Source organism: Benincasa hispida, chromosome 7 (genome assembly GCF_027475165.1).
Source record: "Benincasa hispida cultivar pf3 chromosome 7, pf3_genome.v1.1, whole genome shotgun sequence".
NCBI classification, from domain to species: Eukaryota; Viridiplantae; Streptophyta; class Magnoliopsida; order Cucurbitales; family Cucurbitaceae; genus Benincasa; species Benincasa hispida.
Window position 1 is genome coordinate 58482721 of NC_143484.1, and position 72089 is coordinate 58554809.

At 34.3% G+C, this 72089-nt stretch overlaps 1 protein-coding gene and 2 pseudogenes across 2 annotated transcripts; all 3 read left to right on the forward strand.

The window, feature by feature from the left end:
• Positions 1-23788: 23788 nt before the first annotated feature.
• Positions 23789-24655, forward strand: LOC120082151 (putative carbohydrate esterase At4g34215 pseudogene; annotated as a pseudogene).
• A 6394-nt stretch (positions 24656-31049) lies between these two features.
• Positions 31050-32110, forward strand: LOC120082162 (putative carbohydrate esterase At4g34215 pseudogene; annotated as a pseudogene). The gene has a single exon (XR_016530946.1). The product of XR_016530946.1 is annotated as a putative carbohydrate esterase At4g34215 pseudogene (transcript).
• Positions 32111-50716: 18606 nt separating this feature from the next.
• On the forward strand, positions 50717-52831 carry LOC150035291 (uncharacterized). The gene is made up of 3 exons (XM_090315298.1): positions 50717-51426; positions 51751-52140; positions 52237-52831. The coding sequence occupies exons 1-3, from the start codon at positions 50717-50719 to the stop codon at positions 52829-52831; spliced, it is 1695 nt and encodes a 564-aa protein (XP_090171424.1).
• The last annotated feature ends 19258 nt before the right edge of the window (positions 52832-72089 follow it).

A 72089-nucleotide genomic window follows, 5' to 3' on the forward strand; every position in this document is an offset into this window, starting at 1 on the left:
TTTAATCTACATATTTTATTATTAATTTAGATTCTGTTTAACCACTTTTCGAATTAATCTCACTTTAATTAAATATCCAGATTTTTCTACTAAATTTATATTTAAAATTTCCATATATTATCAAATTTTATTTTTTCTAATTAAATTTCAAATTTATTTTGATATTTGAATTGTTTTTTTTATTACTTTATACATATTCCAAATTATTCAAATGTTTTAATTGTTTTTCATAATTTTATACATATTCTTAATAATTAGCTAAGAATTTAGATTTTGTTGTGGTTTTTTACTCTTTTCCTCTTTCCATCGTTCTATCGATTTTTCTCTTTTTCTGATGATTCAATATTATAATCAACTTTCTTTGTTTTTCGATCAAAGAAGATGAAATCTTGTTCATTGGAGAAAATCAGAGTTAGACACTACAATAAATTAGGACGCGGTTGTGGGAAATACCGGAGAATTTGAGTTATGATTTTTGTGTGGTGATTGACTATTTTCTAATATACCTATGAATCTTACAAATACACTATATATTTGAATAATAATGCAGTAGAAATAGAACTATCTCTTCAATCTTTTGAGCACATTATTATCAATTTTAGTTTATCTAACTCTTTTTCAATTGGTTTAACTTTTTGTTACCAAATTTAGTTTTATCTAAATTTTTTTTTTTCATTAGTTTAAACATGTTGTGTTATTATCTTCAAAATGAAATATAAAGTTAAACATATTTCTAGTTTGCCTTCAATGGGCTCTGAAAATTAACGAATATATATTGTAATTGTAATATGAAGTTATGAGATTAACTAATCTACATTTACACATACAACGTAATTGTAATATGAAGTTATGCGATTTTAACTTTCATTTTTCGTGTTTCTTGATTTTCTCCCTGATTTTTCTCCAACTATATTTTATCAGATTTTGTTTTATCTTTTATTATTATTTTTTTATGCATTTTGTTATTATATTAATTTTCTTGTGTATATTATTAGTTTTATATAGTTTATACTTTTTAAAATGTAATCTAATGATATAATAATATATCATTGATATATAGAACATATTTATATACCTATTTATTATTTTGATAAGATTTGTTTTATATTATTTTTTTTTAAAAAAAAACTAAGCACTTTCCTCCCTACATATTTAAAAATATATTTTTAAAAGATCCCTAATTCCACTTTACCTCTCTTTATCTCATCTTTTCTTTCTCTCTTTCCTATTCTCCATTTGCAGCAAGCTTGTAGTCATAACATCCCCACAATATCTCCTTTAAAATTTATGCTAGCACACCCTCTTCACTACCGTCGCATCTTAGGTTACCTCCTTTGACACCTTCTATTCTTTCTTATTTCACCATCACCCGCTACATTTCGGTTTGCATGATTGTCAAATCTTCTCTTACTCATCATCAACTGGTTCTCTAAGCAGCCGCATGCCACCACGGTGACTATTTCACCATAGACACACCATCGTGATCATTCATTGAAGAAGCAACCGCCAATTGTTTCTCAATAAGAACCATATTGGCGAGTTTTTAGATTTTCTAACCGTTTCTAAAATTTTGATCATGCTATTTGTTTTTTAGTTTTTGGTTGAGATTGTATTTTTTATTTTATTATTATATTATTATTATTTGGGACAGTTCCAAATATAGACATTAAACTCAAAGTATTATCAGATATAGCATAATGTAAAAAAAAAATTGCAAATATGGTCAAATTTAAATAGTCTATTAGTGATAGACCATATTATTTGTAAGAGTTTATCAGTGATAGACCATATCACTGGTAAGAGTTTATCACTATCACTAGTAAGAGTTTATCAACGATAGAAGTCTAGATAGACTTGTCTATATTTCCAATTTTTTTAAATGATGTTATACACTTGGTTATTATTCCTAAAAATGCTACCAATTGCAATTACCCTTATTATTATTATTATTTGCTTCTAGAAATTTAGATAGAGGGTATTTGTAGTTTTTGAGTTGTTTTGAAACATTGTTTATTCGTACTCAATTTGTTAGTTTTTGGGGTCGTTTGGTCATTTATCAATTTGTATTTTCTATTATTTAAATTCGTTTTGTTATTTTTACAATTTTGAAATATTTTTGCCATTTTTCTAAATGAAACTTTAATATTTGCTATTTCTCTTATCAACCCTTGTATCTTTGGAACCAACCCTTCCATGCCCTCAACCTCATAAGCCAAAGAGCCCAATGACCACATGGGGAGTGAGTTGGGCCTTTGGACAACCCCATCCCTCGACTCTTCTTCTGAGATCGATCTCAGTCGAGGAGCCCAATTATCATATGAGGCGTGTTCAGCACATCCCTAATTCATTGTAAACAGATACAAATTATCTTTAGGGCTATCAAGAGAAATAACATTTTTCAAGCTTTCATTTTGAAAAATAGCAAGATGTATTTAGGTTAAGAAAAATAGCAAAACGAATTTGAATTTAATTAATTACTAATTATTAGATTACAAAAATACCTATCTACAATTAATTTAGGGATAGTTGCAAATATCGCAATCACGCTCAAAATATTAGTAAATATAACATAATAGTAAAAAAAAAAATACAAATATAACAAAATTTAGATAGTCTATCACTGATAAATCATATCGATGGAATGAGTCTATCAGTGATAGACTATATCACTTTTCTATATTTACAATTTTGTTGTTATACACTTTATTATTATCCTTAAAAATGCTACTCATTGCAATTACACATTAATTTACTCCAAAAATACATATTTTTTTAAAATCATAACAACCTAAATGTTATTGGTATTTAAAATATATTTTATTTAAAGAAAATAAGGTTTGATTCAACCTTCTAAAAACTAAGATACAATCCAACCTCCTAAAAAAATTAAAATGTGATCTAAACATTTAAAATAAATGGTTGCCTTATTCTTCAAGATTAATACACAAAAATCTCATTCGAACTCCAAAACTGAAGAAACCCTCTATTGCAAGTTAAGGTTAATTGGCAGAAAAAAAAATTAATTACAATGTAAACCTTAGGAATCTTGTTTTTTTCTTTGACACATGGTTATGAGAGAGAAACAAGAGGGGAAAAGAAACTTGGACAATCAGTAGTAGTTCGCCAATGGTATGAAGGTGGAGCTAGAGACATATATTGAAAGATATGGGATTTTAAAATCGAAACGAGATTAAAAAAATAAAGAAAAAATTAAACAAGATGAAGATATGAGATTTTTTTTTTTTAAAAAAAAAGGTGAGGTTCGATTTTTAGATGAAAATGTGTGATTATTTTTTTAACGAGATTTTAAAAGAATTTTAGATTCAAAATATTGGGGATTGCTTCAAATCTTTAAATATCAATATTTAATTACCTTAAAATTAAATATAATGTTGAGGGCATTTTAGGATAAAAAAAATTATCATCGGATGCAAATGAGTCTTCTGTCAAGATTATAAAATTCTTTTTATCAAATTCACAAATGGAACATAAAAAGATGTTATGCAGTCCATTTTTTTTCTTTTTTTATTAAATATTTACTAAAATTGTATTACAATGTAATTCATATGATTGTTTGAAAATTGTGTGTTGTTCATTAGTTAATTATATTGTCATTTTAATATGTTGTCGAAGAAAAATTGATCAACAACAAAAGAAAAATAATGACTACTTATAGAACAGTTGATAATTCTGTAAATTAAGAGACTAAAATTATTGAGAATAAAATAATTATTCCTTAATTATTTCTCTTCTTCTTCAACTTCCGATTCCGAATTTATGATCTTTATTTTGCCTTGTCAAGCCTCCATTGCGCTATGTCCCACCAATTACTAGAATTTGAATATTCACCATTTGATTGAGATCTTACAATTTTTAATAGGATAAAAGAAGTTACTAACTAAACGAGAGAGACAATTATTAAGAAAAAAAAAAATCTGTTATCTTTTCCGTTTATAGTCTATTAGTTTGTTGGGCTCCGATTTATTAAGTCCATTTTCTTCTCTCTTCCATCACTCTATTTCTACTTGCTCTGTATATAAAGAACAAAGTTCATTGTATTTATTTGAACGATCTATCAATGAAGAGAATGATCTTCTTATTTTATTCAATGTGGTAATATGGTATCAGAGCGAATTTTTTTTTCACATTGAATCACTCTTCGATTGATCACCTCTTGACACACTTTCAGATCGTCCTTGTTTGAGAACTCATCCTTGCCATGTCTACAGGAGAAGATTTAACACCTGTGAATTTGAGGATTCCACCTCTCATGAATACTGATCTGGAAGTGCAGTTGAATTCGTATCTCCTACATCATTCGATTGTTCCGACTGCTAATCTTGTATCTCAACCACTTGCTGGATCAAGCAACTCATCATGGAGTAAAGAAATGCGTCTGCCACTTTCTGGTAAGAACAAATTAGGGTTTATCATTGGAACAATTCAAAAATCATTGATGGAAGGAAGCCTGATGTCTGCCTGGCAGTGTAACAATGATGTCATTATTGAAGGATCTCATACTGAGAGTTCCATGAGCGGGCTTAGATCGCTCCAATTTCACAGTGGCCGAAACATAAACGATATACATTCCATACTAACAGTTATGCATATTAAACTCATAATTGGCATGCTCAGAATACAATAAAACAAAGGGAAAAAAGGTTCATATCAAATGAAGACTGTCTTCGTATATATGAACCCAAAGCAGCGGAAAACTTCCCACCGATCTACCAGCACCCGGCGAGTCTATCGACTGTAACTGCATGATCTGAACGTACACGAACAATGTCACGGGGACAACACCACCACAAAGGAAACCCGGGTATCCTCGGCGTAAAAAACCCAAAGAGTGGGCTCTGGTGAGTTTGGTAGAGGACGGTGGAGAAGACACCGTGTAGACGATAAACGCGTGCAAGAAGAACTCTGCTATCGTATAGCGGAGATGCTTATTGTATAGTAGAGCTACACGATCCTTTAGGGAAAACTAAACGATCATTTAGAAAAGAGGTATACGATCATTTAGAGAATGCGTGAACTAGACGATCATTTAGAAGAATGAGCTTCTATCGTATAGATTCTCGCGATCGGTCTTTCACGGATTCTTTTTGGGCGCAGGCAATAAAAATGCACGACTGAATTATTTCATCCAATGAAAACGATTTTCAAAGTTTTAACCTGCTGGTTACCATAACCTTCACAGCCCCATCTTCCCACGTCCGAACTTGGATTAATCGGTTAATTATTAAATAATTAATCAATTAATTTAATTTTATTATTAATTAATAATAAATATAATTAATCAATTTAAATTAATTGGTATGTCTGTAACTCGTTGAGGAGAGTTGTAAGGTTATATTTCACTTTGTTAAGAATCACATTGTTAACAAAGTGCAGGAAGCTCTCCGACAAAGAATGCAGGATTATGCTAACCAGGCTGCCCTCATCGATGGTAGACCCATTCAACTCCGCCACATTGAAGTGGACCATCATGTTTAGCACATGTTCACGAACAAAGGTGCCTTCTTCATTTTGGAGTTGAATATGTATTTCAGAGCCTCATGCATAAGTTATGCAGACAGTTGTCCAAACATCCCTCGCAGGGACTCCATGATCTCACAAGCTGAGACCATAGGCTCATGCTTCTTGAACAAGACGTCAGAAATACTTGCCAAGATATAGGCTCGGGCCTTCTCATTCGCCCTTGTCCATCACTCGTATGCTTCCCGAACATTTCAAGCGACATTTGGAGCTGGAATAGAAGGACAAGCCTCCGTGAGAGCGAACATGAGATCCTTGATGATAAGGATCGTCGTGATCATGTGTTTCCATGTTGAAAAATTGTCGCCAGTTAATTTTTCGACGCTTAACAACAATAAGGTGGTTGTAGCCATTTGAAAAAGTTGTAGAAAATACGAATAAATCTTGATTAGTTTTTGCTAAACCAATTTTAAACCAATTAGTTTTGCAAAACAATTTCAAGTACCCTAAGTAATAGACTTCTATTTTGCAATGATGTCCCAATGAGTCAGGACAAACGTCACCGATGGGGTGATCAGTGATAACGGGCAGAAATACACGTTATTACAGTGCTAAGTTATTAAACAATTAAGGTTTGCATTGATAAAATATGTTAGATTGCATCCAAAAAGCATTAAGTTCATGAAATTGCGGTCGCATGCGTTCATCACATAAAAATAATTAACTCTAGTATTTTTATGCAGAATATGCGTTAACGCAAGGCGAAAAGCACGATCACAAGAAATCAACGATCGAGCGCAGCGTTACCACAAGGCTTTGCGGTGATTTGTGCTCACAAAAATCTGCCCAAGAAGGATTGCCGCATAGAGCTGGCGCAACTTGATGGGTGCATCTAGGTGAAAAACATAATTAATCACAATAGGACAGAAAGCTGATGACGATCGAGTCCGAATTAAGTTGCTAAGCCACTAACGGTTTACTATAGCAAGCACACCTAGCTTTTCAGTGGCAAATATTCGGCGCATCAATCAGAGAATTAAAGTCATCCCATCTGTGCAATCATAAGAGAGAAGCCGCCTTTCACCCTGAAGCTCTATAAATACCGTAGGCAACCTTCAGCAAAGAAGTTCGGATAGTTAGAGAATTTTTCCCTTAGAGAGAATAGTCTTGTTCATAGTTTTCCTTTTTATTTAGAAGGTGGAATGAGAGAAGGGAAGAGACGTCGGAAGATTGCTTAGGGTAATTCGAGAGAGAACCTGGAGGCGTGGAAAAGTAGAGAGCGGACCGACTCTCGCGAGAGCGAGACTATCTTTTGAACAGAGTAGAAAAGACAGTGTAAAAGCCTTGGGAAGCAAGAGATTGCTACCAGGCTCTTTATTCTCTTCTTGCATTGTTATTTTGTATTTCAACTCTATATTTATACAATGGAAGTTCTTATTCTACATCTGTTCACTATCTTGAAAGCTCGCATGAGTAGCTAAACTTATTGAATAGGTTGAGAAGAACTAAGCTAACATGACCTAAGACCTTCATTGCATGTGATTATCTTGTTTTATGCTATGCCCAACACCCATTTAGAGCTACTCGAGAGAGAGTCTAAAGAAAGAACCTAAGACTTGAGAGAGCTAGGTTAGAATCTAGACTCGAGAGAGCAAGATTAGATCTGCATGAGCAATAGATGGGGACTTAGAGATAAGCTCGATTTGCCAACATGCATCACATGCACCCTAGAGATAGGTTGTGATATTATGTGGTCGCCTTATTTGTGTGTGTGTCATTTTGTCATCGCATAAATAAGAATAGAGGCTTATGTGTAGGTCCTATAGACTCATCGCATATATCGCATGCATTCTAGTATTAGAAGCCGTAGCATTTGCGTCGAGAGATGATTTGCTATTGTATGTGTGTTGCATGATCGCATAACATGAACGCATCCTAGGAAGTGTTAGCTGAACCCCTCCTCAACCCGTTCACCGCATACTCATTGCATCTTCCGTATTATCAAATTTTTTCGTAACTCCCTGCATTTGTTTATTTTATTACTGCAAACAACAACCCAAAAACAACTATTTGATTTCTTGGTTACCGCAAAGTTTTCTTGAAAATTACCACCGCATACCATTTTTCCTAGTCCCTGAGTTCGAACCTGGACTTACCAGGAAACTCAGTGGAATTTATACTTGGATTCCGCTGAGAAAGCTTGTTGCTCAATGTACTTCCATCACTGCATTTCATCCATAATTTCACCTCATAAAATAACGCATCAATCAGTTACCCCTTCACTGGGATGAGACATTCTCAACCATTAGGAAGAACCAACTCTTGAAGCTGAACCTAACAGCCACCATTTTTTTTCGGTCCAGAATCGTTAACATTTAACTATTCCGTGTAAGTGTAACCCCTCGTTTTCGGTGCCAGAGTCTCGCTCTAATGGCTTACCGTAGGGAAAAGACAGATTAGGACAAGAGATTAAGTTGCCTTATCCTCTTACAAAAGATCAAATAAAGAAACGTGCAAAACTGTTATCCTTTAGAGGGACACTCCTAGTGTACCTCGAGGCGATGCGCAGTAACTTTATTCAACCTAACGAGGAGACCGAAGGATATATTGTTGCACTTTCCGCTCCCACTTACTATGAACATTCTCTCCATCCACCTTAGTATTGACCTATCCAAACACCATCCGTTGGGGGGACACGCCAAAGATGCTACGAGGCCGAGGATAGATCTCACGGTGTGAGCTGTAGGAGAAAAATGAAAGGTTTAAGTGAAGCATCTTATGCCCCAAGTACCTCCCACTGAATGTTCTACCTAGAAATTCATTAAACTAGACAATCCTGCTATTGATTTTAGTCTAAGTGATCTTTTTAAAACCTGCTTATAAACAACGTTTTTTTTATGAAATATAAACAAGTTCAAGTAGTCACATTTAAACACTTTAATGGACTGTCCTTAACTTGCATGCATGCATCAAATCTATCTAATTCACCTTTCCAGGTAAGTTCCCAGGTAGGGGTGTTACATTTCCGTCAACTTAAATACCCCAGCCTAGAAAAAATCCGCCTTAGACAAAAGGTCCCTTATAGATAGATTTGCTACACTTTAACCTTTTATTAGCCAATTTAATCCTATTAAACTGATTAAAAAATTAAAGCCTTAGGGTTGCTGATCATATTAGAATCGTGATCTTAGGTATATGTGATCCAAGTTTTAAACATTTTAAAACCATGAATTAAACCTAAGTGAGCATGCATGTCTTTCTTATTTCTTTTAGTTCTAATTTTTCTTTAACTCTTAAAAAGCAACAACTAAAAAACATTGCGCATAACGAGGTGTTTATAAAAATTATAAAGTAACCTATGTGTCATGCTTCATGCAATGTCCGGTCATTACTATATAACTTTTATATAACGCGTAATAACCAAGCAAACATGCTATCATTCACCCTTATACTATAACAATTATAATATAAAGATGATGCATGTCAATGCTTTTTATGCATGCATAAATATAACTCTTATATTATATGATGCATGAGCATGCTCTTACATAATTAAAACCATGCTTCTCTAAATTATAAAAATTACAATAAAGAGATGATGCATGATCAATGCATAACCTAAGGTGGGATTACTATATGTGCATACTATATGACGTATAAAACATACATCACATGTATTAAATAAATAGATTAATGGATCGGGATGAGCCTTTAAACAAAAAAAAAAATGGAATGAAAAACCCTATCTATTACATTTTTCATCGAGCAAACTGGTTCACAGGCGAACCGGGTCTTGAACCGCCAAGAGGTCTCCATCATGTAGCAATCTTCAACAGTAGACGATCGTTCAGCACGCACTAGACGATAGGAACATTAGCAAACGATCGCGTAGACGACGAGGAGGCTGCGAAGCCTGATCGTCCATTCGATCGTGTAGCTCGACAATAGGTAAACGATTTACCTTGAATTACTAGCGATCGTTTAGTCAGTTACTAAGCGAAGAAGCTTGCTGACCTAAACGATCGTCTAGCGCGCTTTAAACGATACGCGAGAATTTGATCGTCTAACTGATGCGTGCAATTTGGTAAACGATTTACCTTGCGATGCTAAGTGATCGTTTAGTCAGTTACTAAGCGATGAAACTTGCTGACCTAAACGATCGTCTAGTTCGTGCGCCCATTAAACGATACTCAGCGATCGTGTGCCCGATCGTCGTCCCGATACAACCAACTCTTGATCGCATACCCCCATCGTTCAACTGATGTGTTCAACCACGATCGCATAATCCTTCATCTTCACGATGTGAAGAACACCGATCGCATAGAAACTTTCCTGCACTATGCGATCAACCCTAGTTCATCTACTTCCCTAAAGAGTCGCAACCTTTACCAAGAACTTCGACGAACGACTCAAGACTTCAAACACTTTGAATACAGACTCAATTACAATTATTTATACCCAAAAACGCAGGGGGCTTTACAGTTTAACCGCAAATGTAAAAAGAATTAAACAGACCGAAGCAATTCATCCCGAAAAACATCCATTAATCTGGCACATCCACAACAATATTAACACTTAAAACAGCGTAGAAATGCACCCACCATGAATGTAAACGTTATTTCGTTGCAACAAATGAAATCGGAGTATCAAAAATCTGGCTCTGATACCAATTGAAGGATCTCATACCAAAAGTTCCATGAACGGGCTTAGATCGCTCCGATTTCACAGTGACCAAAACATAAATGATATACATTCCATACTAACAGTTATGCATATTAAACTCATAATTGGCATGCTCAGAATACAGTAAAACATAGGGAAAAGAGGTTCATACCAAATGAAGACTGTCTTTGTATGTGTGAACCAAAAGCAACAGAAAACTTCCCACCGATCTACCAGCACCCGGCGAGTCTGTCGACTGTAACTGCATGATCTGGACGTACACGAACAATATCGCGGGGACAACACCACCACAAGGAAAACCCGATATCCTCGGCATCAAAAACCCAAAGAGTGGGCTCTAGTGAGTTTGGTAGAGGACGAAGGAGAAGATGTCATGTAGACGATAAGCGCGCGCGAGAAGAACTCTGCTATCGTGTAGCAGAGATGCTTATCGTATAGTAGAGCTACACGATCGTTTAGGAAAAACAAAACGATCATTTAGAAAAGAGGTATACGATCGTTTAGAGAATGCTTGAATTAGACGATCGTTTAGACGAATGAGCTTCTATCGTATAGGCTCTCGCGATTGGTCTTTCACGGATTCTTTTTTAGTGCAGGCGATAAGAATGCACAACTGAATTATTTCATCAAATGAAAACGATTTTCAAAGTTTTAACCCGCCAGTTACCATAACCTTCACAGCCCCATCTTTCCACGTTTGAACTTGGATTAATCGGTTAATTATTAAATATTAATCAATTAATTTAATTAATAAATATAGTCATATATAATTGAACATCCTCTTGTCAATTTGAACATTTCAAATTAACTCAAACACTGGTTCTTGACTTTATCCAAGCTACCCAAGTGACCTAATGGACCTGTGGCTCGAAGCTCTAATGGTACATGAATAGCTGACTAAACTCTTTAGCCACGAGATTCACCATCCGTTAACTATCAGTGATTCCACTAAAGATCAACAGCTGAACTCTTCTTACCACAGATATATTTCTGTGTCCATTGGATATAACCAATCATAAGTACGATGACCCTTCACAGATGCTCGTAAGTATAGCTGGGCCAATTTATCGTTTTGCCCCTATAGTTACATCTCACTCCTTAAGTACCACTGATTCCTCTAATGAACAATACAACATAGTACAACTATGTGTGAACACCTCTCGAGGCAAGAGAAGATGTGTGGCGCCACATCGTTCAAGCCCCGAAATTAGCCCTTAAAGGAGCCATCTATCTATTTACCCCTGCCTCGAGGAAGGAGTGAATTCCATCTTGTGTAGTTGAATTCTTAACTCCTAAATTAGACGAATCCCCAAAATGGTAGGTTTGAATCGACGACTTGGCCACTCGCACCCATATAAATCAAAGGACCGCCTTCAATGGCAGGAGTTCCCAACTCACTCAGAATTGAGGTCATGTTACCTATGGTCATCCTAGTGAATTGAAGTCTCTGTCATGAGTGGTGTTATATAATGAGACATTAACACTTCGTGGTCAGGTCTTATACAAACTCTTTGTATAGGACGCCCCCGCTCGCATGTCCCCAACATGAATGATCAGGATCAAACCATCTGTGGCAAGTCACAACACTTGTGACCATTCCACAAAGCGGGCCGCGTCCATAGCAATACCAGGATAAGGTTTCCCTCCTATATCTATATACTACAGACCATTTTGGTTATCACTCAAGACATGATCCACTTATATGTCACCACATACATGCTTGAGTCACATACAGATAACCAGGGATCTTATGTTTATTGTTTTGTGGTAAAGCAAATAAAACAAATAACCGAGCAAAACAACAAGATGTGAAGTAAATATCATATATTAACAATCACAGGTGTTCATATATACTGTTTACAAACTATAGGACACGAGACTTTAGGGCATCAACTTCAACAATTATGTCTTGGATCGTTAATTTGGTATCCAAAGAAATTGTTGCAAGCCTCGTATACACTGAAAATGTGAAAGAAATCTAGGATGAATTGAAGGAAAGATATCTTAAGTCCAATGGCCCTCATGTCTATCAATTAGGAAAGATCTTGTGACAATGATACAAGGTAATTCATCTATTGAAACATATTATGCTAAAATCGCTACAATATGGCAAAATCTTGTTGAATATCGCCCTGTTGATGAATGCCATTGTGGCGGTTTGAAGAAAATAATTGAATTCCTTAATGTTGAATTTGTCATGATCTTTCTTATGGGATTGAATGAATCATACAATCAAATTCGAGCTCAAATCCTCTTAAATGATCCTTTGCAAACTATCAACAAAGTTTTCTCGCTGATAATTCAAGAAGAAAGATAGAGATAAATTGGTCAGAATTCTTCATCAACTGAATCTATCACCCTAATGGCAAATACTGATGAAAACAAAAAGAGTGAACCTGATAAGTCTAAAAGGAAAGATGGACAACGTCCAATATGTTCCAACTGTGGAATAAAAAGACACATTGTGGATAAATGTTACAAACTTCACAGATATCCACTAAGCCACAGATTATACAATTCTTCTATTCATTAGAAAAATGCTATCTCCAGCTCATCTTCTCCCAATGTAACAGCATCAGAGAAAACCAATACTGCAGAGTGATCCAATCAGCCGGCATTTTTTGCAAGCCTCACTAATGATCAATATTCACAACTGATGACTATGCTACAGTTTCATCTCTCATTTTCACAAAATGAAGGTATCATCAAAACTGAAACCATGCCATTCTCCATTTACACCTACAAATAGTGCTAGTATTCTTTGGGTTTTAGATTCAGGAGCTTCAAGTCATATATCCCATAATCGATCTCTATTTGTAAATATGAGAGTTGCCCAAAACATATCAGTTGTCTTTCCTAACCAAACTAGATTCATGGTTGATTTCATTGGTGATATCATTTTATAGAAGGATTTTTTGCTTCATGATGTCCTCTTTGTCCTAGAATTTGCATATAATACGTTGTCTGTCAGTGCTTTACTTAAAGATCAGCATTATTCCATTCATTTTTCTAAAGATCATTGTTCAATTCAGGACAAGTTAAACTTGAAAATGATTGGGAAGGCTAATCCATTGATGGTCTTTACTTATTAGCAACACTCACTAACATAAATAAAGGGAAAATGCAACATGTTATGTCTTGTAAAGTCTCTACCTCTATATGGCATCAACGTTTGGGACACCTTCAACTGGCAGAATGAAGAAGTTGTCAAATATCTTGTATTCTCTGATTCTATATCAAATTATGATCAGTGTCATGTTTGTCCATTGACAAAACAACGTAGACTTTCATTTCCTGTATTGAATAAAGTTGCTGATGAAACTTTTGATCTTATTCATTGTGACATCTGGGGAACTTTTCACAATCCCACATATACTGGTTTTTCTTACATTGTGACCTTAGTTGATGATAAATCTCGTTATAAATGGGTTTACCTTTTGAAACATAAGAATGATGTTTTACATATTATCCCTCGTTTCTTTAAACTTGTTGAAACACAATTCTCTAAAACCATTAAAGTCTTTCGATCCGACAATGCACCTGAATTCAACTTTAAGGAATTTTTTGCCACAACTGGAACAATTCATCATTTTTCTTGTCCTTACACACCTCAACAAAATTCTGTTGTTGAAAGGAATCATCAGCATCTCTTAAATGTAGCACGAGCCTTGATGTTTCAAGCCGAAGTTCCCATTATTTTCTGGGGAGAATGTGTTCTCACTACAGCCCCCTTGATAAACAAAATCCCCATGCCATTATTATCTTACAAAACTCATTTTTCTGTCTTAAATGGAAAGGATGCTGACTACTCTCTGTTAAGGGTCTTTGGTTGCTTGACATATGCTTCTACCTTATCAGTTAAAAGATCTAAATTTGATCCAAGAGCTGATCCATGTGTCTTTATGGGATATCCACCTGGTGTAAAAAGATACAAATTATATGACATTGTTAAGAAGAGTTTTTTTTATCTCTCGAGATGTCCTCTTCTTTGAAGATTTGTTTTCTTTTCACAGCATCATGATTACTGGCAGAAATTCCAGTTATTATAAGCCTTTTATTTAGAATCATGAGGGCTAATAAGTAGAAAATGCAGTGATAATACTTAGCATTTATGAAAAATTAAGTTTTGCATCGATTAGCACCTAAATCCTCACTAACCCCAATATTATGTGTTACTCCATGCCAAAGTGTCTATTTTTGTAGTTATCGCAGGAATCAAACGCATGCGTTTGAAAGAAGCAATCGCAGACAAACGCATGCGCTGAAGCCAGGCGATCGCAAAGACAAATGCATGTGCTGAAAGTTGGATCGCATGCGTCCATTGCATGAAAGTTGCGGTGATCAAATGCATCTATTGCACGAAAGTTGCGGTGATTAAGTGGATGCAATGATCAATTGGAAATTGCGGTGACGGAGTGACAACCATAATAGAAGGACGATCACAAAATGGGTAGAATGCATTGATGCTTCAGCTGAATCAAGCTCGGACGCATACCTTGGGAGTATCAACAAGATAAGACGATGTAACATTGCCCATAACACGACAAAAGTAGCAGTGAGTCATAATGCAATCATGATAGCTGTCAGCGTTTAAACTCTATAAATAGCCTTTTGGACCTTCATTTCAAAATATCCGAACTTTTTCCTGAAGGCAGAGGTTTGCGATCACAGATGAGAGCTTGAGCAAGATTTTTAGTGAGAATTTTTCATCTCCCCGAACCCGACCGAGTGACAACCGGAGCTTTCAACGAAGATAGAGCTCAAGAGAGACATTTCTACCATTCATCCATGGCACCATCGGCAGCCTTGATGCAGAGTCCTTCATTCTCTTCTAACCTCTGTATTGTATTACATTTTAGCTTAAGATATTAAGACATTTTATAATCAATGCATATCTTGATTCCTTCATTGTCGCCTCCTTCATCATCTTTATCTCTATCATTGTTTATCTTCAGCGTTTATTTATCAAAGGAGATCGTATACTTAATCGTGTAGCCTAGAGATAGGACACATGTAGCAACCCACCAGTGTGCGTTGTGCAAGTATAGTGAGTTAATCCTCTTTGCTTAGTGAAAGGCTGTAGCAACGCTTGTCTATGGGATGTTGCAATGCTTGTCTATAAGTTAAATAGCCGCGTCTAACTGCCTGAGAAGGTAAGAGATGGAACGCACTAAAGCAAAGTATGCATTGTTCCTAGAGATAGGCACAATCTTATGCTCGATGCAATCATGCACTATAGAGATATAGTCATGCGGTTGACCACTGAAAGGTGTGCAATGCATTAGTGCAATGAGCTGGGATTACTCGGGCGATTTAAGATAAATATTACTATGCGTTAATGGTTGTTGTGTATCTATCTATTCTCATCGCCTCAAACGCATTGCTTCACAAGCATTATTGAGTGACAAGTCCCTGTGTTCGACCTCGGATTACCTGAGAAACTTGCGTTCGCGTTATACTTGGTGCGAGTGTAAGTAAACTTGTGATAAAAACGCGTGGTCATTGCATACTAGATTAACACATTTTCATTCCGACGCATGACCTCAGACGCATGGGCGCAAACGCATAAGCCATGTCTAACGCATGCTTGCATATACAACCCCATCTGTCCCTAATAATTTTCCTACCAACACATCACTACCAATCCTTCTCACATATCTACTGATTTCTTATATCAATTTGTACTTCCTTCTCCGGTTCTTATGGATATACCTTTGACAGCTACAAGTACCACTAACTTGAATATAACTTCACTGAATCCTAATGACAGTATGTCTACTACTATACATGATTATATGCATAATGTAATAGCGTCGCTTCTCCTACTGAACCAACTCCAAGACAATCTAAAAGGCAACATAAGCCACATTCCTATTTGAAAGACTTCCATTATAACATTATAACCAACACACCTACTCACTCCACATCTTTTTTTTTTTTTTGGCAAATATCTTTCTTATGATATTTACTCATCAGCTCACAGAGCATATATGTTGAATGTGGCCACAATCTATGAACCAACTTTATATCAGCAAGCAGTAAAATTCAAGGAATGGAGAGATGTTATGGATAGTGAAATTGATGCTATGGAAAGAAACAACACTTGGATAGTTGTGTCTTTGCCAAAAGGACATCTCACGGTGGGTGACAAATGGGTATATAGTGTAAAATACTCTTCTAATGGGACCATTGATCGTTACAAGGCCAGACTGGTAGCCAAAGGATATAACCAGCAAGAGGGTATTGATTTCTTTGATAAATTTTCACCAGTAGCTAAAATTGTTACAGTGAAAATAGTTCTTACTTTAGCTATCTCGTATAATTGACCCTTGACACAAATGGACATCAACAATGCATTCTTGAAAGGAGATCTATTTGAAGAAGTCTTCATGACTCTACCTTTGGGATACAAGACTTCTGAAGTACCAAAAGAGGGGGAGCATCTTGTTTGCCGGTTAAACAAATCCATTTATGGCCTTAAACAGGTTTCACGACAATGTTTTATCAAATTTTCAAGTGCTTTATCATCACATGGATTTCGGCAATCAAAGTCAGATTATCCACTTTTTACTAGAGGATGTGTTGATACATTTATTGCACTATTAGTCTATGTTGATGATATTATCATCACAGGTCCCTCATCTGATGAAATTGCTACTATAAAAAACATACTTAAAATGCACTTCTTATTGAAGGATTTGGGGCAAGGGAAATACTTCTTAGGTTTAGAACTATCTTGTTCTAACCAAGGTCTGCTAATATCTCAAAGAAAATATTGTCTTCAAATCCTTGAAGACATAGGGTTTCTTGATGCTAAACCTGCCTTGTTACCTGTGGATCCGAATCTTGAGCTTTCAAAAGATGAAGGAGCAACATTGTCTGCTGATGACACTACTTGTTATCAACGATTAATTGGACGTCTTTTGTATTTACAAATATCTCGTCCATACATCTCATTTACTGTGCATAGGTTAAGTCAGTCCCTACAAAATCCTACTACATCTCACATGAATGTTGTTCATCACCTATTGAAATATCTAAAATGATCACCAGGACAAGGGATTCTGATTAAACCAGTCATTACTCATCTTCAAGCTTTTGTTGATGCAGATTGGAGAGGCATATTTAGATACAAAAAGGTCTATCTCTAGGTTTTGTATCTTCTTGGGAGATTCCTTTATCTCTTGGAAATCCAAAAAGCAGCCAACTGTATTGAGATCCTCTGTTGAGGTTGAATACAGAGCTTTAGCCTCTGTGACTAGTGAACTGCTATGGATTTCCCAACTACTAACAGACTTGAACATTCAACATTCACTTCCAACCACTATTTTTTGTGATAATCAAGCTGTCATTTCAATTGCTTCAAATCCAGCCTTCCATGAGAGAACAAAGCATATTGAAATAGATTGTCACTTCGTTCGAGATAAGATGGTTGATGGCTTTCTCAAGGTGCTTTCAATTCGTTACAATCTTTAGCTAGCTGATATGTTCACAATGGCATTATCACACTCTGTTCTATCTAATGTCTTAGTCAAGTTGGATGTCCTAGATATTCATCTTCTAACTTGAGGGGGAGTATTAAGAAATTAAAACAAAATTTTGTTATCTTTTCCGTTTTGTAATATGTTAGCTTGTTGGGCTCTGGTTTGTTAAGCCCATTTTATTTTCCCTTCCATCACTTGCTCTGTATATAAAGAACAGAGTTTATTGTATCTATTTGATCGATCTATCAATGAAGAGAATGATCTTCTTATTTTATTGAATGTGGTAATAACAATAAAAAAGAGATGAACAATAATGAGAGAGAAAGGAAAGGGAGACAACAGTATCTACAAATAGTGGAGTAGAAGGAACGGGAAGGAGGCAATTGAGGCTAGCGAATAAAGCAATCGATGACAAATTTTAGTTCAACGATATTGTTGTGCGATCGATGGTGGATGAGGTGGATGACTAACTGGGCAGCATGACTGACGGCGAGCAGTTGAACTCATAGACGAGTGGCTGGACGATGCTATTGGGATCTAAGTGTGAACGGCGTTGGTGTGCGGTTGGGTTTCTTGTCAGAACAGTGGCACATTGGAGGAGGCAGGTGGCTGGAGGGCTAACGAAGAAGGAGAAGAAGATGAGAATGGGATAGGATTTAGTACATGCTTCTCAAGATTTTAGGTGAAAATCTACAAAAAGAAAAAAAATTCCAAATGTTAATGAAAAATTTTAATTACATTAAACTTAAATATTTGAGGAGCAATTTAGGATAAACAAAAAGTAGGAACACGTGCATCTTAGACGTCTTGCTATAACTCAAAATCAAAATTCATTTTGCCAAAATCACAAATGAAACTCCAAATGATGCTATTGAACCCAATTTTCCTTATCTTTATTAGATTGTGAGATAATGAGATTGCAAAGTGGAATAGGAGAAAACTTAGGTCAAACTTACTATAAATACATAATTATAACTCTATATGAGCTAACTTGAATCCTATTCTCGAATTTTCTGACTTCCACATTCTTTCACTCTTTAGGATAAAGCATCGCAGTGCGTGTGGCAAGTACAACACCAGTGTGCATATATTTTCTCTTTTGTAGGCCACATTCTTTCTCCTTTCAAATAAATTCACTATATTAACGTCACCTAAAAGTCAAGTGCATTTCCCTTTCTTAATTTTGGTATCAACCTAAAACTAAATTATTCTGGATCCACTAGTAGTTAATTTTGCATATAAATAACACTTTGGCTAATCTATTTGGGTCACGTGACTCGATTGGCTTATTTCAGACAATATATTTATTAATTTTGTACTATCGTTTAAACTCTTGAAATTCGTTTTTGTACTTTATGATTACTGTCACAAATGTTGAACTCATAAACTACACACATTTTGAGAGTCTTGTTCTACCCTTCATACTTTTATAAATTCAATTTTGTTAAAGCCATAAACCAAGCTCCATATCCTTTTAAAATTGTGGGTTTTATTGTGGATAATGTAGTGGGTGTAGTTTATTGTTTTGTTGTGAGACCATTACACAACAAAGGGTCCCAAAAGAAGAGAGAGAGAGAGAGGAAATGGGAAATGTTTTGTAAAGGATGAGAAAAGTTACTTAGGGGTACACTAAAATGAAGGATATGGTTTTAATGCATAGAAAAATATGAGACAAAGGGAACCCCATATCTTTTGTATTGTATGAGTTTGATCAGTGGGGTTGTGAAATGACAAAATTAAGTTTAAAGACCAAACTTCAATTGAATAGACAAAACAATATAAATTATATACAGCCACTAAATTTGGCTTACTATCTTCATATAAGTTGCATTCCCATTTGCTAATGTATATTGTGCCTGCGGACAAATAGCGTCCCAACATGTGAAAATTGTCTATTGAATTTGTCAATATTATGACTTTATTTTTCAATCAGCTGAAATCACAATCCCTTCCTAACAGCCAATTGGCCAGTTGGTAAGGGAACATTGAACCATCCACCTCACCCCTAACACCCTTCCCCCACTCCGCACGTGCGATTCCAATATATTGCTTTTGTCCATTTCCCACTCTTCCCTTTATTTTCTTGTATGCATGAATATTACATTGTTGATGCCAAAATTTAGAGTCTGATTCTACGTGAAAGTAATTTTAAAGTTATTTAGAAATGGAAGAATGTGATCTGTAAAAGAAAAAGATTTTGCACACCTAATTCGAAGAGTGGAAAGGTGTGAAAAGATTTAGGATTTTGTAACTGAGAATCGACTTACTATTTTTAGGATTATAATGATGTATTTATTAGAAAATTTTGACCTATTACGTTTTGATCATGGTTTCGAAATATGATTTTGTTGATTTTCGAGTCAAATGGGTCGTGCTCATTCATTAGAATTGGGGCCTTGACATTCGCTCAAGTTGAGCAAGTAAGCTTGAGCCTTTGGCCCCCAAACTCTATTCTTCTAGACTCAATTGGTTTTGGGTTGTCGAGGATCTTATACTGAAAAAATTAAGGGATCTCATATATTTTTATAAGATAGATGAGCTACTCTTCTTATTACTAATTGATTTTGAGATAGAACTTCATGTTATCTAATATGGTATCAAAACCTATAATGTGACCTCAAAAAATTATTTTAAATGACAAAACTACTAAGAATATTTACAAATAATAGCAAAATATCACAGTCTATCTACGACAGACTATGATAGATTACTATTATGTTTATCTATGTTATGAATCATGATAGATAGAAATCGTGGTTTATCGTAGATAGACAGTGAAATTTTACTATATTTATAAATATTTTGGTTCATTTTATTATATTTGAAAACAATCCTTTAATAAATATAAAATTTTTATTATTTTTTAATAAGGCACTAAATTTTTAATTTTTGGTATAATATACTCATGAATTTAAAGTAAAAAAAAAAAGGGGGCAAAATGAAAATGTTAAAAAACTTATCAGACATTTTTTTAAGGTTGAATGATTTATTCAATAATATAGATACTAGATACGTTCTAAAATTCATGGATCGATTTTTTTAAAAAAAAGGTTCATTTACTAACTCTCAAATAAAGCCTAAAATCACACGATACAAGCCAATGTCCCAATTGAATATCCCAAGAAAATAAAGAAGGAAAAAAGAAAAGTAATTGAACGTAATTGAGCTTTGGGTCAGGGTTATTCGTCTTGGGCCTTGTATTCAAAACCACAACCTGAAATTGATTCAATTGAGCCGAGCCCCAATGGTTTCAGCAAGTCTGTGCCTAATGGGCTCCTCTCCTGTGATGGTTCCATAGCGGGAAGAGAATCTTCACTCGGAAATTGGAGGAAATAGCAAAATCGGAGGTGCTTTTGATTTTTGTCAAAAAAACAAACATAATAAGACTTTTAGCAAAAGCATGTCGTGCACATGACATGTATTTTTTAATCCCTAAATTGTCCTTGGTATGATCGATGAACAGTTTTTTTTAGTACTGTATAATTGTTATATCGTGTACAAATTCTCAATAAAAATACAGTGTAAATGGAATCGTCTGCTATGAGACTGTGTATCAATTATTAATAGAAATATAGTGTAAATGAAATCGTCGGTTATGAGACTTCAACCTGACAAATTCAAGAGATAAAGGTGCTAGATTTTTCTCTTATTTTAAAATTTTGAATTGGCCGTTTCATATCAGTTTTGATTTTATTTAACCATTTTTCGAAAAATATTCAGAATTTATCAATTTTTAATTTTTTATCACCATTTTGATTTTAATATATCTTTAGTACATTATTTTATTCATTTTTTTATTATTTTAAATTCAAATTAAAATTTTTTATCATGATTAGTATCAACTTTGCTCTTTCACACAGCTAGAAGTATTAAAAACCATATTGGGTGATTTTTTATTTTTGCTTCTTGAATATTTAGATAGTGTGTATTTGTGATTCTAGAATGTTTAAATAAAATATATTTATGGTATTTGAGTTATTTTTTAAGCAGTGTATCTTTGCATTCTCGTTTGTACTTAATTTTGTTATTTTATGGTAGTTTTATCATTTACTAATTAGTATTTTCTATTATATAAATTTGTATCATTATTTTTATAATTTTGAAATATTTTTACCATTTTTCTAAATGAAACTTCAAAATTTGTTATTTCTCTTGTCAGCCCTAAAAACATCGATGTTGTTGCTGCCCATTCTTTTATGATGCAATTGTAAATATAGCAATTTGGTTCAAAATATTAGCAAATATAGTATAATGTAAATTTTTTTTTATAGATATAACAAAATTTAGATTCAGTTTATGAAGTTTATCACAAATAAGAGTCTACCAATAATATAGTCTAAGACAGATAGATTTTACTATATTTACAATTTTTTAAAAATGTTATTATATATTTAATTATTAGACCTAAAAGTGTTACACATTCATCTAAATTATTAGTGAACGATGTTGAATCAATGAAACTTCCCAACTAAATTATCACTTATGGTAATGCTTTCCAACTAAATTTAGAAGTTATACCATATATTGCAATATATATCAAGTAATTTCTTAGCTTCAAACTATTTATAGAAATAATAAAAAAAATATTGATGGACACGGATAGACTTCTATCAATGTCTATCTGTGATAGATTTTTATTAGTTTCTATAACTAATAAACTTCAATCCGTCTCTATAAAAATGAACTATAATTTTACTATTTTATGTAAATAGTTCCCATTGTTTTTCTATTTTTGAAATTCTCCCTTGTTTTAACCATTTTAAGTCATTCCAAAATAGAGGTGTTCATGTGTTGGGTTGGGTTAGGTTGAAAAACTTTTTAGACTCAACCTAGTTGTTCGTTGTAAATTTCTTCAATCCAAATAACTCTTATTAAAAAATGAACTGAACCCAACCCAACTCTGAAATATTTGAGTTGGGTTGGTTCGGGTTAATCAGGTCATTTGTTTAAAATTTTGTATCATGTAAATATGTAAAAATCTTATTTAATTATTTTTATATTTTAAATTAATATTAACAACTCAATTTATATAGTGAAAATTTTCTTTCTAAAGTGCAAAGAAACTACTTTTAAGAGTTGTTGAAAAATAAATTATTAAAAAAATATTGGAACTAAATAAAATTAAAATCAACATATGTATAAATAATTGTGTTATATGTAATAAAAAAATATATTTTAAAGTTAATAATAAATTCGGGTTGGCTCGGGTTGATTTGAGTTATATTAGGTGAACCCGTGAACCAACCCAACCCATAAAATTTTCATTTATTTGAACCCAACCCAACCCAACCCGCACAGGTTGGGTTGATCGATTTTTTCGGGTCATCAGATTTTTTGAACACCCCTACTCAAAATAAGTTATTTGACCGTTATCCCAGTTATTTATTTATATTTATTATATCATTTAAATACAATATTAGGCTAACAACGCAGTTTATCCTAAGATTTCAAACTGCAAGTAATCAATTAACGAGTGTGAAACCATGACCACATAGCAACATAGGCACACCCGAGTCCAAGGACAAATCAAAAAAGGTAAATTTAAATTATAATTTTAAAATTCGCTAAAAATTTCAAGTGTGATCATGATTTTGATTTTTATTTTTAAAGAGTATTTATTTACTTATGATTTGACTATGGTATAAATTTATAGTTAAAAGCACATGTTGAATTTAATATAAAGCTTTGAGATAACTTTTTATATTTTTACCTCGAAAAGGAATTAATGCTTTCGATTTAAGAGAATGAAAGAGAAGATCAAAACGATGGGAAAAAGAAGAAACAAACTATTCGAAGTTTTTTTTATATATACTTCTACAAATAGATGGTTAACAAAATTTAGGTGGTCCAAAAGAATTAAGGGTAACAAACACTTAGCCATGAATACTCATCACTAAAAATAACTTTAAAAGCCAAATATACTAAAATTAGAATTAAATTTGAGTATAAAAGGTGAGAGTCACTAACGTAGAAAGGCAGAGGCAAGGATCAGCCAAGAAAATAAAAGGAAAGGGAACAAAAATCCAATAAGTAGTTGTGTCTGTGCAAATAGATACAGAAGAAAAGTTACAACCTTTTTCAGACAAGTGTAACCTATTTTCACTTTTCTTCCGTGTCTACTTGCACAGACACAAGGAATCACAATGGCTTTGTTTAGATTATCAATCTTGCTATGTACAATGTTATTTGGCCCTTCCCTTTCATGGGCTACTTCTCCTAAGAACATATTCATCCTTGCTGGTCAGAGCAATATGGCCGGTCGAGGTGGGGTTGAGAATAATAAAGTAGGATAGCTCGAGTGGGATGGGTTGATCCCACCAGAATGTCAATCTGACCCATCCATCCTACGATTAAACCCTGCGTGCCAATGGGAGATGGCACGAGAGCCTCTCCATGAGGGGATCGACATCGGCAAGACTGTTGGGATTGGTCCGGGAATGCCATTTGCTCACCAATTGCTAGCAAAAGCAGGGCCAAAAGCAGGCATTGTAGGTTTAGTTCCTTGTGCTAAAGGTGGCACCTTAATTGAACAATGGATTAAAAATCCTAGCAATCCTAATGCAACATTTTACAAAAAATTTATTGAACGAATCGAAGCATCTGATAAAGAAGGTGGAGTTGTACGTGCTCTTTTTTGGTTTCAAGGGGAGAGCGATGCAGCTATGAGCGACACTGCTAGTAGATACAAAGATAACCTAAAGAATTTCTTCACGGATATCCGCAATGATATAAAACCAAGATTTTTACCCATCATTCTTGTTAAAATAGCCCTCTATGACTTTATGATGAAGCATGATACTCATGATTTACCCGCAGTGAGGGCAGCAGAAGATGCAGTCAGTAAGGAGCTACCAGATGTGGTGACCATCGATGCATTAGAATTACCTATAAACTTTGACACATATGAAGGTTTTAACCAAGACCATGGTCATTTTAATACCACAACGGAAATTACTTTGGGTAAATGGTTGGCTGATACCTACCTCTCCCACTATGGTCATTTACTCTAATTATGTTATTTATCATTTTCTAATCTCTATTAACTTTCTTATCTATCTCAATAAAATCATCTTTCTCCTTCCTCTTTCTTTAAATCTCAATTTAATAAATATGCACCTTATTTTATTATTTTTCTTATAGTTCCTCATTTAAATAATAAAAAAATTAAAATAATGCATATTAGTATAACATAAATGTGAGTAAAATTAAATATATCTCTATCCCTTGTTATGTGGTAAGTTCATGTACGACTATGTTAACATTAACAATATTAATACTTCTAAAAAAGATATTATAAAATAAAATAAAAAACATGAACCAAATAAAAGTATGATTAAAAGTTATACCTGAATCTTTTTAAAATTTAAAAATTTAAACAGATTTAAACTTCTAAATTGAAAGATTTTTTTAGATAGAGATGAAGTGAGTGTTTAAGTAAAACCATCTTATTTTACAAAAATATTTTAGTATTCTCAATATTCATAGGATTTGGATTTAAATTTACTGGGTAATTTTGAATGTATGAAACAAGTTCTGAAATTGTCCAAAAGTAAAATTGAAGATGAATCTAATACCATCTAAACTCGAAAAAAAATGACCTTAAAAGTAGTTTAAATAGAAACTCAACTAAACCAATGAAAGGAAACAATGAAGCCTTAAAAATCATCTCTTACTTTGAGCGGACTTTATGTATGAGAATTTTTTATGTCAAATACCACACCAATATCTTACTTTTGTTATATAGTAAATTCAATGGAGGTTAGATGAAATTCTTTAACCAAATTTTACCAATAGCATAATTCATTCTTCTAGAACTCTTTTTTTTTTTTTTTTTCTTTTTTCTTTTTTCCCACGAAGCCTAAATTAACTCCAGATTTTTCATGAAATAAGAGGAAATTTTGGGTAATAAATAATTATGAAAATTAAGCAGAATTGAAAATGGAAGTCCAGTTGTAATACACATATGAAAAGGTTCGGTTTGAATGAGAAAGCAACGGCCACGAGAAGAGAGAGGAAAGAAAACAAACTAATAATTATACCATTAAAATTTATAAGTTACCTTCATTAAAATTTTAAACTAATAATTATATTAATTTAAACTCCGAATTTATAATTTCCTCCTTTTTTACATGTAAAATTTATAATTTAAGTTAATTAAACTTTCAAATCTTCATAATTAATTTAGATCCTTCATTATTATTATCTTTAAAATTCATTCACACATTAATTCTCAAATGTGTAAACTTCTTTAAATGTCGGTTTTACATAATGGTCAATTAGAATAAATATATAGACGATTTTCAAATGAAAGTTTGATTTGATTCATTTATGAAAATTTAGAAATTTAATTAAAATAAATTTAAGTCTTACAAAAGTTTTTGCACAAATAACATAATTGAGGCTATAAATTGATACACTTAGAAAATCTATGGATACAATTATAAGTTTAGAGTTTAAGAGTCCATTTGGATTAACTTGAGAAAAAATATTTTTCAAAAATCTCATTTTTATTTAAACACTTTGACAAAAGTTGAAAATACTGTATTTTGAGTTGTTGTCAAATATTCCAACTTTTCTAAAAATTACTTATTTTTTAAATTAAACATTTGAAAATACATTTTAAAGACATCATAAATTGATTCATCCTCTAAAGTTTCGAGGTATAAATTGATATTTTTAAAAAAAATAATAAAAGAAAAGACCCATTTAGAAAATATTTCCAGGATATATATAATTAATTTAATTGGTGGAGAATTAGTTTAGCAGCTGTTTCGTGGAGAAGGAAATTTTTGTAATTACCTACCATAGATTTAACGAAAAGTCAAATGGAACGAAAGGGTAAGGAATGACAAGTCGTAAATTGTTGGTCTTCGGAAACCGTCACATCGTTTTCGTGGACGTTTCATTGATAGAATATGATAATAACAAAATATTCTTAATTATCATATGCATGATTGTTGATGCCAAAATTTAGAGTCCGATTTTACGTGAAAACAATTTCAAAGTTATTTAGAAATGAAAGAATGTGATATGTAAAAGAAAGAGGATTCTGCACAACTAAGTCGAAGAGTGAAAATGTGTGAAAAGATTTAGGATTTTGTAACTAAATCAACTTACTTTTTTTAGGATTGTAATGATGTATTTGTTAGAAAAATTTGACCTATTATTTTTTGATCATGGTTTCGAAATATGATTTTGTTGATTTTCGAGTCAAATGGGTCGTGCCCATTCATTAGAATTGGGGCCTTGACATTCGCTCAGGTTGAGCAAGTAAGCTTGGGCCCCCAAACTCTATTCTTCTAGACTCAATTGGTTTTGGGTTCTTGAGGATCTTATACTGGAAAAATTAAGGGATCTCACATTTTTTATAAGATAGATGAGCTACTCTTTTTATTACTAATTGATTTTGAGATAGAATTTCATGTGTAATATGGTATTAAAGCCTATAATGTGATCTCAAAAAATTATAAAATTAATTAGTTTAATAAAGAAAAATTATTTTAAATGACAAAACTACCAAGAATATTTAGAAATAATAGCAAAATATCATAGTCTATCTGCGATAGACTATAATAGATTACTATATGTGTCTATCTATGTTATGATAGACAAAAATTGTGGTCTATCGCGGTCTATCGTAGTGAAATTTTATTATATTTATAAATATTTTGGTTCATTTTCTTATATTTGAAAATAACCCTTTAATAAATATATATTTTTTATTTTTTTTAGTAAGTCACTAAATTTTTAATTTTTGGTATAATATCCTCATGATTTTTTTTTTTATTAAAAAAAGAAAAAAAAAAAGTAAAAAACTTATCAGACATTTTTTAAGGTTGAATAATTTATTCAATACAAAAAATAAAATATAGATAGTTATTAGATACTTTCTAAAATTCATGGATTGATTATTAAAAATTCATTTACTAAACTCTCAAATAAAGCCTAAAATCATAGGATACAAGCCAATGTCCCAATTGAATGTCCCAAGAAAATAAAGAAGGAAAAAAGAAAAGTAATTGAACGTAATTGAGCTTTGGGTTAGGGTTATTCGTCTTGGGCCTTGTATTCAAAACCACGACCTGAAATTGATTCAATTGGGCTGAGCCCAAATGATTTCAGCAAGTCTGGGCCTAATGGGCTCCTTTGCTGTGATGGTTCCATTAGCGGGAAGAGAATCTTCACAAATGACACACTATAAAGCAAGTAAAAACATGGGAAATAGGAGGAAATAGTAAAATCCGCAGTAACCTTTTGATTTTTGTCAAAAAAAAAAAATAATAAATAAAATAATAAGACTTTTTAGCAAAAGCATATCGTGCACATGACATATAATTTTTTATTTCCCAAATCATTCATGGTATGGTCGATGAACAATTTTTTTTAGTATTGTGTAATTGTTATACTGTGTACAATGAGACTGTGTATCAATTATTAATAGAAATACCGTGTAAATGGAGACTGTGTATCAATTATTAATAGAAATACCGTGTAAATGGATACATTAGCTATGGGACTTCAACCTAACTGATTCAAGAGATAAAGGTACTGGATTTTTGTCCCATTTGAAAATTTGAATTGACGGTTTCATATCTGTTTTGATTTGATTTGACCATTTATTGGAAAAATTCATAATTAATCAATTTTTAATTTATTTATATATATTATTTTATCTTGCTTAGAATTTTACTTAATATTTTAAACATATTATCGACTAACAAACTATATATTTCATTTAAATTTTATCATTTTTGTATTTTTTTTAATCACCTTTTATTCATTATCATCTTATTATATTATTATACCATTTATTTATCTTTTTTACAAACAAATAAGTATTCACTTTTGCAATATGTTTCTACAATGAATTAGACTTTTTTAGTAGGTTTTATGGTTGATAGAGTTATAAATACAGTGTAATTTTTGAAGCTTAAATGAAAATGGAATAATAAATACAGTGTATTTATAAATAAACGAGCTCCCTTCCTAATTATTCTCTCCCGAATTATATTTGAATTTATACTTTATTATCAAAATAGATTTTATCTAATTACTTATCGAATTAATCATAATAAAAAAATCCTAATTTTTCTCTCCAATTTATATTTGAATTTATCTTTATTATCAAATTGATTTTATCTATATAACTTTCAATTTGTTTAAATATTTGTTACAAATTCAATTGCACCTAAATATTTTTTCATTATTTTATACATATTGTTACAAATTGATTTGTTATCATCATCATCATCATCAAAATAAGATAACAAAAAACTTTGAATCTCATCTTCTTCATCTTTTTCACTTAGCCGCCTCCCAAAATCTCATTTTCTTCTTCTCAAGCTCATGTTTGTACTCGTTCGTTCAGCAACTCTTTCTTGAATTTCATTGTCTTGACTAGCTTTTGACAACCACCCTCGCCAAGTCGCCGACCTTTTTCACTCGTACACATGTTTCCTACTTTTGTTTCTACTTTGAACATTGTTTTCAATAATGATGTTCTAGGATTGATAGTGTTTAAAGTTGGTTTTCAAGATCCTATGAGCAAGATGGTCACATAGAATGAAGACTGAAATTCCCTATAACTGGTCTAGTGTCAAACGCATCATATTTCCAATAGTCATATCGTCCGAAAGTTGCAATTCCTTCAAATACTCACTTGCCAACAACGACTCCGCTATTATAATCAGCTTTGCTCTTTCTCACCTTGTAGGAAGTCCATCGTTGTAGGCATCCATAAGTTTATAATGATCCTCATTGCCTAGTCATCATCTTCCCTCGCATACACACGTTTTATAAGCAGCTGGAAGCATTAAAAACCATATTGGGTGATTTTTAATTTTTGCTTCTAGAATGTTTAGATATGTGTATTTGTGGTTCTAGAATGTTTAGATAGAGTGTATTTGTGGTATTTGAGTTGTTTTTGAAGTAGTGTATCTTTGCATTCTCGTTTGTACTTAATTTTGTTGTTTTAGGGTAGTTTTATCATTTACCAATTAGTATTTTCTATTATATAAATTCCTATTGCTATTTTTATAATTTTGAAACATTTTTGCCATTTTTTCAAATGAAACTTTAAATTTGTTATTTCTCTTGTCAACCCTAAAGACATCAATGGTGTTGCTACCCATTCTTTTATGATGCAATTGTAAATATAGCAATTTGGTTCAAAAATATTAGCAAATATAATACAATGTAAAAAAAATTTACTGATATAACAAAATTTAGATTCAGTTTATGAAGTTTATAACAAAAAAGAGTCTACCAATGATATAGTCTAACATAGATAGATTTTAATATATTTGCAATTCTTTAAAAATATTATTATATACTTAATTATTAGATTTAAAAGTGCTACACATTCATTTAGTATAGAACAATGTTAAATGGATGAAGCTTCCCAACTAAATTATCACTAATTGTAAATGCTTTCCAACTAAACTTAGAAGTTATACCATATATTGCAATATATATCAAGTAATTTCTTAGCTCATTCGTAACGGTTCAATCATTTGATGCTATTTGTATTTTTGGTCATCGAAAAATAATAATAACAATAATAAATCTGTTGTTTCTTGTGTTTCTTGATGAGGATATTTCGTGTATTTTAATATATAATCTTTTCCTCTTTTGGACAAGTTTTGTACGAAGATATATGCATATACATGTAATTGAATTTGATCAATTTCATTTTAGAGGATTGAATAGGCTATTTGAGAGGGATTCAAATACAATTTTATCTGAGGTGACCGTTATCCCAGCTATTTATTTATTTATTTATATGTATTATATCATTTAAATACAATATTAGGCTAACAACGCAGTTTATCCTAAGATTTCAAACTGCAAGTAATCAATTAACGAATGTGTAATCATGACCACATAGCAACATAGGCGCACCCGAGTCCAAGGACAAATCAATAAAGGTAAATTTAAATTATAATTTTAAAATTCGCTCAAAATTTCAAATGTGATCATGGTTTTGGTTTTTATTTTTAAAGAGTATTTATTTACTTATGATTTGACTATGGTATAAATTTATAGTTAAAGCACATGTTGAATTTAATATAGAGTTTTGAGATAACTTTTTATATTTTTACCTCGAAAAGGAATTAATGCTTTCGATTTAAGAGAATGAAAGAGAAGATCAAAACAATATGTAATAAGATGGGAAAAAGAAGAAACGAACTCGCCGAAGTTTTTTTTTATATACTCCTACAAATAGATGGTTAACAAAATTTGGGTGGTCCAAAAGAATTAAAGGTAACAAACACTTAGCCACGAATACTCATCACTAAAAATAACTTTAAAAGCCAGATATACTAAAATTAGAATTTAAAATTTGAGTATAAAGGGTAAGATTCACTCACGTAGAAAGGCAGAGGCAAGGATCAGCCAAGAAAATAAAAGGAAAGGGAAAAAAAAATCCGATAAGAGAGTAGTTGTGTCTGTGCAAATAGACACAGAAGAAAAGTTATAAACTTTTTCAGACAAGTGTAACCTATTTTACACTTTTCTTCTGTGTCTACTTGACACAAAGAATCACAATGTCTTTGTTTAGATTATCAATCTTGCTATGTACAATGTTATTTGGCCCTTCCCTTTCATGGGCTACTTCTCCTAAGAACATATTCATTCTTGCTGGTCAGAGCAATATGGCTGGTCGAGGTGGGGTTGAGAATAATAAAGTGGGACAGCTCGAGTGGGATGGATTGATCCCACCAGAATGTCAATTTGACCCATCCATCCTACGATTAAACCCTGCGGGCCAATGGGAGATGGCACGAGAGCCTCTCCATGAGGGGATCGACATCGGCAAGACTGTTGGAATTGGTCCGGGAATGTCATTTGCTCACCAATTGCTAGCAAAAGCAGGGCCAAAAGCAGGCATCGTAGGTTTAGTTCCTTGTGCTAGAGGTGGCACCTTAATTGAACAATGGATTAAAAATCCTAGCAATCCTAATGCAACATTTTATAAAAATTTTATTGAACGAATCGAAGCATCAGATAAAGAAGGCGGGGTTGTACGTGCTCTTTTTTGGTTTCAAGGGGAGAGTGATGCAGCTATGAGCGACACAGCTAATAGATACAAAGATAATCTAAAGAATTTCTTCACGGACATCCGCAATGATATAAAACCAAGATTTTTACCCATCATTCTTGTTAAAATAGCCCTCTATGACTTTATGATGAAGCATGATACTCATGATTTACCCGCAGTGAGGGCAGCAGAAGATGCAGTCAGTAAGGAGCTACCAGATGTGGTGACCATCGATGCCTTGGAATTACCTATAAACTTTGACACATATGAAGGTTTTAACCAAGACCATGGTCATTTTAATACCACAACAGAAATTACTTTAGGTAAATGGTTGGCTGATACCTACCTCTCCCACTATGGTAATTTACTTTAATTATATTATTTATCATTTTCTAATCTCTATTCTCTTTTTTATCTATCTCAATAAAATCATCTTTCTCCCTTCTCTTTCTTTAAATCTCATCTATATTAAATCTCAATTTAATAAATATGCACCTTGTTTTATTATTATTATTTTTTTTTATATAGTTCCTCATTTAAATAATAAAAAAAATTAAAATAATGTATATTAGTATAGCATAAATGTGAGTAAAATTAAATATATCTCTATTCCTTATTGTGTGGTAAGTTCATGTACTACTATGTTAACATTAATAATATTAATCCTTCTAAAAAAAATAAGATAAAATAGAATAAAAAAAACATGAACCAAATAAAAGTATGATTAAAAGATATACTGGAATCTTTTTAAAATTTAAAAATTTAAACAGATTTAAGCTAGATTTTTTTAGATAGATGAAGTGAGTGTTTAAGTAAAACCATGTTATTTTACAAAAATATTTTAGTATTCTATTGATTAATAGGATTTGGATTTAAATTTACTATGGTAATTTTGAATGTATTAAACAAATTCAAAAATAGTCCAAAAGTAAAATCGGAGATGAATCTAATAACATCTAAACTCGAAAAAAAAAAAAAAAAACAAAAAAAACCTTAAAAGTAGCTTAAATAGAAACTCAACTAAACCAATGAAAGGAAGCAATAAAGCCCTAAAAGTCATCTTTTACTTTGAGCGGACTTTATGTAGGTTAGATGAAATTCTTTAATCAAATTTTACCAATAGCATAATTCATTCTTCTAGAACTTTTTTTTTTTTTCCCTTTTTTCCCACGAAGTCTAAATTAACTCCAGATTTTTCATGAAATAAGAGGAAATTTTGGGTAATAAATAATTATGAAAATTAAGCAGAATTGAAAATGGAAGTCCAGTTGTAATACACATATGAAAAGGTTCGATTTGAATGAGTTTCTCCGTCAGAAAGCAATGGCCACGAGAAGAGATAGGAAACAAAACAAACTAATAATTACAACATTAAAATTTATAAATTACATTCATTAAAATTTTAAACTAATAATTATATTCATTTAAATTCCCCACTTATAATTTCCTCTTGATTTTGTTTGGCATATAAAGTTTGTAATTTAAGTTAATTAAACTTTCAAATCATTCATTAACCAATCAATTTAGACAATTTATTATCATTACCTTTAAAATTCATTCACATATTAATTCTCGAATGTGTAAACTTCTTTAAATGTTGATTTTACATAATGGTCAATTAGAATAAATATATAGACGATTTCAAATTAAAGTTTGATTTGATTCATTTACAAAAATTTAGGAATTTAATTAAAATAAATTTTAGTCTTACAAAAGTTTTTGCACAAATAACATAATGGAAGCTATAAATTGATACATTTAGAAAATTTATGGATACAATTATAAGTTTAGAGTTTAAGAGTCCGTTTGGGTTAACTTGAGAAAAAATATTTTTTAAAAAGTTCATGTTTATTTAAACAATTTTGACAAAAGTTGAAAATATTGTATTTTGAGTTATTGTCAAATACTCCAATTTTTCTAAAAATTACTTATTTTTTAAATTAAACATTTGAAATACATTTTAAACACACCATAAATTGATTTATTTTCTAAAGTTTAGAGATATAAATTGATATTAAAAAAACTATTTAGAAAATATTTCCAGAATTTATATAATTAATTTAATTAGTGGAGAATTAGTTTAGCAGCTGTTTCGTGGAAAAAGAAATTTTTGTAATTACCTGCCATAGATTTAACGAAAAGTCAAATGGAACGAAAGGGTAGGGAACGACAAGTCGTAAAGTGTTGGTCTTCGGAAACCGTCACATCGTTTTCGTGGATGTTTCATTGATAATAGAATATAATAATAACAAAATATTCTTAATTGCCAGCCAACGTGGCAATTGGCATTTGGAAAATGAGGGCTTTTTTTTTTTTTTTTAAGAGTCCAAATTGGAATTGATTGAGGGGGTGAAATTTATGAACACTGTTTTAGACTTTTTCTAATCATCCAATTAGAAAATTGAGACTCAGACGTCTAAATCTTTTCGCAGCCGGAGAGTTGTTCTTAAACCCTAATTTACGGATGGACCCCACCCCAGGCCAAATATTAATTATTAAGATAATTTACAGGTTATTTAATATTTTATAATAAATTTAATCTTTATGGTTGGAAAAATTCTAGAATTTAGTCGTTTGTATCTTTATAATTACAACATTAATAAACTTTTAAGATGATAGGACTAAACTCTAACTTTTTTTTTTCTTTTTCTTTTTAATCATTATAAATATACTTTTTGTGTTATGTATTTTAATATATGATTTTTAAATGTACTATTTTATTATGCATATTGAATAATAATTGTAAGTATGCAAATTGAGCTTTCGACTTCAAAAGAATGAATGCGTATCAATTCCAATTTGTTGAATGAGAAATTTTGTTCATATAACAAATTGTCACAACATTTTTTAAATTAATGACAAAATTATAAATGATCAAATGTGAGACTAATTAAAAGTACATGTGTTCCAAATTGAAATTCAAGATATAAGTTGGCAAATTATGGGGATGCCACAAGTTTTCATCGTGTGACCGTTGGATCGAATAAAATAATTGATTCAATTTGGTATTAATATTTGAGTTTAAGTTTAATTGAATAAAAAAAATAAGCATAATTTGGCCCAAAAGTCAACTAACACCCAAGTCCAATTAATTGGACCAAAGGACCAAGTTCATGAACCAACTAAGTCCAAGTCCATAAAGCCTATCTTAAAACTCTATGCTAAATCACCCTGAAGACCGAAGTTTTTTGGAGATACAAACTTTATGTTAAAACTCCAACTTCAAGAACATCGTTGCATTGCGCTTCTTCAAATCAAACGTATGCATTTAACATCAAGAACAAGCTGCAAAGTTCTCGTGATAAATCCATGTCGAGAACAAGCTATAGAGCCCTCAAGACAAATCAACATTAAGAACAAGCTACAAAACCCTAAGACGAATTTACTTTTTTTTAGAAAAGACATTAAATGATCATTTATTAGAGATTGTACTCACAATACTAAAATTAATACAAATACGAAGTTATTTTCAACAAATCAAATTTTTCCCAAAAAAAAAAAAAAAAATCTCATTCAACAGAGCTCATTTTGACATGTACTCCATGCAATTTCCCATATTAAAAGTTGTTTTTTTTTTGGATTTTGTGAGATTCATTTTCATTAAAAGTTCTTTCAAATTTTAATTTAAAATTTCGGATATATAAACGTTACTTCCATTTTATAAGGTTTGTTAATCACCTTTCTACCAATATTTTCAAAAATCGAATCACGTTTTAAAAATTAAAAAATAATTCTTTTTATTTTTAAAATTTTAGAATTCAATTAAGAAGTCAAATATTATTTTTTAAGAAATGAAAAAACTATAATAAAAAAATTGAAAGAAAACAAACATAAATTTTAGAAACTAAAACTTAAGTAAATGTTACAATATTAGAATGTTGAACAAAAAGTCAATGTGTCTAAATGTCGTAATTTCACACTTAATTCAGGCAAATTTCTAAGTCATCGGCACATCAATTCTGTTATCCTACATTTTATTAGATTTTTATCTATAATAAATTTTTATAAAAGATCCAGGATAATTTTGAAATTTTTATAAAAGAGGAAAGATATTACTGTAATTTTGAAAAGAATAGGGAAGTTTTTGAAATAAGGGACAAAGTTCGAGGGAGTATCTTTTATAACCCAGTGCCAAAGTTTTTTTATGAAAAAACTTGTGCGTTAATCTATGGGAAGATAAACGAAAACTTTGATTAATTAGTGTGTAATCTTTGATATTTGGGTTCTATGTTCGAAATAAATATGATTACCCCAAAAAAAAAACCACGTACGTAATATGCAAATATTTGTGTGGAAATGTCAACAGGGACACGACTTTATAAAGGTAGAATTAAATATAAATTTTTTAGTAGACTTCCCTCAATTCTCATAATGATGTTATACAACTTTCTTTATTCAATAATTATTGTTGGATATAGAAAGTCAAATTATTGATTTTGAGATTATTATTCATATCTTATCTACTAAGCTATACATTAATAATACAAGGTCACGTCTCAAAAGATAAGAGAAAAAGCAATTTGAGTATATTCATTAAAAAGAAAAAAAAAAAAAGACGGACTAGAGAAACAACAAATTTTAAAGTTTCATTTAGAAAAATGACAAAAAAGTTTTAAAATTATAAAAATAGCATAATGAATTTATATAATAAAAAATACTAATGAGTAAATGACGAAACTACCCTAAAACAATAAAATTAAGTACAAATGAAAATGCATACACTTCTTAATAAACAAGACGAATACCACAAATACATAGTATCTAAACATTTCGAAATTAAATACCACAAATACATAGTATCTAAACATTTCAGAAGCGAAATTAAATACCACAAATACATAGTATCTAAACATTTCAGAAGCGAAATTAAAAATCACCAAATATGGTCTTTTATGCAAGGAAAGATACGAGCCGGGGTTATTAGAAACTTATGGATGTATACAACAATGGACTTCCTCCAAGATGAGAAAGAACAAAGTTGCCGTCAATTGGGTCATTAGAAACTTATGTATACAACAATGGATTTCCTCCAAGGTGAGAAAGAACAAAGTTAGATTTTACCAGTAAAATTATTGGCAGATTTCATGATGATCTGACCATTGGAAATATGATTGCGTTTGACACCAAACCAGTTGTAGGGAGTCTTCATTCCATGTGACCATTTTGCTCATTGGAAAGCCAACTTTAAATACTATGAATCTCATAATGTCATTGTTGAAAATGATGTTCAAAGTAAAAACAAAAGAAGAAAACACGTGTGCAAGCAAAGGTCGGTAACCTGGTGAAGGTCGGCAACCTGGTGAGGGTGGTCGTTAAAAGCTAGACAAGATGATGGAATTCGTTGTTGAACCAACGATGAGATTGCAAATGAGAAAATAAGATTTTGGGGCAACTAAGTGAAGAATATGAAGATGAGATTTAGGGTTTTTTGTTATCTTCTTTTAATAAATAATAATTATTATGATAATAATAATAATAAGAAGAATATTAATATTAATATTAATAATAAACTGATAAATATATATACATATTTCAAACATTTAAAATTTAATTCTCATTTATATGTTTCTTTTTAGGTTCAACAAGCCATTTTTACATGTTTGTATATGAAAAATTGAAAACATCGTAAATATAAAGAAAAAGAAATCAAATGAATTTGATACCAATATGTATAAAATAATTAAAAAAATATTTAGATACAATTGAATTGGTAACAAACATATAAACAAATCAAAAGTTAGTTGGATAAAATCACATTTGATAATAAAAAATAAATTCAAATATAAATTGGAGAGAAAAAAACAGTTAAGTTTTTATTTATTCTTATTAAAAAAATCGATAAATAGTTAGATAAAATCTAATTTGATAATAAATTATAAATTCAAATATAATTCGGGGGAAAAAATTAGTAAGGGAGTTCGTTTATTTACAATTGCACTGTATTCATCATTCCATTCTCATAAGGTTCAACAATTACATTGTATTTATAACTTCATCAACCACAAAAACCAATGAAAAAACTAATTCGTTGTAGAGGAATAGCAAAATTGCAAAAATGAATACTTATTTGTTTGTTAAAAAGACAAATTAATGATTTAATAATATAATAAGATGATAATGAATAAAAGATAATTAAAAAAATATATAAAAAATGATCAAATTTAAATTAAACATACCGTTTATTATATGATAATAGGTATAAAATATTCCGTAAAATCTTAATTAAAATAAAAAATTTAATCCGAATTTAGAATCATAAAAAATGAATAAAATAATATAAAATCTAAAGATGTATTACAAATTAAAATCCAAATGGTGATAAACAAATTAAATATTGATTAATTCGAAATATTTTCGAAAAGTGGTTAAATAAAATAAAAACAAATAACTAATTTGAATCAATTAGGGAATAAAAATGAAGAAGATGTTGGTTTATTTTAAATCAATTCAAGTAGTTACCAAAATCTAATTTTTATATTAAAAATAAATTTAAACTTCAAAAGAAGGAAAAATAAGGAAGAGATTGGTTTATTTTAAATCAAATTCTAATTGTAAAGTTATAGGAAGTGATATTTCTTTTCGCAAAATATTAAAAGAATATAAAAATAGTATATACAACTAATTTATTAAAAATGTGAGAAATATAAACTAATTCATTCAAAATGTATGTATACAATTATGAAAAATAATATAAAGATTTGAATAAAATATATGGATAAAAGAAGTTTTTAATAATATATGGATATTTCAAATATAAATTTAGTAGAAAAATCTATATATTTTATTAATGTGAGATAAATTTGAAATGTGGTTAAATATAATCTAAAATAATAATAAAATATAGAGATTATGTTAACTACATGAGCAAAATTAGGAGTTAGGAAGGCAGTTGTCCTTGACAAATATAACAATTATCCTATCCTGTTTTTTATTTTGGAATTCCTAGTATTTGTAGTTTCACCAACAATATCTAGAACAAGGCAATTTAGAAATTTGTGGCCATGTGAATGTCACATGAGTTGCTATAATTCTTTCCGGGTAATTTTGCTATTTTTCAGAATGAAACCTCAAATTCCGTCATAAACTCCAATTTCCAAAAAAGCCAAGGGCTAACAAGAAAAATAGTGAATTTTAACTTTTCATTTCTAAGAATAGTAGATGATCATTTTATTCATAAAAACTTTTCATTTCTAAGAATAGCATATGATCATTTCATTCATAAAAAGGGCAAAACAAATTAAAAAATAAAAAATAAACTACCCACAACCATACCAATGTGATTGCAATTGAATTATTAAGAAATATTCGTAATTACATTGTAATTAAAACAAATATCTAGAAACTATCGATTGGTCAGATTCTGATCTCCAACCAAGTTGCCGCCATTTTCCTCCCCGAAATGGGCTCCTCTGCCAACAATGGTGCGACAAATTGGTTAATGCCAACACCTTCTATATGTTTGGTTTACCTTTTCATAATGGCTTGATAGGAATTACTTTGGAAAGAAGAGACTCTGCAAACCCTTGGTCGATGGTGGACTAAGTCAAGCTTTTTGTCTACACACCCATGGATTTGATTAGTTAGAAAAGGATGAAAATTGAAAAATTAGATAAAATAAAATTTGAAATTGAAGATAAAATCAAATATGATATTTGAAAAAAACTTATATTCAATTTTTTAAAAAGATTACATCTGATTTGAATTAGTTGTAGCATAACTGACAGATGGGGGCATTTTAGGGTTAAAGAAAAATTATTAGGGTTTTGTAGTCATTAAAGGTCTTTTAAAATTTTTTATGATACTTCCAACAGGATATTTATGTGATCTACAAATACAGTTTAATTAGTTTCCAAAGAACGCCCAACAAATGCACTAAACTTAAAAACAAATACACTACACTTGAAATCACTTAACCAAACCATCTAGATCGTTTTTGAGCTTACCCAAAATTTTGTAACAATATTTTTTGTTGGTTCTAGACCAAAATATTAGTTTAAAAAGTGAGGGATAAAAATTTTATCTAAATAATTGCATTCATAAAGAAAGAAACCGATTTAGATTGGAGTATGAAAATCCAAATAAAAAATCATCCATTGAAATTACTAACCAATTATGATCTGGGGTTCATGTCAATCGTGGAGATCTTATGAATAGAAACAAACAAACAATATTCGATGATGGTACATCCTTCAACCTTCTTTCATCGAATCAGTCAAGGTGGGTATAACACCCCCAAGGTAAACAAGTTAATATCAACACCATCTACATGTTTGGCCTACCTTTTCACAATGGCTCCATATGAATCACTTTGGAAAGAAAGACTCTGCGACTTAAACTATTGGTCGTGGTCGATTAAGTCAAGTCTTTCATCCTGTAGATTTGATAGTTAAGTCAAGCCTCCAAAGTAGATTTATCGTCGATTGAGGAAAAAATAAATAAAATCAGCAAGAAAAAGGTGAAAATTAAAAAATTAGATAAAATAAAATTTGAAATTGAAGATAAGATCAAATATGATAATTGAAAAAAAAAAATACATTTGATTTTTAAAAAAGATTTACATTCGACTTTTAGAATTTGAAAAGTGTCCGGAGATAATTTAGGAGAAAATCAAGATTCATGCTATAAAAAATTGCAAATGACATAATTAGTTGTAGTGTAATTGAAAATCCTGATGGCATTTTAGGGTTAAAGAAAAATAAGAACACTTGTGAGAGTGTATTTGCTATAAATTTGATGGAATTTTTATTTTGCTATTCTTCCCAACGGAATCTTTAAAACAAAAAAATAATATGATTCAAGATTATAAAAAAAGACTAATTAATAAAATGAGATGTTTTTTGATATTCCACGTTTAAAACAATTTTATAATAAAGATAATCAAATAAATAATTTAAAAACGTATGATTTAGTTATGATTAAGAGAAAATATACTATAAATATAAAGTTAGTTAGGAAAACTAATATGATACCAGATTTGAAAATCCAAAAAAAATTAGTTGTTGTAGAAGATTCAAATATTCAAACTAACTATTAAATTTGATACAGAAATTCAAAACAACGGTCAAATCGCAAGATTTATGGAAAATTATCCGCTTGAAATAATGATGTTAGTTGGTGTTGAAAGTCTGTTGGGATATATAGTTGAGCAATTAATTATAGTCTAATTAATACAGATGAATTAATCACACTGCAATTAAAAAAGACGATAAGGACATTTTAGGATTTTAAAAAGTTGGACTCACATGATATCCATGCGTTTTGTTATAATTCAAAATTACTCCGATTTTTGCTATTTTTCAAATGATAGTGTAATTATTGCTATATACCTGATTTTTCTAAAAGTTGAGTGGCTCTCCTCTTGCCACATAGTAGAATTTAAAGAAGAAACTAAAAGATAAGAAAATTTCATTTTTGCCTTTTCTATATGTTTTTATCCATTCGAAACCTTCTGTTAGGGTTTGCTATTCTTTCTAACTTTCTCTCCATTGTATTAGTTATTCCATGAAGATCGAAAAAGAAATTAGAAGAAAAAGAACATGCAAGTTGAAAGACACAGAGAAGAGAAGAAGAAGAACACGATCTATAGTGATTCGGTGAGAAATCACCTACATCCACTCTTCAAGGTTTATTTCTCTTTCAAAGCTTTCTTCTTTTTACTGATTTCTTGTGTCATCAATATTTTCCTTTCCATATTTGTTTTATATACATAGATATGTTTGTAAATAGGTTACAAAACAGGTAAGCTAAAAACAACATTCATAGATTATTTGTTGTTTCAACAAATATTAAGAACTTTCTATTTTCTTGTAATTTATATAGATGAACTGTAACTTCATCTTTGAACTTCAAGGTATATTTTTTAGCTCAACTCTTTTACAAATTCTCCACCTTGAGTTAAAGTGTTTTTGTCTTGAAAACCTTGGTCTTGTTTTTCAAATCTAGACTTCTACTGAACGGTCTACTATTTCTAGTAGACCTCAGCAATACTCTAGCTTAAATCGATGCACTGTGATAACGGGCAGAAATACACGTTATCATAGTGCTGAATTCTTAAACAATGTCGGATTGCATTGATGAAATATGTTAAATTGCGTCCATTAAGCATAAATTTTATAATATTGCGGTCGCATGTGTCCAATGCATTAGAGCAGTTGATCTTTATATTTTTGTGCAGAATAATATATTAACGCAATGCAAAGAATGCGATCACAGGAATACATTGGTCGAGTGCAACTTCATCGCAAGACTTTGCGTTGATTGTGCTCGCAAACATTCACCCAAGAAGAATCACCGCAACATGGTGGACACATCCGGACGAAAGGACAATTAAGATCGATGGGACAGAAAGCTGACGGCAGTCGGATCCAAATTAAGTTGACAGCCGATAGCGGTCATAAAGTACATCCAGCTTTATCGGTGACAATTATCCGACGCATTAGTTAGGAATTAAAGTTGTCCCATCTGTACAACAGTAGAGATAAGTCATCTTTCACCTTTGATGCCCTATAAATACCAAATGCATTCTTCAGAGAAGGGGTTAAGTAGTCGATTATTTCATCATTTTACAAGTTCGCGTCTTTGCCCATAGTCTTCTTTCATTTTAAGGCGGATGCGAGGAAGAAGATGTGTCAATAGATCGTTCTGGAAAGCTTTGGAAAGCACCGGAAGCTCCAAGACAGAGAGAGGGCCGACGCCTGTGGAAGCGGGAATATTTATAGATCAGAATAGAGATTCAGTGTAAAAAGCCTCAGTCAGCAAGGAATTGCTATTAGGCTCTCTACCTTTAATTTCCATTATCATTATGTACTCAATTCAGTTATACGAATGGAACGTCTTCCTCTATATTTTTTCACTCTCTGTAATTCACGCATGAGTAGCTAAAACAGTTGAATGGGTTGAGAAGCCTTTAGCTAGCACAACTAGGGAGTCTTCATTCTTTGTGATTATCTTGTTTATGTATGCTTCATTTGTCTATTAGAGATACTCGGGAGGGTAATCTAAGGAAATGATCTAGACTTGGGAAGGTCAGGTGAATATCTAGGTTTGGAAGAACCAGATTAGAACACATAAACGAGAGATAGACGCTTAGGAATGAGCACTATTTGTTATTAACGCATTGCATGCATCTTAGTAATAAGATATGATTGTATGCGGTCATCTTGCTTACATGCATTTTGCATCAACGCATAGGACAAGAGTAGAGACTTAGGGATAAGCCCTATGGACATTTGTATTCAACACATGCGTCCTAGACTTAAGAGCATCGCATTTACATTGGGAAATGACTTGTTGTGCATGGTTGTAACATGATCGCAAAGTTTGACGCATTCCCAAGTAACGCTAGCTAAAGATCTTCTCAACCCATTCATTGCATACTCATTGCATCTATCAACGCAACTCTCTTTCTCAAATCCGCCGCTTTTATTTACTTTTTTTTCATCAACACAACAACACAACAAACACCCACACTTTATTTATTTACTTGGTTACCACAAAGTTTTCATAAACATTATCAACGCAACTATTTTCACAACTCCATGTGTTCGACCCTGGACTTACCAGGAAACTCAAAGGAATTTACACTTGAATTCTGCTGGAAAAACTTGGTTGCACAAAGCAATCCATCAACGCATATCATCCATACTCCCACTTCATAAAATTCAAGCATCACATTGCTTTAGTCAGAAAATCAGATAAGTTTTCTTCTGTCTTCATCTTTTCAATTTTGATTTTGTCTTTCTCTACCTCATACCTAATAAAAATGTAAACGTATATCCACATGTTTGGTTATGTCATGAAACTGCGGGTTTTTAGTTAGACAAATAGCACTTTGATTATCACATTTAATGCTTACCGTCTTCCGATTGAAACCAAAATTTGATAATAGTCCTTGTAGCCATTTAGCTTCTTTTATAGCTTCTATTAAAGCAATAAATTATGATTTTGTGGAAGATAGAGCCACAATAGATTGTAAGTTAGATTTCCAGTTGATAGTATTGATAGGCCTTTAAGAGAGATATATTTTCTACATTAATTCCCTCAAAATTGTGTTATTTGTTTACTTTCAAAGTTCATTTTGTAGGTAAAACAGTCTCGAGAGCAATTAGGAGTCATTTTGAGAAAATTCGACTAAAAGGGATAAAAATAACCAAGAAGTCAACAAAGTTGAAAAGAATCAAAGTAATTACCCACATATCATCAGACCCAGCGTCATGACCCTCCTAGAAGCGTCGAGCAACGCTTGAAGACAGAAAGCACCCATCTGTTGCAAAACAGGGCAAAATTGCAACGCTATGAAGTTTAACGAAATTGTCCGTGCGCGCACGTGCGTTTTGCACAACTGAGTTGAAGGAAATCGGAAATGAGATTTCCATGAGTAGGAGAACAAGACTATTCCAAATTATAATCATGAATTAACATATATTTACAGTTGACTTCAAAAGAAATGGTTATACAAATATTTCCAGAAATTACAGCATGAATAAATACAAATGTACAGAGGGAAACTCTACACACATAAGGAGAAACGTCTCCACGCTTCGTTGAGCACAAATTCTGGAACAATAGTAACCTCGAACGCCCGATCTACACGACTGCAACACCGCAGCAATGAACACCGCAAGAACACTTCGCGCTCGTCCTCAATGATCTCCTTGGTCACAAAATTTTTCGCAACATGAACTCCTCTGCAACAGCGAATGGCCTCTACAGCACCACGAATAGCCTCCAGAAAACCTCGACAGTGTCGAGTTGAGTTTGACACCACCAACAAGGCGACTTTGGTATTCTCGGTGTGAGAATCCAAAAGGTGGGCTCTGTTCGGACTTGGTATGAGGCAAACGAAGGGCAGAAACAACGATCGTATACACGACTGGGCAAGTGAGAGAAGTCAGAGACCTCTCGTATAGGTCGATGCCCAATCGTTTAGATAAAACTATGTGATTGTCTAGCAAAAGCTATGTGATCGTTTAGCTTGGTCTGTCGCGTACAGACTCTACACGATCGTTTACCTTGGACCAGCGATTGTCTAGCAAAGCTATGTGATCGGTTAGTAAACATTGCACGATCGTTTAGCTCGCACATGCACAATTATTTAGCTCGCTCAGGCGTCGTTTAGTAAATCTGTATTTATTTGACAACTTCATGAGTTTCTTTTTCACCAGAGAGAAAACTCAAATTCCTTTTCAAACTTTTGTAAAAAAAAACTTCTTTTCAAAATAGGAAACTACTTTCCTTTTAAACTCACGGTTACCATGATCTAATAACCACCCACTACTTTAGTTATTTAAAATAAAAAGAATAATTATCTTATAATTAATATTATTATAAATATAAATGATAACCAACTTATCATACTATATTTATACCTATAGTTTTAATATTTCGTCTCATGAAACATATAAACCATAGTTCTTTTTCTATTCCATGGTACTTAATGTAAATCTTATTTACATCAATCCTCCACTAGATGTATCTTATACATCATACCGATTATATCATATATAATCAAAATACATCTTGTCAATTTGAACATTTCAAATCAACACGAATAACTGATCCTCAACAGAATCTAAGCTACCAAGGGGACCTCATGGACCTGTAGATCTGAAGCTCCAACGGTACGTGAATAACTGACTAAACTCTTTAGTCACAGGATCCACCATCCATCAACTGCCAGGCACTCCACTAAAGACCAACAGCTGAACTCTCCACAGTACAGATATATTATGTGTCCATCTTAACCAATCAGTAGTGCGACAACCCTTCAGAGATCGTTCGTAAGTACAGCTAGGCCAATAACCATTATGCCCCTGTAGTTACATTTGTTTCCTTAAGTACCACTAATCCCTCTAATGAACATAAGTCATAGTCCTACTATGACTAAGTCTTCTCTTCCAAAGAGAAGCTGTGTCCACTATGTTCAAGCCCCGGAATCAGCCCTTAAGTGAGTTATCTCTCTACTTATCCCGCTTCGGGAAAGGAGGGAATTCCATATCGTGAATTGAGTTCCCAGCTCCCAGATCAGACAAGTCCCCAAAAAGGTAGGCATGTTGAGTTGGAAATCTAGCCACTCTCACCCATACTAATCAAAGGACTACCCTCAAAGGCAGGAGTTCACAAAACACTCAGGATTGAAGTCGTGTCACCTATGGTCGTTTAGGTGAGATGTAAGTCTCTAGTATCAATAGCGTTATATACAGAGTCTAGTCATCTCGTGGTCTAGATCTTATACAAACTCTTTGTATAGGACACTTTCGCTCCACGTCTCCACTTGAATGGTCAGGATCAACCATCTGTAGTAGTTTACAATACTTGCAAACCTCTATAAAGCGGGTCGTATCTGTAGTGTCACCATGATCAGGTATCCCACCTTAATCCTTATATTACAGACCGATTTAGGTTTTCACTTAAGGCATGATCCACTTGTATATCACATATACATGCTTAAGTTCATATAAGATAACTGAGGTGTTTTGTTTATTGGACATGAGTAAATGCCATAATTAAATAACACTTATTTTATTCATTAAACAATGTGTATCTTTACAAAACAATGAGTCTCCGGGAGAATTAGGATAACAATCCCAACATGAGCGTCAGCACAACGTCAAGACCCTAGCCCAATGCTTCTTGGTTTTTTACGATTTAGCGTTGTAAGGCTAGACCCAGCGTCGCAACGCTAGACCTGTGACTATAAAGTAGTTTTTTTCATTTTAGGTAGAAAAGAGGCAAAATTCTTCATAGAGTCCGAAGTTTCTCTCTTCACCAATTCAACTCCTTGGTAACCTTTTCTCTAATTAGTTAGATTTCCATTTTCTTTCTTTGATCATTGTAATGGATTTCTTCATAGATTTATCTATGGATTTGTGAAGTAATTTTTTCATTCTTGTTTTTAGTTTCAAGAATTCTTGCAATCTTTTTGAGTTTTCTGCTTTTCCTTATAAATTGTATTATGAAATTATGGATTCTTGAATCAGTTTTAAGTTCTAAAAGCATGTTTAGGGATTTTTGTCTTTTAAGCATGTTAAGCCAAGATTATTAGTTTTGCTACAATCTTGATTGGATATGTTGCTAGGATGTATTCATGTATAAAAATTTCTAACTAGGGTCTACTAAGTGGCAAAAGTTAATTTTGTATTGATGGTTATTCTTAGAATACATAAATTGCTAGATTCAAGGATAAATTCGGTTAATTGAATATGGCTATCTTGACAATTAAGCGACACAATTGAATTCTCGAACTTAATGCATATGTTTCTATTCTATATGGACTCTATCGAACCCAAGAGAACTAGAGGCATATAGGTTGATTAGAGTAAGCCCTTTCCAACTTTAATCAATAGTTAGAACGCTTTCTTGATTAGAATTCACTAGCTATCTGCCTTTGTAGAGGTTATCCAAGTCGAGTCAAGCGAGTAGTTGTGTGCATAATTCGTTTGCATGATTAATTTGTAGAAATCGATGATAGAGATTGCATTGAATGTCTAACTTGAACTAGAAATAGGATTGAACAACATTTGCTTGAAATTATCTTTTATCCTTTGGTTTTCAAGTATGTTTCTTGTTTTATCAAAACCCCGGTTTTATTGCTTTTATAGTTGAACTTAGTTTAAAAAAAGATTAAACAAGCCTTCCCTATGGATCGACTCCGTGCTTGCCACTTATGCTACTTGTTAGTATAAGATGTAGGTTTCGTTGATTTACAAATATTTTTGTTTCGGTACGAGTCGAATTAACGACATCGATTCGAGAACGAACAAAATGGCGCCGTTGCTTGGGAAGCTAGCCCATTTAATCTCTTTCTTAGTTAAATTCAACTTGTAAACTTTAAAAACACCAAAAAGATTTTTCTTTCTATGAGTCATTTGTTTTAATATAGTAGATATGAATATCTTTTATGTTCTTCTTTCGAGACAAGCAGCTCAACATAAGAAAGAACAAGAGGTAAGAGAAGTAAATGAACTTAAAAATCAAGTTTTTCAACGAACATTACCCTTCTTGGGAGATATCAAACCAAACACTGATGTCGATACATGCCTCTTCCTCCAATTCAGGTACTTCTCTAGAAGAATTAATTAAGGAGGTTTCTAACAATTCTTGTGAGATTATGCAGGAATCCTCCCTTAGTCAACAAGAATCCCCTAGTTTCCAACAAGATAGCTTCAGTTTTGCAACTGAAGTTAAAACTGAATTTATTAATTTGAGTAACCTCGTTGCTCAGATTACTGAATTAGTAAGGAGACTAGAAGATTTTTGGGATCAACAATCTTTTAGTAATACTAAATTTTGCAGTGAAGTTGCTTGCATTGACTATAATGCTGAGCAGCTAGTTCCTCGAAGTATAGGTCAATGTGAACTTGCTAATTCTTCTTTTCAGTGTGTTCAGGAACTTATTGAGTCTCACCTAAGGACTCAAACCCCTATGCTCATTGAGAAAGAGTCTCTACCTCAACTTGTACATCTAGGGCTTACACTGGACAGTCGTTCAGAGCCCTCCATTGTCTATTGCACCAAGATCGATACATTTGGGAAATTCTCTCAATCGACTGACGAAGAAGATATTTACTCACCGTTGTACCAAAAACAAGTCAGTAAGGTAGAATATGAGTCACAACTTCATATCGAGGAGTCTCAGTTAAGTGGGATCGAGGTTATCAAATCTCGTTCTCTTCTTCCCTCTGGCATCTCATATATTTTTTATTACTGCTCATATTATCCTTACAAGTCAGAGTCAGTTGTCGAGTCTTTTCTTTCTTTTGACTCTTTTGGGTCATTTGAGTCTCTCGATTCTTTCTTTTTCTCTTTTTTTTGTCAAAGATTAAAAAAACAAAATTCGACCTATCTGGTTCTCATCAAAAGATGAGTACTTTTATAGCTTTCCATGCTATATTGATTCATCTAAGAGAGGATCGGAGAAGTATGAAAATTTTTACGTATCATGAAAAGATAAAAAGACAGGTTGCATCAAGCAATCGATGTTAAAAAAATTTCCTTCCTGGAGGTAGCCAAGTGATAACTTGTAGAAATACAAGTTGTTATGACTCAAAAGTTGGAACATTAGGGTCTTTAATGATAAAATCTAATCATTCTTAGAGAAAACGCATGTAATTACTCAAACACTATCAAAATCATGCAAAAAAGTGTTTATTACTAAAATACTGCGGCACTAACGCATAATATTGCAAGATTTCAACAAAGATTCCAAGTGTCGAAGGCAACGTCAACGCATAGGCATGCGTCGAGGGGTTTCAACGCAGTAAAAATTCATTGATTCAGGTTGTTTGTGTCAAATCACCACTTACAAGCATGGGCATGTGCAGCTGGCGGCATCTGAAAAGTATCTGAGTGTCAGGTGGCTGACCAGGGTATGGAATTTAATGCTGCCCTATCATCAAGTTGGTGAAGAACAACTTCTATAAATAGAAGAAATCCCACCAGATGAGATGATCTTAGCTCAAAATTGTATAATTCTGAAATTTAGAGACTTAGAGCTATATTGCTGTGACGAGAAGAACACAAGAGGGAAGAGATCCATCCCCACCGTCGATCAAAGAGTGGAGAAAGCTGAACTCGAGAGAGAATTTTCTTCTATTTTCTTCTACAAGTTGATTGTACACGAATTCGAATTGAGCCAAAGAGGATAAGATATTGTACTCTGCAGCTTGACTCTTTTATTTTCATCTGAATTATAATTCTCTTCGTCCCATTTTATTGAGTATTGATCATGTAAAGACAATCAGTTTCTTTATGAATTCACATATTTGATCTACTTCACTTCGCCACTGTTTATTTCTTACTTTACGTTAGATGCATCTATAACTTCATGCAAAATCCATTTTTAAACGCTTAAGCCAACTAAATCACTTGGTAAAAGATACTTTAGCTTGAATTGTTCGAGAGAATAAACAAGAAAGTATTAAGTTAGAAACGCTTAGTACATCTAGAGATAGACGCACTGGTGTTTTATTGCATTCTGTGACTAACGCATACATCCTAGAGATAGGAAATTGTATGACATTTGCATTGAGAAGTGCTGAATAGAAAGTAAGCAGAAATCTAATGCATAAATGGAGATAATCAAGTCATTTCATCCGCATCATATTCTTATATGTATACATCTCAATTAGATCGACACATATCCCCTGCACTAAACTCCATTTTCACATGACCCCTTGTTTTCTACTTGACCCTTTTTGTTTCTTCTTGCACGCACACAACAAACTTAGTGTAAATAACTCATTTCACATTCACTTAGGATACTTCTACATTAGCTGCAACGCAAGCTTTGCGTTAGCTTTAATCGGAATCCCTAAGTTCGACCCTGGACTTACTAGGAATCTGATTTGGATTTATACTTGGATCTGAATCAGGAGAACTTAAACGCATATAGAGGAGTGTCACGCGTCTCTTCACACATCACTAACGCATCACTAATGCATCAACTCATCATTCACATTTGCACTTATTTTTCCAATTATCTTATACAATACACTCTTAAGCTCACATCACGAATTCAACGAACAAGTTTTTGGTGCCATTGCCGAGGATTTAGCAACAATATTAACCAAAAAATTTTCTTGTATCCTTTGTAGGAAAACTACAGCTGAGGGAGTATTACGAGTTAAGCTGAAGCTTGTAAACGTTTATGAGAAGGGAAAGCACTCCTGAACTTGTATATGACCCCAAAATTGAAAGGATCTTCCGAGGAAGAAATCGATCTAATCGTCGCCATAGGTTATGGAAATAATTACTCAGACAGCAAATTAGGCAACAACAAATGGTGGACGAGCAAGAAAATCATAACTTAGCTCAACAGCTAACCCACGCTGCTCAAAATCCTATCATAATGGCAAACAGTAGTACGCGTCCCATGCGGGAGTATGCGTCTCCTGTGTTGTATGATTTCTCACTAGGTATCATATATCCAATGCCAGATGGAACAAGATTTAAGATAAACTATGTGATGTTACAAATGCACCAAACCGCTGGACAATTTGGGGGTGCTCGGTGAGAAGACCCTCACGCCCACATGAAACATTTCTTAGAGACGTGCAACTCATTTGTTATTCCTGGGATCACTCCAAAAGCTATCAAGCTATCTTTATTCTCATATTCTCTGCGTGACGACACAAAGCAATGGGTAAATCCTTTGGAGCCTGGGCAGATCACGACCTGGGAAAAGTTGGTGGAGAAATTCATGCAGAATTTCCCACCCACCACGAACGCAAGGAGGCAGAGAGAAATAATGAACTTCGAGCAAGAAGAATTCAAAACCTTGAGTGCTGAATGGGAGCACTTTAAAGGACTAGTCAAGAATTACCCCAATCACGGACTACCGTTAACTATCCAGATGGAAACCTTTTTTGGCAGATTAAATAGAGCATCTCAAATGGCAACCGACGCCGCTGCCATTAGCAGTATCATGGACAAGTCTTATAATGAAGCTAAGGAAATACTGGACCGCATAGCCAAGCATAATATGAAATGGGTAGATGACACTTACGACGCAAGATCTGATAGAAAGAGACGATCTCAGAATGTGAACTCTATTAATTCTAACGCAATAGCCACGCTCTCTGCACAAGTGGCTACCATGACAAACCTTTTGCAGAATATATCACTGGGGAACGCATCACACTCGCAAAAGGTAAATCAGGTGGAAACATTCGTACAACCCATGGTTAGCTGTGTGGGATGTGGAGATCCTCATTCCTACACTGATTGCCCACATAATCCACAGTCGGTATGCTTTATTAAAAATAACCCATTCTCGAACACCTATAATCCCGGATGGAGGCATCATCCAAATTTCTCTTGGGGAGGTTACCAATAGAAGCAACACCAACCAGGGGTAAATCAGCAACATAGGCAAGGACCGCCGCCTAGATTCCAACCATCGTAGCAGCTGCACCAACAATCCTTTAATAGAAGAAGTCATGCATCGAGTTCAGCATCTTCGCTTGAAAACCTCTAGAAGGAATATATCACCCAGAACGACGCATTGCTAAAAAGCCAAGCATCATCCATCAGAAATCTGGAGATACAGGTGGGGTAAATTGCCAGTGAGCTGAAGAATCGACTGCTAGGAGTCTTACCCAGCAATACAAAAACCCTAGGAAATAACAACGAAAAAGAGCAATGTCATGTGGTGACATTGGGAAGTGGCAGACCTCTTGTAGAAGGAACCGTGAACCCAAGAACCAACAATCCTTCAAATAAGTACAACACATGCCCAACGGCATTGGAGGATAAAAAAGAACGGACGTTAGAATCCATTAGCCATTCAAACCCAAGCACGTCTAATGTAGAAGAACCTGCGGTGCAGCTGAAAGCACCATTTCCCAGACGCTTGCTGAAGAAGAATGATGAGCAGCAGTTTAAGCGTTTTCTTGAACTTCTGAGGCAACTGCACATTAATATCCCAGTTGTAGTAGCCTTAGAAAAAATACCGAAGTACGTCAAGTTCTTGTAGGATATTCTAACAAAGAAGAGAAGAATCAGCGAGACAAAAGTAATTACTCTAACGCGGGAGTGCGATGCGTTTGTCAGCAACAAATTACCCAAGAAACAGAAAGATCCGGGAAGCTTCACAGTCCCATGCTCAATCGGAGGTTTGGATGTAGGACATGCAATGTGTGATCTGAGAACAAGCATCAACCTCATGCCACTCTCAATTTTCAAGAAATTGGGAATTGGTGAAGTACTACCCACTTCTGTAACGCTTCAACTCGCTGATAGGATGATCATATATCCTAAAGGAAAGATTGAGGATGTTCTGGTGAAAGTTGACAAACTCATATTCCCAGGGGATTTCACCATCCTTGATTATGAAGCAGACAGGGATGTACTAATCATTCTTGGACGACCCTTTCTCGGCACTGGGAAAGTACTAATAGATGTGTACAAGGGAGAACTAACCATGCGCGTAGACAACCAGGAAATGAAATTTAATGTGTTAAACACATTAAAATTTTTGGATAATGAAGAATGTCAATTTAACAAAATAGAGTTGCCTGAAGAAGCGACCCAAGTTTGTGAGGTACTTGCGTTGGAAGAAACCATGAAGAAACTCGAGCCACCAATTCTAAGTAAACGGCAGACGAAGCCAACGCGTCCATCATTGGAAGAACCACCAGAACTATAACTGAAACCTTTACCTAACCACCTTAAATATGCTTTTCTTGGATCAAACTACACTCTACCTGTAATTATTTCAGCAAATTTTTCTGAGCCTAATGAATGTTTTCTTTTGTAGATGTTGTAAAAACACATGCGAGCAAAAGGATGGATGCTGGTTGACATCTGTAGCATCAGCCCATCATACTGCATGCACAAAATCAACCTAGGAGAGGGGGAGACTGGATTAATTGAGCCTCAACATAGGCTAAATCCCATAATGAAGGAAGTAGTCAAGAAAGAGATCATTAAGTGGTTGGACACAGGAGTAATATACCCTATCTCTGATAGTTGTTGGGTAAGCCAAGTTCAATGCATCCCTAAAAAGGGAGGTACTATAGTGATAGTCAACAGTAACAATGAGCTCATCCCTTCAAGGACTGTCATGGGTTAGCGCATCTGCATGGATTATAGGAAACTCAATGCGGCAACCAAAAAAGACCACTTCCCTCTTCCCTTCATTGACCAGATGCTTGATCGATTAGCTGGAAAAGAATTCTATTGTTTTCTAGATGGATACTCTGGCTACAACCAAATTCTAATCGACCTAAAAGATCAAGAGAAAACGACATTCACTTGCCCATTTGGAACATTCGCGTTCAGACCCATGCCTATCGGACTGTGCAACACACATGGAACATTCCAAAGATGCATGATGACAATTTTCTCTGACTTCCTTGAACAGACCGTTGAAGTTTTTATGGATGATTTTTCAGTTTTTGGAAACTCCTTTCAATCGTGCTTAGACAACCTGGAGGCCATCCTCGCTCGATGCGAGAAAAGAAATCTTGTGTTAAATTGGGAAAAATGTCACTTTATAGTGACTGAAGCCATTGTTTTGGGCCATAAGGTATCTAAAGTTGGATTGGAAGTTGATGTCATAGCCAAACTTCCTCCACTTTCAAATGTAAAAGGATTACGAAGTTTTCTAGGACACATGAGCTTCTACAGAAGGTTCGTAAAAGGGTTTTCTCAAATTGCGCATCCTCTGACCGTACTATTAGAAGTGAACCGGCCCTATGAATTTAATGAAGATTGTCGTGACGCATTTACAACACTGGAGTATGCATTAACTACAGCTCCGGTACTAATAACATTGGACTGGATGCAACGCTTCATTCTGATGTGTGACGCAAGCGACGTTGCAGTTGGAACCATGTTGGGGCAGAAAAAGGGGAACTTGATACACCCCATCTCCTATGCGTCGAAGACTTTGAACGACTCCCAGGAACATTATACAACTACGGAGAAAGAAATGTTGGCTGTAGTGTTCAGAATCAAAAAATTTAAATCTTATTTTGTTGGTGCGTCAGCAACCATCTATACAGATCACTCGGCCATTAAGTTCCTGATGAGTAAGAAGGATGCAAAACCAAGATTAATCAGATGGGTGCTGCTCTTGCAGGAATTTGACATTGACATCAAGGATAGAAAGGGGACTAAAAATAAAGTGCCTGATCACCTGTCCAGATTAGAGAATCAAGAGATACAAAACCAAGAAGATGAAATCAGAGATGTATTTCCTGATGATGGCTTATTCAAAGTTGAAGGTAGGGAACCATGGTATGCAGACATTCTTAACTACTTAACCACCAAACAATTCCCTGAGCATTTCAACTCTCAACAAAAGAAACGGCTGGTTCACGATAGAAAATTCTATTTTTGGGATGAACTGTTTCTTTACAAACAAGGTTCTGACTCCATCACACGTCGGTGCATTCCAGAAGGAGAGACACAACGCATCCTTGCTGAGTGTCATGATCTCCTTACAGAGGTCATTTTGGAGGGCAAAGAACCACTGCAAAGGTTTTTCAAAGTGGATATTTCTGGCCTACCCTCTTCAAGGATGTAAAGGAGTATACTCTCAAGTGTGACCCTTGTCAACGCACAGGAAATATATCATCAAGGGACACAATGCCTCTGAACAATATACTTGAAGTCGAATTATTTGATGTATAGGGCATTGATTTTATGGGACCTTTCCCCCTGCCCTATGGTCAACAATACATCCTGCTGGCAGTAAATTATGTATCAAAATGGGTGGAAGCTGTGGCTTGTGCCAAGCGACTGTTTCAAAGTTTCACACCAAGAATATTTTCACACGCTTTGGAACACTAAGTGCACTAGTGAGTGACGAAGGTACGCATTTTATTAATCGTATCATTTCAAAATTGCTTGCTAAATACAATATCAGGCACAAGATTGCTACCACATACCACCCTCAAACCAACAGTCAAGCTGAAGTATCTAATCGGGAAATAAAGTCAATATTGGAAAAAGTTGTCAACGCATCAAGGAAAGATTAGGCATAGAGGTTGGACGAAGCACTTTGGGCCTATAGAACTACCTACAAAAGCCCAATAGGTATGTCTCCATACTCTTTGGTATTCAAAAAAGCCTGTCATTTACCCTTGGAGTTGGAGTACAAAGCTTTTTAGGCAGTGAAGAAGCTAAACTTACACTTGGAAGCCGCGGGTGAACAATACAAGCTTTAGCTCAATGAGCTTAAGGAATGGCAATTGAACGCATACGAAAACATCAAACTCTACAAGGAAAAGACTAAACGTTGGCATGACCAACGCATCAGTAAGAAAGAGTTTGTTGTTGGGCAAAAAGTTTTATTATTCAATTCACGGTTGCATTTGTTTCCATGGAAATTAAAATCAAGATGGTCAGGACCATTTATCATCAAAACAATCTTTCCTCATGGAGCCGTAGAGTTGACAGGAGAAGATGGCACAAATACATTCAAGGTAAATGGGCAAAGGGTGAAGCCTTACTTTGAAGAAAGTTTAGAACGACAGAAGTCATCCCTCGCATTGCGCGAAGCCAACTAAGGCTCGCGTTGAAGCTTCCTTGCGTTCAAATAGACACATACTCTAGGGACGTTTCTTCTACCTTTTTTTTCTTTTTTTGCATTATGTATTTTATGTCTGCGTTTGTTGTTACTCTGCGATTATTTTTTTTGTCTTTGCTTTAAATTTTAGTTGATTGTTGGTTTTTATTGTTTTTCTTAATTAAAAAAAATGTGTACAACTTGAAGAAGTTTAGGAAGGGGATAGGATTCTAATGCGTTGGACTTAAGCCAATGCATAGACCAAACAGAAAGGACGTTCCTCGAAGACGTAAAGCACTCAATTGCTTAGAAACCCTAGGCACATCCTTTCTTCTGTAAAATTAATGACGATGTCAGGCGCCGTCTGACTTCGCTTCTAACAAGTATATAAAAGGCATCCCACTCGACCTTCTCTCTTCTTTCATCACTTTCAGCCCTTCCCTCGAAGTCCTTTGCTTTCGATCCTCGCCGTCCGCTCAAACGAAGCCGACATTTCGTTCATCTTCTTCAACAGCGATGTCATCCGCTTTCGATAGCCAGAACCAATCGCAAAGCTACGGAGGAGACTCACCGGTAAGCTCCTTTTCCTCTTCTTTCGCTTCAATGTCGCCTTCCTCATCCTCTCACCTAACCTCAAAAAGGCCTTTTTCGTCCAAGCCCTCGCACGGCGGATCTTCTTCCATCTCTCAGCAACCATTTCGGTCGAAACCCTCCAAAACCACCACAAAACTTCAACCTTCTAAAAATCCCTAAACACCCAATACCTTCACCAAGGCTAAGCCCAAAACCCATACCAAACCAAAGCGACAAGCTGCAGTGAGGTACCCCTCGACCTCTACAGCTGTCGAAAAACCCTACAAACAGCCCGTTTCACCACCATTTATCCCGAACATCAGTCCGGTGGGTGTGACATATGACCCCATTCCAGACCATCTTTGCACCGCGACATCGCCCGCCGTGCATCCCCTTGCCCCTCTATCCATCCAACCCTTGGCCACAATCTTCCCCATTGAAGCGGAAGCAGCCGACCAACCCATTCAACACCCTCACCCATCATCATATCATCTTCTGGGTCACCGCATACCCCATCCGCACCCCATCAACCACCCCTCCCAAACCAAGCTCTGACAGTCCTGCGTTAGAGTTAGATAGTGCGAAGCTTGCGGAGTTAACTCGAAAGGACGAGCAATAAGTATTTGGAGAAATTTTAGCAAGCTTAAACCAAGGACAACTCGAAGTGGAACAAGTGATGTGTCCCGACCAAACCGACGCATCACTCAAAATTGATGAAGCGGAGCATTACGCGATGATGCTTGAAGCTGAATTGGAAGAAGAAGAAGAAAGAGAAAGGGAAGTTGGCCCGGACGCATCGCATCCTCACCAAATTGATGCGGATGAAGAGCCGTAAAAAAGAAAGAGAGTGTTGAGAAAAAGAAAATTGATTTTGGAGGATGAAGAAGAAAAGCAGTCTGCACCTGATCCTGAAGGTGCGACGCATGAAAGTTGCTCTGACTCGAGAGCTTTGGAAAAGGAATTGGAGATGGATAAGCCTGCACAACAGGGGCGAAGGAAGTCTATGATGCGTATAAATGCGGTGAAATACTGGTTTGAGATTACGGTGATGAATTATGCGTTGCACATGCAATTTTTCCTAGTAAAACCCAAGTATAAATCTTACTAGGTTTCCTGGTAAGTCCAAGGTCGAACACAGGGACTACTCAGTACTATGCGTCAGTAAAATTTATTCCTTTGTGATGGCAAAAACAAATAAGTTTGGTTGGTGTTTATTTAAGTATAAATTCTATACGACGGATTCGAGTAAAGAGTTGATGAAATCGAGAATACAATGAGTATGCGATGGATGGGTTGAGAAAGGATTTAGCTAACACTTCCTAAGATTGCGTTCAAGTTATGCGATCATGCTACACATACACAACAGCATGTCATCTCTCAATGCAAGTGCCATAGTTCTTATTTCTAGGACGCATGCGATATATACGATAATGTCAATAGAACTTATGTTTAAGCCTTTATCTTGTCTATGCGATGATGGATGATACACACATAACAAGGTGACCGCATACTATCATATCCTATTTCTAGGGTGCATGCGACGTATAATAGCAAATAGAACTTATGTCTAAGTTTCTATCTCTTGCTTATGTGATTCTAATCTGACTCTCTCAAACCTAGATTCTAACCTAACTCTCTCAAGTCTAGGTTCTTTCTTTAGACTACTCTCTCAAGTATCTTTAAAGGGTAAAGGACGCATACATAAGACAAAACGATCGCATAAAGTGAAGATTTTAGGTCATGGTAGCTAAGTACTTCTCAACCCATTTGGAAATTTAGGTTCTCATGCAAAATGTGGAGAGATTGAATAGATGTTGAGATGAGAATTCCATTTTATAAATAAAGTAAAAATATAAAACAATGAGAGGAAGTAGGGATGAGAAGCCCGGTAGCAATGTCTTGCTTCCCGTGGCTTTTACACTGTCTTTTTACTCTACTCTGCCCAAAAGAATATCCTTGCTTTCGCAAGTGTCAGCCCTCTCTCCTTCTTTAGTGCTTCCCGACAGTCTTTTGAGCTGTCCAAGAATGTCCTCTCGGCGTCTTCTTCTCTTTACTCGCCTCCGCCTTCTAAGTATATGAATAACTATAGACTAACGGCTATCTATTTGTATATGATCTATCTTCTATATATGGCGAACTGTGTCGAACTCCTTTAACAATGGTGGCCTTCAATACTTATAGAGCTTCAAGGTGAGAAAGCTTTTCTTTCTAATGATTGCAATGATGAGAGGTTATTAAATCTTCTGTCTGATGCACCGATTAATGGTCACTGAAAAGTTGAATGTACTTGCTACAGTGTGTCGTTCACGGCTTGTCAACTAAATTCGGATTCGAACGTCATTAGCTTTCCATCCCATCATGATTTATTATGCTTTCACCTTGATGCGCCGTCTTTATGCGGCCACTTCTTGAGCAGCCTCTCACGAGCGCATACGATCGCATGGCTTTGCGGTCACAATCTTTTAATGCGCGCGATCGCCGATTTCCTTGGATCGTAATTTGCTTTGCGCCAACACATTTTTTCTACACAAAATAAGTAAATTATCTGCTTTTATGCGATGGGCACATGTGATCGCAATATTCTTAGTTTACTGCTTTTGGACATGATTTTGTATATTTTTACCGTCGCATTCCCTCATTGTTTTACTTATTTGCGCTGTAATAATGTGCATTTCTGCCCGTTATCAGTCTGTCCTCCAAAAAGAATTGGAAAATGAACTAAGGGAACTTGCACAAGAGGCCAAAATGCATGAGGCAAGCAAACGCAAGGTGACTTCCGTGTTACCTAAGAAGACCAAAGGGAGGAAGCACCAATTCAATGACATCCTTATTGAGAAAGGCTTCTTCCCCAAACGTAACCCATTGCCTTCATATATAACCAACACTGTGGATGCAATGGGCTGGAGTCAGCTATGCGTTGGGCCCACGAAGATTTGGCCTAATCTTGTCTACCAATTCTATAGTAGTAGGTTTGACGGGCAGAGAAATACAACGCTTGTTGATGACGTCTTGGTGCGCTTCTCCAAAATCAATGAGGTGTTCAATATTGAAAGCAACCCGGACGCAGAAGGAAATCGCATCTTGGAGCATCCAACTCCCAGCCATTTAGAAGATGTGTTAAGAGTGGTGGCCAAACCTGGAAGCACTTGGCAAATATCAAGAAGTGGAGTAATGATTTTAGCTTTTAGGAACCTCACATCGAACCCAAATCTGTGGTTATATTTGATTAAGAACCGCATCATGCCTACAACACATGATGAAACAATCTCAAGAGAGCGCGTCCTGGCCACCTATTGCATCATGCAGCGCATTCCTTAGGACATAAGGTGGATAATCATGGATCAGATCAAAGCCATCAAAGCAAAACCACAAGGACAGCTTTACTTTCCTTGGCTGATCTACGTGCTGTGTGAACGCGGAGGCATCCCTCTAGGGGGATGAGTATAAGGAGATCGATGGTCTGATGGACACCAAATTAATCAAGCATCTGTTTCGCGGTTCGCCACATCAACCTGCCCTACCTCTCAAAACTGCGGTAGCAAGATCTCGATCCTCCCAACGTGCCCCCAAAAGAAGACACGTTTGGATTATTGAACACAGCAATGATGCTTCGAAAAATGAATAATATAAAGTGGAGCATACGTTGACCGAAGAAGAAGCACGACCAGACTTGAACCTACCTTTCCCAAACTCATCCTTGGCCCCGCAAGAAGAGATTGTTGATCTAACCCACCACGATACTACCAACCTAGATCAAGAAATCCTTAGTTCTCTTTCTTCCCCTTACCATCTCCAATTCCAATGTTTATCCCTCCTCCAACCATTTTTTATCCAACTGGGTTAGGGACAAGCAACGCAAGAAATTCAGAAGACCCAGTTGAAAGAGATGAGGAACCAGCACCGCCACAACCAAGCACTAATCTTGATGAGTTGAAAGCTTTCATTAGCGATCAACTCAAACCATTGGCTGCGTCTATTGAAACACTTTAGTAATAGAATAGGGTTCTAAGGGACTATATGCGGCAGCAAACAAGAAGAATGCAGGACCAGTTTGTCTTTACAATGCAATATATCAACCAGGTCCTGATTGGGATGTTTGCCTTGCCACCTCTACCTGCCCACCTAATGAACCCTTTGCGCTTCATGGATGAAGACCCCGCAGATGAACGCAGGGATGATGCGCCAGCACAATAAATTTGGGGATGTTGGTTATTTTGATTTGTGTATTGACCTTTTGTATTAGTTTGTTGTGTTTGTTTTATTCCATTACTGGTTTATCAATGAAATGAGTGAAATTGCTATCATTTTTCATCCTTGTGTTTGTCCTTAGCATACCTTTTCTTTTCTTTGGCTATTTTTCTTGTCTTGTGCTTTGTCTTACCTCAATGATATTATTAATACGAAACTTATAAGTATAGAGTAGGCGTTAAGAAAATCAACAAAGTTTGAACTTTTCTAAAAAGTTAAGTACATGCTTTCTTTCTGACACATGCAAACTCAAAATCAAAACCCCTTTCGAAATTCTTAAAGCCTTTTTGAAATTTTGTTTCTCTTTTAGCAATGAGGATTTAGCTAATCCCCAAAATTTAGGGGTGAGGGAAATCCAAGTTAAGACGCATTTATCAAATAAATTCATCAAAAAAGAGAGGAAACAAAATAGAAAGATGTAATACGCAAACTCCTCTGTCAATACTTTATAAAAGAAAACCTCAAATTGGCATGAGTTAAAAATTGGAACAACCACTTAGCCGTAGTTGGATGATCGCATGACACCTATGGGGGCAAGCCAAAATGAAGTTAAGTCTCCTAGACCTATGTATCCCAAAACTCTGCTATCTAGTTTAAAGAACTGTATCTTGAAATGCATACATGCTTAGATATGAGTTTATTAATGAAGGGCTCTCACTCGTAGTTGGATGCTTGCATGACACCCGTGGGGGCAAGCCAAACGAAAGTGGGATACCTGGAACAATGCATGGGTGATCCAGAATTCATATTTTCTTACCTGCATCCTATTTTAAAAAGAAAAGCATCTAACACATTGCTGGTTTAGAAAAAAAACGAAAATGTTTTGAGAAACGAAAGAAGTTGTTAACAAAAGGCTTGCTGCACTTGAATTAAAACATTCTTCCTTTTAGAAAAGAATCAACCTGCGTTACATTTTCTAGACACTAGTCTCAAGCTTATAAGTGAATATGATGAGAGGTGAAACCTGCACAGTTAAGACAATGAAGATAACAAAGAATTATTTGTGGAATGCTCGAGGACAAGCATTGTTCAAATTTGGGGGCGTGATAACTTGTAGAAATACAAGTTATTGTGACCCAAAAGTTGGAACAATTAGGGTTTTTAATGATAAAATCTCATCATTCTTAGAGAAAACGCATGGAATTATTCAAACACTATCAAAACTCATGCAAAAAAGTGTTTATTACTAAAATACTGTGGCACTAACACATGATATTGTAAGATTTCAACAAAGATTCCAAGTGTCGTAGGCAACATCAACGTATAGGCATGCGTCGGAGGGGTTTCAACGCAGGAAATATTCATTGATTCAGGCTGTTTGTGTCAAATCACCACTTGCAAGCATGGGCATCTGCAGCTGGCGGCGTCTAAAAGTATCTGAGTGTCAGTGGCTGACCAGGGTATGGAATTTAATGTTGCCCCATCATCAAGTTGGTGAAGAACGACGCCCATAAATAGAAAAAAATCCCATCAGATGAGATGATCTTAGCTCAAAATTGTATAATTCTAAAATTTAGACTTAGAGCTATGTTACTGTGACGAGAAGAACAAAAGAGGGAAGAGATCCACCCCCACTGTCGATCAAAGAGTGGAGAAAGCTGAGCTCGAGAGAGAATTTTCTTCCATTTTCTTCTACAAGTTGGTTGTACACGAATTCGAATTAAGCCAAAGAGGACAAGAGATTGTACTCTGCGACTTGAATCCTTTATTTTCATCTGAATTATAATTCTCTTCATCTCATTTGATTGAGTATTGAACTTGTAAAGACAATCAGTTTCTTTATGAATTCACATATTTGATCTACTTCACTTCGCCACTGTTTATTTCTTACTTTACGTTAGATGCTTCTATAACTTCATGCAAAATCCATTTCTAAACACTTAAGCCAACTGAATCACTTGGTAAAAGCTAGTTTAGCTTGAATTATTCGAGAGAATAAACAAGCAAGTATTAAGTTAGAAATGTTTGGTACATCTAAAGATAGACGCACTAGTATTTTATTGCATTCTGTGACTAACACATACATCCTAGAGATAGGGAATTGTATGACATTCGCATTGAGAAGTGCTGAATAGAAAGTAAGCAGAAATCTAAAGAATATACAGAGATAAGCAAGACATTTCATCCGCATCATATTCTTGTACGTATACATCTCACATAGATCGATGCATATCCCCTGCACTAAACTCCATTTTCACACGACCCATTGTTTTCTACTTGACCCTTTTTATATCTTCTTGCACGCACACAGCAAACTTAGTGTAAATAACTCATTTCACATTCACTTAGGATACTTCTACATCAGCTACAATGCAAACTCTGCGTTAGCTTTAATCTGAATCCCTGAGTTCGACCCTAGACTTACCAGGAACCTGAGTTAGATTTATACTTGGATCTGATTCAGGAAAACTTGAAAGCATATAGAGGAGTGTCATGCGTCCCTTAACACATCACTAACGCATCAACGCATCATTCACATTTGCATTTATTTTTCCAATTACCTTATACAATACACTCCTAAAATCGCATCACGAATTCACGAACAAGTTTTTGGCGCCGTTTTCGGGGATTCAGCAACAAGAATAACCAGAAATTTTGCTTGTATATTTTGTAGGAAAATTATAGCTAAGAGAGTATTACGAGCTAAGCCAAAGCTTGTAAACGTTTATGAGAAGGGAAAGCACTCCTGAACTCGTATACGGCCCCGAAGTTAAAAGGACCTTTCGACAAAGAAATTGATCTAATCGTCGTCGTAGGATAAGGCAAGAACTACTCAGACACCAAATACGACAACAACAAATGGCAGACAAGCAAGCAAATCATAACCTAGCTCCTATCCCACGCTGCTCAAAATCCTATAATAATGGCAAACAGTAGTACGCGTCCCATGCAGGAATATGCGTCTCTTGTGTTGTATGATTTCTCACCAGGGATCATATATCCAACGCCATATGGGACACGATTTGAGATGAAATATCTTATACATCATACCTATTATATCACATATAATTAAATACCTTTTGTCAATTTGAACTTTTCAAATCAATACCAACTGATCCTCAACAGAATCCAAGCTACCAAGGGGATCTCATGGACCTGTAGATTCGAAGCTTCAACAATACGTGAATACTAACTAAACTCTTTAGTCTCTGGATCCACAATCCGTTAACTGCCAGGCACTCCACTAAAGACCGACAGCTGAACTCTCCTCAGTACAGATATATTATGTGTCCATCTTAACCAATCAGCAGTGCGACAATCCTTCACAGATTGCTCGTAAGTATAGCTGAGCCAATAACCGTTATGCCCCTGTAGTTACATCTGTCTCCTTAAGTACCACTGATCCCTCTAATGAACATAAGTCATAGTCCTACTATAACTGAGTCTTCTCTTCTAAAGAGAAGTTGTAGCCATTATTTTTAAGCCCCGGAATCAGCCCTTAAGGGAGCAATCTCTCTACTTATCCCTGCTTAGGGAAATGAGTGAATTCAAACTTGTGGATTGAGTTCCCAGCTCCCAGATCAGACAAGTCCCCAAAAAGGTAGGCATGTTAAGTTGGCAATCTAGCCACTCTCACCCATACTAATCAAAGGACCGCCCTCAAAGGTAGGAGTTCCCAAAACACTCAGGATTGAGGTCGTATCACCTATGGTCGTTTAGGTGAGATGCAAGTCTCTAGTATCAACAATGTTATATACAGTGTCTAGTCATCTCGTGGTCCAGGTCTTATACAAAGTCTTTGTATAGGACACTTTCGCTCTACGTATCCACACGAATGGTTAGGATCTACCATCTGTAGTAGTTTACAACACTTGTAAACCTCTACAAAGCGGGTCGTATCTGTAGTATCACCAAAATTAGGTATCCCACCTTAATCCTTATATTACAAAACAGTTTAGGTTATCACTTAAGGCATGATCCACTTATATATCACATATACATGCTTAAGTTGACATAAGATAACCAAGGAGCTTTGTTTATTGGATATGAGTAAATGCCAAAATTAAATAACACTTTTTTTATTCATTGAACAATGTGTATTTGTACAAAACAACGAGACTCCAGAAGAATTAGGACACCAATCCCAACAATCTCCCACTTGTCCTAATGACGCGGGAGTCTAATGTACAATACAATATAAAAATGTACAATATACAATAAACTAGGGCATACCTCAGTATCATCTCCCACTTTCCCTAGACAAGATGTCGCATGTCCCACAGACCCAGACTTTCTAGGTGACTCTCAAACACTTTAGCCGTGAGAGCCTTTGTAAAGGAATCAGCAACATTGTGCTCCGATGCGATCTGCTCCACTATCACATCACCACGACACACAATCTCCCTGATCAGGTGATATTTCTATTCTGTGTGCTTAACTCAACGATGACTCTGAGGCTCCTTCGAATTTGCCACAGCCCCGTTGTTATCACAATAAAGAGTGATAGGAAAATCCATATTTGGAACAACTTCCAAATCTGTAAGGAATATCCTCAGCCAAACAACCTATTTAGCTGCTTCACAAGCCACTATGTATTCGGCTTCCATAATGGAGTCCGCGATGCATCCTTGCTTGATGTTTCGCCAAACTACAGTCTCTCCATTCAGAGTAAACACTGACCACGATGTCGATTTGCAAGAATCTCGATCGGTCTAAAAGTCAGAGTCTATGTATCTTGTAAGGATCAGATCCTTATCTTCATACACAAGCATGTAGTCCCTCATTCTCCGAAGATACTTAAGGATCGTCTTGACCCATTCATCATTGTCAACATCCTCCATTGCTTTCTTAAAAGACAACGAATCCTCGACCCCATCATTCGTAATGACGTTATGGGCTTCAGTCAAACCCATGTAGCGATCCGATGTGTTCATAACCCTCCCACTACGTCGAGGCATCCTCACTATTGAGTTGGTTGACTAGACGTCCCAACCTCAACAACCCTTGTTGATCTGTCGGTCTGTTCAACAACTCTTGTTGAACCCTCAGCAATCTCAGTCTCACTTGAGATCTCATGTAAAACGAGCTTACTTTGTGGCTTATGATCCCTCATGTGATCTTCTTCCAAGAAGATAGCATTAGTGGAAACAAACACTTTGTTCTCACTTGGATCATAGAATTATCCCCTTCTCATTTCCTAGGAGTAGCCCACAAAGAGGCAAACCTTCGAACGCGTTTCCAACTTCTTTGGGTTAGTCGTTAGCCCGAAAGGGATTCTGTCATAGTTGGACTATGACTAATTGTTCATTAGAGGGATCAGTGGTATTTAAGGAGTTAGATGTAACTACAGAAGTAAAACAGTAATTTGACCCAGCGGTACTTACGAGAAATTTGTGAATGGTCAAAGCACTATTGATTGGTTATATCTAATGGACATGTAAATATATCTATAATGTGAAGAATTTAACTATCGGTCTTTCGTGGAATGATCGTCAGTTAATGAATGTTGATTAATTTGATTAAAAGAGTTTAATTAATTAATCTCGTATCATTGAAGCTTTAATCTATAGGTCCATAAGGTCCTCTCGTTAGCTCAATGAGAACTGATGGGAATCAAATTAGATTTGGTGTAATTTTAATTGTTTAAATTAATTAAAAGGAATTGATTGTATAAGATACAGTTAAATAATGTATACTGATATATAATATAATGTATGTTTATACATTTTATGAGAGAAATAAATATTTGAATATAATTCAAATATTAATTATATGAATGTGATTCATATAAAAATTATATGTTAAAATTTAGTGTGAATATGATTCATATATAAATTTATATAATTTATAAGAGAAATAAATATTAGAATATGATTCAAATATTAATTATACTAATATGATTCATATAAAAACTACATGTTATAATTTAATGTGAATATGATTCATATTAAATTTATATAATTTTATAAGAGAAATAAATGTTTGAATATAATTCAAAATCAAATGTTAATTATATGAATATGATTCATATAGGAACTATATGTTAAAATTAATATGAATATGATTCATATTAAATTTATATATTTTGTTGAGAGGTGTTATAATTTGAATATGATTAAATTATTATCTATATGAATGTGATTCATATAAAATCTATAGGTTAAAATTAAAATGAATTTGATTCATATTAATATCTTAGGTTATTTGAGAGAACAATAAACTATAGTTTATGTTATATGTGATATAATATTAACTATAGGTTATATGTTATATTTGATATAACATATAGTTTAAATATGTATTAAAGTGGTTATATGTTTAATTTAGAATTTGAATTTAATTGTTTCAAATTTAATAAAGGGGAGGGAGTTACAACTCCCTCACCCCTTAATCTCTCATTCTCTCACGTAACAAATGAGAAGAGAGAAAGTTCTCTCTCTTTCACTCTCTCTGGTTCTTCTTCTTCTCTTTGTGTTGTTTATGGAGAAGATTTTTTTCTCTAAACTATTTTCTCCTTCTCTCTTGCCAAACTTATGTGCAAGCCCACAATTCTGCATGGTTCCCGTCCCAGAGAATAACAGGGAAGACCCTGCAATGGTGTTCGGTTGCGATACTCGTGGGATTGGAAGAAGGCGACGCGAATTGGAAAGGAACGCAAAGAATTGGTCTTCAACAGGCAAGTGATTTCTTAATCCCTTCCTCTCTAATTTGCACTGTAGAAAGCATGCTTAGGTTTATGTTTTTCCATAGTTTCTGTCACTTTGAATTTTCTGTGTTCTGTAAAACGAAATTTAGAGATTAATGCATCTAATTGCTTTCGCTACGGGGAATTCCAATCCCTTCATTCTCTCAATTACTTTCTTTTGTTCTTCAGTAGATGGAGAGTCTTTGGCAGATAGTTTAAAATGTTGGGCTAGGGGGTGCAAACAACCTTGGCATTTGCCACGTTGAACCTCTTTAATACTTTAGATGCATAGTCTAACTGACATTGGAACAAATTTTCTTTATTTCTACATATGTAGATATCCATCTTTAGAATTTTTCTTGTAGCCCCTAGGTCTTTCATATCAAATTCCTTGATCATTTAAGCTTTATTTTCATTTAATTCACCCATATTACTTCCTGTCAATAACATATCATCTACATATAGTAGAAGATAAACTTCTTATTTCACAGTTTCTTATGTAGACACAAGAATCATAGTTGTTTCTTCTGAACTATAGGCTCGATATAAACTCATCAAAATGCTTATACCAACACCTTGGAGACTGTTTAAGCCCATATAGGGACTTCTTCAGCAAACAAATTAGATCTTCTGACCCATTTTTCTTGTAACCTTCAGGTCGAGACATATAAATAGTTTCTTCTAGCTTTCCATGTAGGAAAGTTGTGGTCACATTTAGCTCTAGATTTTTGCAAGCTACAATATTATGAGCACTCTTATAAAAGTATGTTTCACCACTGGGAGAATATATCATTGTAATCTAGTCCTTCTCTTTTAGTGTACCTACAAGCTACTAGATTGGCCTTGTATTTCACTCCACCTTCATCTGCCTTCCCCAACTTTTTCTTAAATAACCACTTTTAGGACAAAATTTTTTATTTAGGAGGTAGAGTAATCAAGGTCCACTCTCATTTTTATACAAGGAGCTCATTTCACTATTCATTGCCTTCACCCACTATTTGCTTTCCTTGATATTAACTGCTTCTTCATAGCTTTTAGGTTCATTATCATTTAGGTAATCACAAAGACTAGCAAACGCAACATAATCATCCTTTCTGTACCTTTGTGATGGCCTTCTTTCCTTTGTAGTTTTGTCTCTTGTTGAAGGAACTCTTATACAAAAGTACCTCTGAGCGAAAGTGGATCTTTCCAAAGACATTGTGACAGAATTACCACATTCACATTCAAACAAATAGATATGTATCATATAGTAGATTACCAGTGATAACTGGCAGAAATGCCAGTTATTATAAGCCTTTTATTTAGAATTATGAGGGCTAACAGGTAGAAAACGCAGTGATAATACATAGAATTTGTGAAAAAATGAGTTTTGCGTCGATAAGCACCTAAAACCTCACTGACCCAATATTATGCGCTATTCTGTGTCTATTTTTGTAGCTATTGCAGGAATCAAACGCATGCGTTTGTAATAAGCAATCACAGACAAACGCATGCGCTGAAGCCAGGCGACCGCAAAAGACGAACGCAAATGGCAACCCCATGCGTCCAACGCATGGAAGTTGCAGTAACCCTATGCATCCAACGCATGGAAGTTGCAGTAATTGCATGCGTCCAACGCATGGAGAATGCGGTGAACAACTAGAGATTGCGGCCACGGAGTGACAGCCATAATAGAAGATCACAAGATGGGTTAAACGTGTTGATAACTTCAGCTAAATTCAGCTCGAACGCATACCTTGGGAGTATCAACAAGATAAGGCGATGTGACAACGCCCATACCGTGACAAAAGCAGCAGTGAGCCATACCTCCATCATTACAGCTGTCAGCGTCCAAGTTTTATAAATAGCCCTTGAGACCTTCATTTTGAGACATCCGAGCTTCTGCCTCAAGGCAGAAGTTTGTGATCACAGATGAGAGCTTGAAAGAGATTTCCAGTGAGAATTCTTCATCTTCATAATCCAAACCGAGTGACGATCGAAGCATTCACCGAAGATAGAGCTCGAGAGAGACATCTCCACCATTCAACCATGGCACCACCGGCAACCTTGACGCAGAGTCCTTCATCTCCCTTCTAATCTCTGTATTGTATTACATTTTAGCTTGAGATATTAGGATATTTTGTGATCAATGCAAATCTTAACTCCTTCATTACTGTCTTCTTCATTATCTTCATCTCTATCATAGTTTATCTTCAATGTTTATTTATCAAAGTCAATCGCACACTTAATCGTGTAGCCTAGAGATAGGACGCATGTAGTAACCCACTGAGAGGTGTGCGTTGTGCGAGTATAGTAAGTTAATCCTCTTTGCTTGATGAAAGGTTGTGGCAGCGCCTGTCTATGGGATGCTGCATTGCTTGTCTATAAGTTAAGTAGCCGCGTCTAATTGCCTGAGAAGGTAAGGGATGGAACGCACTAAGCAAGGTTCGTATTGTTTCTAGAAATAGGCACAATCTTATGCTCAACGTAACCATGCACTATAGAGATATAGTCATGCGGCTGACCACCCAGAGGTGTGATGTATTAGTGCAACGAGCTGGGATTACTCGGGCGATTTAAGATAGTAAACATTACTATGCGTTAATGGTTGTTGTATCTCTTCCTATTCTCATTGCAAGTCTTTTATTGCTCAATCTGTTTAGTTAGAAGTTGAGTAGTGTGTAAATCATTTTAAACCTTCTTCGCTTTACTTTTATTCGTATTTATCGCCTCAAACACATCACCTCACAAATATTATTGAGTGATAAGTCCCCAAGTTCAACCTCGAATTATCCAAGAAACTTGCGTTTGTGTTATACTTGGCGCAAGCATAAGAAAACTTGTGATAGGAACGCGCGATTATTGCATGCTAAGATTAACGCATCATCATTTCGATGCATGACCTCAAATGCATGGGAGCAAACACATCAGTTATGTCTAACGCATGATTTTATGTTCAAACCCATCCGTCCTTAAATGATAAAAATAAAACAAAACAAAACGCGTCATAAATTATTCCCAATAACTAGCATACTTTAAGAATAACAAACACGAGAACAAGAAAACTTACCAGTTGTTAACTCCTTCTTCACAAAAATCTCGCTCTTTCCACGAACGGATGCTCTCACTCTCACTGGAACGTCAAGCTATCGTTCAACCAATCTCTGGTCCTCTATCACGAACGGCCTCCACACGAACAGAAGAAGATGGGGACGACACCACCACTTGAAACCCTTAGTATTCTCGGAGTGAGAATCCAAAGAATGAGCTTTGTTCGGATTTGGTAGAGGGGAGGAGGAATAAAGATCGTATACAACGATCAAGCAAGTGGGAGAAGGCTATGTCTATCGTATAGACAAACTACTTGATTGTTTAGATGAAGTACACGATCGTGTAGTAAAGGGGCAACGATCATCTATACAATCGTTTAGTAAAAGCTTGGTGGTCGTTTAGTACAAGGTAGGCGATCGTTTAGAAGAAGGTGCGCGCGTGTATGCGATCGTGTAGTAAAATCAAGCTATCATATAGTCTCTCAGTTTACTAAGCGATAAGCCGCAAACACTTCGTGAGCAATTAACCGTGATTTTTGCAAAATGAAAACAATTTTCATTTTATTCTTCAGTTACGAAAACCAAATGGAACTTCCCAATAATGTAGAGTTACGGAGAAAACAACGTGCAAAATTATCCCATAATTGTCAAAATTAATAATAATAAATAAAATCATATTATATTCATTAACCTATAGTTTAATATCATATATCAACCATAGTGTTTTCTCCTCCACTAGATAAATCATATTTATATCCATTTTCCTCCAATTAATGTATCTCATACATAAATTCAATCATATCATATATAATTAACCAATTCAATCATATCATATATAATCGAACTCCCTCTTGTCAATTTGAACATTTCAAATTGACCAAAAAACTTATTCTTAAATGGAATCCATTGAGCTTCCAAGGGGACTTTATGGACCTATGGCTCGAAGCTCCAACGGTACGTGAATAACTGACTAAACTCTTTAGCCACGAGATACACCATCCGTTAACTACCAGATATTCCACTAAAGACCGACAGCTGAACTCTCCTTACCACAGATATATTTCTGTGTCCATCGGATATAACCAATCAACAGTACAATAACCCTTCACAGATGCTCGTAAGTACAGTTGAACCAATTTATTGTTTTGCCGCTGTAGTTACATCTAACTTCTTAAGTACCACTGATCCCTCTAATGAACAATACAACATAGTCCTACTATGTGTGAGCACCTCTTGGGCCAAGAGAAGGTGTGTGGCATGATGCGTTATTTTATGTGATGAAAATGTGGAATGAAATGCGGTGATGAAATTGCGTTGAGCAACAAGTTTTCTCCGTAGAATCCAAGTATAAACCCCACTGAGTTTCCTAGTAAGTCCAGGGTCGAACTCAGGGACTTGGGAAAATGGTAAGCGGTGGTTAGTGGTGGTCATTCAAACCACAAAAATTGAACTATTTATAAAAACCGAACGACCTGAACTGAAAACTCAGGGAAACCGAAAAATGCGGTTCGATCCGATTTGAAGAAATTTTGAAACTGAATTAATTCGGTTCGGTTCGGTTTCACTTTTGAAAATTGAATTTGAAACCTAACCGAACCGTTTTTAACTAATATATATATATATTTATTTATTTATTTATATATATATATATTTTAAAAAAAAGTAAAATCAAATTTGAAACTGAACCACTTTTAATTTAAACAACAAAATCGAATTTAAAACCGAATCGAACCGAACCATTTTTAATTAAAAAATATATATAACATGGATTTTTTAAAAATGCCAAAACCGAATTTGAAACCGAACCGAACTATTTTTAACCAATGTATATATTTATTTATATATATATTTAAAAAAAAAAGAGTAAAATTGAATTTCAAACCGAACCGCTTTCAATTTAAAGAACAAAACCGAA

Excerpts from the sequence above, each read along its gene's own strand:
- LOC150035291 (XM_090315298.1), top strand. The coding sequence starts at position 50,717 with ATGAAACATTTCTTAGAGACGTGCAACTCATTTGTTATTCCTGGGATC. Across the intron at positions 51,427-51,750 it reads GATTGCCCACATAATCCACA|TGAGCTGAAGAATCGACTGC; the intron begins GTCGGTATGCTT and ends GTAAATTGCCAG. Across the intron at positions 52,141-52,236 it reads GCCTTAGAAAAAATACCGAA|CAACAAATTACCCAAGAAAC; the intron begins GTACGTCAAGTT and ends TGCGTTTGTCAG.